Source organism: Antechinus flavipes, chromosome 3, assembly GCF_016432865.1.
Source record: "Antechinus flavipes isolate AdamAnt ecotype Samford, QLD, Australia chromosome 3, AdamAnt_v2, whole genome shotgun sequence".
Taxonomy (NCBI): Eukaryota; Metazoa; Chordata; class Mammalia; order Dasyuromorphia; family Dasyuridae; genus Antechinus; species Antechinus flavipes.
In genome coordinates, this window is record NC_067400.1 from 571,578,895 (window position 1) to 571,650,983 (window position 72,089).

The 72,089-nt window shown below is 37.1% G+C and overlaps 3 protein-coding genes across 3 annotated transcripts; all 3 read right to left on the reverse strand.

The window, feature by feature from the left end:
• Window positions 1-15,542: 15,542 nt before the first annotated feature.
• LOC127555566 (olfactory receptor 2D2-like) lies at window positions 15,543-16,481 on the reverse strand. The gene has a single exon (XM_051987957.1). The coding sequence runs from the start codon at window positions 16,479-16,481 to the stop codon at window positions 15,543-15,545; it is 939 nt and encodes a 312-aa protein (XP_051843917.1).
• A 13,772-nt stretch (window positions 16,482-30,253) lies between these two features.
• On the reverse strand, window positions 30,254-31,195 carry LOC127555563 (olfactory receptor 2D2-like). Its single transcript, XM_051987954.1, has one exon. The coding sequence runs from the start codon at window positions 31,193-31,195 to the stop codon at window positions 30,254-30,256; it is 942 nt and encodes a 313-aa protein (XP_051843914.1).
• Window positions 31,196-52,376: 21,181 nt separating this feature from the next.
• On the reverse strand, window positions 52,377-53,318 carry LOC127555564 (olfactory receptor 2A12-like). The gene has a single exon (XM_051987955.1). The coding sequence runs from the start codon at window positions 53,316-53,318 to the stop codon at window positions 52,377-52,379; it is 942 nt and encodes a 313-aa protein (XP_051843915.1).
• Window positions 53,319-72,089: the final 18,771 nt, after the last annotated feature.

Sequence of the window (72,089 nt, forward strand, 5' to 3'; positions counted from 1 at the left end):
TTTTGCAAAACTTTGTATTTCAAATATTTTCCCTCCCTTTAATCCTACATCCTCCCCTAGATGGCAAATAATCCAATATATGTTGAACATGTGTAATTCTATATATATATTTATACAATTATCTTGCTGCACAAGAAAAATCAGATCAAATCAGAAAAAAATGAAAAAGAAAACAAAATGCAAGCAAACAACAAGAAAGAGTGAAAATACTATGTTGTGATTCACACTTAATTCTCAATCCTTTCTCTGAATGCAGATGGCTCTCTTCATCACAAGACCATTGGAAGTGGCCTGAATCATTTCATTGTTGAAGAGAGCCACGTCCATCAGATTGATCGTCATCTAATCTTGTTGCCACGCATAATAATCTCCTGGCTCTGCTCATTTCAGTTAGCATCAGTTCATGTAAGTCTCTCCAGCCTCTCTGAAATCATCCTGCTGATTGTTTCTTACAGAACAATAATATTCCATAACATTCATATACTATAACTTATTCAGCCATTCTCCAATTGATGAGCATCCACTCAGTTTCTAGTTTCTTACCACTACAAGAAGGGCTGCCACAAACTTTTCTCTTTAAGATCTTTTTGGGATGTAGGCCCAATAGAAACACTCCTGGATCAAAGGGTAGGCATATTTTGATAGACCTTTGGGCATAGTTCCAAATTGCTCTCCAGAATGGTTGAATCAGTTCACAACTCCACCAACAACATATTAATGTCCTAGTTTTCTCACATCCCCTTCAACATTCGTCATTATCTTTTCCTGTCATCTTAGCCAATCTGAGGGGTATTTCATGGTATCTTAGAGTTGTCTTAATTTGAATTTCTCTACTCAATAGTGATTTAGCGAATTTTTCATATGGCTAGTAATGGTTTCAATTTCAACATCTGAAAATTGTTCATATCTTTTGACCATTTTGAATTCTTATAAATTTGAGTCAATTCGCTATATATTTTAAAAATGAGGCCTTTATCAGAACTCTTGAATGTAATTTTTTCCCAGTTTATTGCTTCCCTTCTAATCTTGTCTACATTGGTCTTATTTGTACAAAAACTTTTTAACATAATATAATCATTTTGAATTCATTAATGTACTCCAATTCTTCTTTGGCCACAATTTCTTCTGTCTTTACAATTCTGAGAGATAAACTGTCCTATTCTTCTAATTTGCTTATACTTTCACTCTTTATGTCTAAATCATGAACCCTTTTTGACCTTATTTTGGTATAGGGTATTAGGTGATAATCAATGCCTAACTTCTGCCAGTCTAATTTTTAATTTTCCCAGCAATTTTTATCAAATAGTGAGTTCTTGTCCCAAAAGCTGGGGTCTTAGGGTTTGTCAATAACTAGTTTACTATAGTCATTGTTTATTTGGTTTTGTGAATCTAACCTATTCCACTGATTAACTATTTTATTTCTTAGCCAGTATCAAATGGTTTTGATGACCACTGCTTTATAAGATAACTTTAGATCTGGTACAGCTAAGCCATCTTTATTTGCATTTTTAAAAATTAATTCCCTTGAAATATAACTTCTATTCTTAGATTTACTGACTACACAAATAAACTCCTATTGTAACAAAACTTAAGATGGAATGTGCACATATCCCATGTAATTAATTCTAAATTTTATATAGAGAACAGTGTATATCAGATGAGTTGTCTATGGAAAACATGCTCAGTAGTTAATCACGTTTAAATGGAATAGATATTACGCAGATATAGACCCTTATTTTTAAATATCTGCTAAACAATGGGGACACATTTAAAGTAACTCTTGAATAATTTGCTTGCATTTCAGAGCATTCTCAATATACAGAATGAATCTACAACATGAATATACAAATGAACATACAACCATTAGCAGGCAAAGATATACACAAGTATTCAATCTTATATACATCAGATTGAAAATAGCATGATCTCATATATTCACTTCCTATTACATAGAAGCTTCAGTATTAGTCTATTAAAATAATAAAGTAAATATTGTGTTCCTATTTTATATTGACCACCAGTCCTGACTATAAAAATTTTTTATACAAGGAAAATGAGGGACATAATTGTAACAGTCATCAAAAGTAGTCCTCCAGGCCACAGTCTAAAGGCACAGAATAACTCAGTATATGTATAATAAGATGAGGAATCCTTAATTCTGTTTGATTTCTGGTAAAAGTCATATTGGCAGTTAATTATAAAATAGAATATTACATCCAGGCTCAGAATTAACTAGATGAAAAAATTAATTGTATGAGAAACTGAATCAAGGGGGTCTTACTTTAGTCTTCCTAAGGTTCTTTTCTCTTTCTTCCCAGCTGTCTCCCAGGGACATATATCTACCAATTCACAGAACTCAGTCCCACTTAGTTGCTGGAATTAAAAAAAAAACCAAACCTGTTTTCCCAATTGCATGTTTTAAAAAATGATCACAAATACTTCCCTTATACATAAATCTGACAGGTAAACTATTCCATGTCCTCCATTTTTGTCCATGATATTACCTTTTATATCTAAATAGTATGTCCATTTTGACTTTATCTTGATTTATAGTGGAGATGATGATGGGCTATACCTAGATTCTACCATACTCTTTCCAGTTTTCCCAGCAGATTTTGTCAAAAAGCGAGTTCTTGCTCCAAAAGTTGGGATCTTTGCATTTATCAAACACTAATATGATCATTTTCTACTGTGCCCTGTGTGCCTAATTCACTCCACTGATCTATCACTTTATTTCTTAGCCAATACCAGATTATTTTTATGATTGTCACTTTATAATATAGTTTGAGATCTGGTATAGGTAGGCCACCTTTCTTCATTTTTCCCCCATTAATTCCCTTACTATCATTGACCTCCTTTTCTTCCAGATGATATTATTTTTCTAGTTTATAAAATAATTTTGGTAGGTTGATGATATGGTACTCAATGGACTTAGATAGAATTGTCATTTTTAAATTATACTGTCTCAGCTTACCCATGAGTAATTAATATTTCTTCACTTGTTTAGATTTGACTTTATTTGTGGAAAATTATATGCAGGGGTCCTCAAACTTTTTAAATAGGGGGCAGTTCACTGTCCCTCAGATTGTTGGAGAGCCGGACTATAGTAAAAACAAAAACTTTGTTTGGTGGGCCTTTAAATAAAGAAACTTCATAGTCCTGGGTGAGGGGGATAAATGTCCTCAGCTGCTGCATCTGGCCTGAGGGCCGTAGTTTGAGGACCCCTGTGTATAGTAATATTGTTTATAGAGTTCCTGGTTTTGTCTTGGTAGATAGATTTCCAAGCATTTTATATTCCTTTCTATTCCCAATTCAATTTTCTCCCGAGGCCTATCATAAGTAACTTTTCTAAAATTCTTTTTACCTCCTTAACTTCTTTTTTGTTATTTTTTGGTTAGACATATTTTAAAGGGAAAAGTTGATGTCCCCATTGTTTTAGTTTTTCTATTTCCTCTTTTAATTCATTTATTTTCTTCATTTAAAATTTGGATGTTATGGCAGTTGGTACATATATATGTAGTATTGGTACTACTTCTTTATTTATGGTACCTTTTAGGAAGATGTAGTTTCCTTCCTTATTCTTAATTAAATCTATTTTTGCTTTTTCTTTATCTGAGATCATGATTATTTCCCCTGCTATTTTTCAACTGAAGCATAATAAATTCTGCTCCAGCCCCTTACTTTTACTTTGCTTCTGTTTCTCTGTTTCTTATGTCTTTCTTGTTAACATACTGCAGGATTATTATTTTAAAATTCACTCTGATATTTTCTCCCAGTAATCTTCCTTTCCCTCTCCCCCTATTTTTCTCCCTCCCTCCCCCTCACTGTATTCCTCTCCCTCTTCATCAGTGTTATATTCGCTCGGCCTATCCAAGAGCACTTAATATTTTTCCAATTATTTAAGTCTGACTTTATTTGTGTGGAAAGTTTTTTTGTAATTTTGCTCATATAATTCCTGACTTTCCTTTGGTAGATAGATTCCCAAATATTTTATGCTGTCAACAGTTATTTTGAATGGAATTTCTCTATCTCTCTTGCTGTTGGATTTTGTTGGTGATGTATAAAAATGCTGAAGATTTATGAGGATTTATTTTGTATCCTGCAACTTTGCTAAAGTTATTAATTATTTCTAATAGCTTTTTAGTCGAATCTCTGGGGTTCTCTAAGTATACCATCATATTATCTGCAAAAAGTGATAGTTTGGTTTCCTCATTGCCTACTCTAATTCCTTTAATCTCTTTCTCTACTCTTATTGCCGAGGCTATTGTTTCTAATACAATATTGAATAATAATGGTGATAGTGAACAATCTTGCTTCACTCCAGATCTTACTGGAAAGGTTTGACCTGGACATCTTTGATGTCTAGTCAGTACCTACTTTCTCTGTCTTCATGGCTGTTACAACAAATTATTTTTATCTGCCCTTTTAAACAAGGGAAGTCTTTACTTGCCTTGGGTAGACATTCCCCTTACTCATTGACAGATTTGAGGCTCATAAGTTGCTATTAAGCTGGGATAACCCATAAACTAGGACAGTTTGCAAAAGTGTGGCCCCCTATGCATGACATAACTTCTTGGAGCCACAGATGAGAGTTGGGTGAGAGATGGACACCAAAGGGGAATGACTAGACCTAAAAAGAATTCCACAATCCTCACACATCTTTTTTATGGTGCATCTTTTTTTCATTCAATTCCCACTAGGTTGAATCAATATAACAAAAAATGACAATCTATGAAAATTAATTTATTTATTCAGTACTTTATCAATCAAATTAAAAAATACATATTTTAGACCTAGAAAAAAATAATTACAAAATTCATCTGGAAGAACAAAAGGCCAAAAATAGCAAGAGAATTACTGGGGGGAAATGTGAAGGAAGGTAGCTTAACCATACCAAATCTCAACTATATTATTATTTTTTAAGCTTTTTATTTTCAAAATATATGCACAGATAATTTTTCAGCATTTACCCTTGCAAAGCCTTGTGGGTCAGACTTTTCCCTTCTTCCCCTCACTCTTCCCCTAGATGGCAAGCAATCCAATATATGTCATACATGTTAAAATATATGTTAAATCCAATATGTGTAAGCATATTTATACAGTTCTCTTGCTGCACAAGAAAAATCAGATCAAAAAGGAAAGAAAGTGAATAAGAAAACAAAATGCAAGTGAACAACATCAAATAGAGTAAGAATATTATATTGTGTTCTACACATTCAGTTCCCAAAGTTTTCTCTCTGGGTGTAGATAGTCCTCTGCAGCACAAGATCTTTGGAGCTAGCATCAATCATCTCATTGTTGGAAAGAGTCACATTCATCAGATTGATCATCATATAGTAATGATGTTGTCATATAATGATCTTCTGGTTCTGCTCATTTCACTCAGCATCGGTTCATGTAAGTTTCTCCAAGCCTCTCTAAAATCATCCTGCTTGTCATCAAATTATGTTATTGAATGGTAATCATCAAAAGCAATCTGGTACTAGCTGAGAAACAGAGTGATAAAGTAGTAAAGTAAATTAGTTAGTTGTTGTCCTTCATTTTTGAAAAAGACCAAAGTAATATCACTATGTTCAAATCAATTTGCAATCTGGCTGCTCAGACTAATATGAACCCTAAATGCCCAAATAGTCCATGTGAACATTTATGGTTCTCTAATTTAAGGTCTCTCTAAATTTGCATATCTCATATTTCTTTTGAGCTACTTCAAATCTATTTTGTTAATACACCACAACACCTTCTTTAATGGCATTCCACATTAGACAGGCCTATGTCATTGTTTCTCATGTCACACAATCAATTCCAAAGTTTTTCAGAGAGACTTTGAGGGTGTTCTTGTATTGTTTCTTTTGACCACCATGTGAGGCTTGTCCTGTGTAAGTTCTGGATAAAGTAATTTTTTTAAACAAGCATACATTTGACATTCATACATCATGGCCAAATCATTAGGAGTCCAAACATTCCGTTTCCTTGCATACTGTTGGTGGAGCATTAAGGCCCTGAGAAACTGCATGAAACACAAACTTATAAGGCTGATGAATATATTGTTTGCTGTTCTTCCAGCAGCATCAGTATCAATTTTTCCACACCATCCTCTCCTCTTTCCTAACTGTCAAAAGGAATAGAGAAAACAGAACTATAAAGTTAAGTACCACAAAAAGAAATATTAGAACAATGTCAAAAGATAGTGCAAGAAGGTGTGAGCAAGCTACACTAAAAAATAACCAACCCAGAAATAGGGCACAGAGAAAGAAACTAAGAAACATCTGACTTATACAAATGCATGATGAAGCAAAAGACCAAAAAAAACAAAAACACAAACCTGATTATCATATTTTGAGAAATCATAAAAGAAAATTTCTCTGAATCATTGGAATTGTGAAACAGTACAACTCATTATAATTCATAGAAATTCAACAGAAATAACCCCATATTTACACACAGAAATAAGTTATTGCTAAGATGCAAAATCCTCAATCAGACAACTCGTGATTAACTGTGTTATCCCAATCCACTTGAGGAAATTACAGGATGTAAGGGATGTAATAGAGCCAAGTAGATATAAGAGTCCTACCCATTTAGACATTGAAACTGTCTAAGGTATACCCATTTCAGACACTAAATGATCTATTTGCATATGAAAAAAATCAAGAAACTCAGTTAAGGATTGAGAAAGATAAAAGATGACATTATAGTTTATAGAAGAGGAAAAACTGAACTTATTCCTCTATCATGTTTCTGTTATGCACCAGCCTTGTTTTTGTTTGTCCTTCATTCTTGAAGAGGACCTTGACTCCAGGGAGCTGATGCTATGACATGCAAATGAACTGGATTTAAGTAAGGGAGGGCTGTGAAAGGTCACCTGCCTCATTTTCCCTTCCAGAGCCATCTGTTGTCCAGTGGCCAGATATAGATCAGGATGATCAGGACGGAGACCTTGACCTTTTTAAGCTCAGATCTCCAATAGTTCTCAGTGTGACTGAAGCAGCACCCATTCAATGAGTAGGACTAGGTAGCAACTGAGGCAAAGAATCTCTTTTTTCACCTAATACAAAAGAAAAACAATCTAAATAAATAAATAAATATAGGAGAGAAAGATCCTCAGAGTTTCTAGTCAGAGCAGATATGATTGCTATTTATATTCAATTTGAGTGGATTAGGACCCTAAAAATGACCAAATGGGGCTGGCCTGGGACTTATTGCTGGACAATCAGTGGGTATTGTTGATGATGTCATGATATGCAAGTAAATTGGAATTAAGTGAGGATGAATTATGCAAGGTCACCTGCCTCACTTTTCCCTCCAGGGCCATTTGATTGTGCCTCTAGTGCGGTAATAATTAGTATAAATAATCTCAATTAGCTTGTTAAACAAAGGCAGCATGTGGAGATAATTATTCCATATGTATGCAATATCTGATTTTCCCAACAGGTGGCACTCACCACCAGCCCAGTAACCCATCAGTCTCCCCAAGTGGAATACAGCCTTCCTGAAACAATTGATCTCAACTTTGAACATCAGGACCTACAACTTAACATTCTTTAGAGATTGTAGTACACCAAAGCAGATTGCCCTACAGAGTCACCAGAAGAAGAAAAAATGTTTAAGTGTTTCTTAATTCTAGAAGAAACTTGTGATCATTAAAAAAGCATATTGTAATCTCACCTGCTCATTTCCTTTTCTGACAATCTGGGCCCAGTTCATATACACAAGATATGTATAGTTATGATTCAGCTGCATAACATGGTCTATAATAGACAAGTGACATCTAATTGTTTTTTTTTGTTTTTTGTCTTATGTGGATAGTTAAGTCAAATTCTTTTTTTTTTTAATTTTTTATTTAATAATTACATTATATTGACACTCGTTTCTGTTCCGATTTTTTTCCCCCTCTCTCCCTCCACCCCCTCCCCTAGATGGCAAGCAGTCTTTTATATGTTGGATATGTTGCAGTATATCCTAGATACAATATATGTTTGCAGAACCGAACAGTTCTCTTGTTGCGTAGGGAGAATTGGATTCAGAAGGTATAAATAATCCGGGAAGAAAAACAAAAATGCAGATAGTTTACATTCGTTTCCCAGTGTTCTTTCTTTGGTTGTAGCTGCTTTTGTCCGTCATTTATCAATTGAAACTCAGGTCTCTTTGTCAAAGAAATCCACTTCCATCAAAATATGTCCTCATACAATATCGTTGTCGAAGTGTATAATGATCTCCTGGTTCTGCTCATTTCACTTAGCATCAGTTCATGTAAGTCTCACCAGTCCTCTCTGTATTCATCCTGCTGGTCATTTCTTACAGAACAATAATATTCCATAACATTCATATACCACAATTTACCCAGCCATTCTCCAATTGATGGGCATCCATTCATTTTCCAGTTTCTAGCCACTACAAACAGGGCTGCTACAAACATTTTGGCACATACAGGTCCCTTTCCCTTCTTTAGTATTTCTTTGGAAGTCAAATTCTGTGAAATTAAAGATCTCATTTGACAATGCAATGTCTCAAGGCTGGCTATAGTTGATAAAATGTCACCCACCAACAAACAGAAGCATCTGGAGGACTTCACCATTTTGAGGTTCCATTTGTATCATGAGTACCACAAACTCTTCTCATTTTACTCATTCCGCTGTAGTGAGCAGGGCATCCATCTGAACAAGTTGTTGCTGTTATATAATTTTCAAAGAATCTTGTGTGATTTTGATATTTGTATGATAGATACCTTGTTCAAGGTGTTCTTTTATGTGTGTATTTTCTTCTTTTTTATTTTTAATTTGTGGAATAAAACAAGCATTTTCATAACAACTCGATTTTAAAAGATGGTTGTACATGAAATTGCAAATTTACTATTCACAAAATGCTATTCCTTTCAACTATATGAGAAAATATCATGTAAATTTCCTTTTTCCCCCTTTTTAAAATTTTTCCTCCCTTTCCTGCCCTAGGGATGGCTATCATTAGATATAAATATGTATGTACATATGGAGATTATATATGTATAAACATAATCCACACATATTCCTATTTTTCATTTCTTTCTCTGCATGCAGATAACATCTTACTTTATATGCCCTTTAAAGATAATTTGGGTATTTATAATAGCCAAAATAATTTATTTGCTGTCATCTTTAAAACAATATTTTTATTGTATGCAGTATTCTCTTGATTCTACTTATTTCACTTTTCTTTTTTTCATGCAAGTATATCCATGTTTTTCTAAAATTATTGAGCTCATCCTTTCTTAGTATTCCATCATAATCATATGCCACAATTCATTCAGTCATTCCCCAATGATGGGCATCCCTGAAATTTCCAGTTCTTTGCCACTATAAAATTGCTATAAATATTTTAGAACGTATAGGTTCTTTTCCTTTTGCTCTATTCCTCTTTTGAAATAGACCAAGGAGTGGTATTTCTGGGTCATAGAACATAAGTAGTTTAATAAGTTTTGGGACGTAATTTCAGATTGCTCTCCAAAATAGTTAGATCAGTTCACAATTCCTACGACAATGAATTAGTATCCCATTTTTCAACATTCCTTCCAATATTTGTCACTTTTCCTCTTCTGTCATTTTAGCCAATCTGGGAGGTTTAAATGATATCTCCAGGTTGCTTTAATTTGTATTTCTCTAATCAATGATGCAGGGCACTTTTATATGACCATAAATTGTTGGTTTCTTCATCAGAAAACTGCCTGTTTATATCCTTTGACCATTTATCAATTAGGAAATAACTTGTATTCTTATAGATGTGTCAAAGTTCTTTATATATTTAAGAAACTATATAAACCTACCCCTTCCCCCATTTTCTGCATTCCTGCTTATCTTGACTATATTTATTTTATTTGTATAAAAGCCTTTTAGTTTAATGTAATTAAAATTAATCTATTTTACACCTACCTTTCTTCTCTCTCATTTATTTCATTCCTTTCCACAAGTCTGAGAAGTAATGTTCCATATTCTTTTAATTTTTTTTTGGAAAATCTTTCTTTATATCTAGGTCATGTATTCATTTTGACTTTATCTTGATAAATGGCATAAAGTATTGGTCCATGTCCAATTTCTGCCATAATGCTTTCCCAGTTTTTCTTTCTTTCCAATTTTTTTTTTCAGGAGAACAATTAAGATCACATCTTGTTTTATTCCTAGAAGAATAGATTTAGGCAGTTAGGCAGGATAGCAAATAAAATGTTGGACATGAAGTCAAGAAGATCTGAGGTCAAATCTGGCCTTACTACATGGCCCTGGACAAGTTATTTAACTCACTTTCCTCACCTATAAAATAGGGATAATAAGAGAATTGTCATTTTATAGAACTTTGGAGAGTAATAAATGAGATATTTATAAAGCTCTTTGTAAATCTTAAAGTGCTATGTAAATTCTATTGTTAATAATACACATGTATATATAAAGTGTGTTTATTTTAGATATATATTTAGATTTTCTTATAAACAATTATCTTAGATGTTCATAATTTATATTATATATGTACATTATATGAATAATATATATACATATATTATCAACAAATTCTAAATACAGTAGGATCTGGCATTCTTTGTATGTTTCAGTCCATAATTTGCTATTCAACATAATTTTCAGAAGCCAATTCTCTTCTCAACCCTTTATCAAAGTTTGCCTTGATTTCTGCATGTAGATTATTCTTATGAAAATTTTGTATAGATAGGAAAATATATTTATAGTTCATATTTATTGACATTCTCATACTCATATTTTTAAATCGTAACAATGTCTAGGATTGTTTTGTTTTGTTTTGTTTTTTCAAGCATTCAGTGTTCTTTTGAGGACAGATGCTTTTGTATTCTCCATATTCCTGTTCATAACATGTCTTTTCTGTATTTATTTGCCTTACTTCAGTTGTACTACGCAGGCTCTGTTTTCTTACTATTTCTGCTTTCTTATGTAGCACACCCTGGATTGTAATATTAGAATTCAAATGTAGTTCATATGTCCTTTACAGTGAAAAGTGTTGCAATAAAAATTTTTACAAATCTTTTCCATTTTTCATATCTGTTATCCTACTTAAAACTTCATCCTTCAGCTCTCTCAAGATGTAGTTTGGACTTTCACCAAGTTTTCTGTAATTTTTTCCCTCTATATTGTTATTTCCTAATTTATGAGTTAATGTTCTTCACAATCTTTTATCATTATCCTCCATAAAATTTTACAAATGAATTTACAGGATAAATTAATGTTGCCTCATGATGCCTGATTGGTTATCAAATATTTATGAGCTGAGATGTCATCTAAGCTCTTTTTAAAAAAAAATTTTCTTATTATGTCCATCATTTATACCAGATAACATTCTTCAGGAAATGGTGGTGTTCTGTATTGTGCCTTTGTCATTGATATTGCTTCATATCAATTAAACTTCATAGGGAAGTGGAAGTATATTTACAATATACAGGCTATATCTATATTTTCTGGATAGTCTACAAGCTTTTTGCCTCTCTAGTTTATTGTTTCTTAATTTTACTTTTCAAAATATTTTTCATCATATTCTTATCTGCTTACCTTTGCATTCAAGTCAGTTCAAGTCCAATTTAAGTGGCTTCAATTTATAAAGTCTTGTTTTATATATATTGTTTCTCATTTTTTTGTGTCCCTTCTAATCTTGGCTACATAAGTTTTGTTTGTGTAATTTTTTTTTAATTTAATGTAATCAGAATGATCCATTTTGCATTTCATAATGTTCTCTAGTTCTTCTTTGGCAATAAATTCCTTTTTTCTCCATTAATCTGAACAATTAGACTATCCCTTGCTTTACTAATTTGTTTATAATATCACCCTTTATGAACCCATTTCAATCTTATCTTGGTAAAAGGTGTGAGATGTTGGTCAATGCCTAGTTTCTGCCATACTATTTTCCAGTTTCCCCAGCAATTTTTGCCAAACAATGAGTTCTTATTCTAGAAGTCATGTCTTTGAGTTTATCAAACATTAGATTACCATAGTCATTGATTATAGTTGTACATCCACTGATTTGACACACTATTTCTTTTTTTGTTAGTAAAGCTTTTTATTTTTCAAAACATAAGAAAGGATAATTCTTTGATATTAACCCTTGCATAACCTTGTGTTACAATTTCCTCCCTTTCCCCCAACCCCTCTCCTAAATGGCAAGTAGTCCAATATATGGTAAACATGGTAGAAATACATGTAAAATCTAATATATACATACATATTTATAAAACTATCTTGTTGCACAAGAAAAATCAAATCAAACTAGAAAAAATGAGGAAGAATAGCAAAAAAATGAAAATGTTATGTTCTACAATTCCCACAGTCTTATCTCTGGATATAGATGGTTCTCTTCATCACAAGATCACTGGAATTGGTCTGAATCATCTTATTGTTGAAAAGAGCCACATTCATCAGAATTACTCATCATATAATCTTGCTGTTGCTGTATACAATAATTTCCTGGTTCTGTTCATTTCACTCAGCCTCTGCGAAATCATCTTGCTAGTCATTTCTTATAGAACAATAATATTCCATAGCATTCATATACCATAACATATTCAACCATCGTCCAACTAATGGGCATCCTCTCAGTTCCCAGTTTCGTGCCACCACAAAAAGGGCTGCCACAAATATTTTTGCACATGTGGGCCCCTTTCCCTCCTTTAAGATTTCTTTAGAATATAAACCCATTAGAAACACTGCTGAAAAATAAATAAATAAATACAATAATTTTTTTAAAAATTTAAAAATTTAAAAAAGAAAGGATCAAAGGGTATACACAGTTTGGTAAATATTTGGGCATAGTTCCAAATTGCTCTGCAGAATGATAGGATCCATTCACAATTCCACCAACAATATACTAGACATACTATTTCTTAACCAGGACCAGATGGTTTTGATGACTGTTTCTTTATAATATAGTTTTAGTTCTGGTACAGCTAGACCACATTTTGTGTTTGTGTGGATTTGTTTAATATCCTCCAACTTTGTTAATGTCATTGATTGTTTTTAGTAGTTTTTAGTTGTTCTCTATGATTTTCTTAATATTCCATCATTTCATCTTGCAAAGAGCAATAATTTTTCTCTTCATTGTACATTCTAATTCTTTCAATATCTTTTTCTTCACTTATTGCTAAAGCTAACATTTCCCCACAATATCGAATAATAGCAATGATAATGGTTTCACCCCTGATCTTATTGGGAATATTTCTAGCTTATCCCCTTTAGATATAATGCTGGCTGGTGCTTTTAGATAGATGCTACTTACCATTTTAAGAAAAATTCCATTTTTCCCTACTCTAAGTTTTTTTTTAATTATGAATGGGTGTTGTGTTTTTTCAAATGCTTTTTTCTGTATCTATTGAGATAATCATATTATTTCTGTTAGTTTTACTATTGACATGGACAATTCTGCTGACAGTTTTCTTGATATTGAACCAGCCCTGCATTCCTAATATAAATCCTATTTGGTTATAGTGTATTATGCTGGTATTAAGTTGCTGCAGCTAATATTTTATTTAATGCTTATATTTTTCTTCATCCTCTTTCTACCTCCAGAATTCCCTCCCTTTTTCATTCACTAATACAGACACATTCAAAGGTCTACTACAAATCCCACTCCATTCATGAAACTATCCACAGCTTTTCTAGGCCCTCTTCATCTTCTACAATGGTCATGAGTTATGAGTACTAGAAAAAGCACCGGGTTCTTTTTTTATTTTGCACTAGTACACTCTGTGTGTGTGTGTGTGTGTGTGAGAGAGAGAGAGAGAGAGAGAGAGAGAGAGAGAGAGAGAGAGAGAGAGAGAGAGAGAGAGAGAGAAACAGAGACAGAGACAGACAGACAGAGAGATGGAGAGAGAAAGAGAATCATACAGAGAAAGAGACACACACACACACAGAGAAAGACAGAGAGAAAGAGAGAAAGAGAGAGAGAGAGAGAGAATGAGAGAGAGAGAGAATGAGAGAGAAAGGAGAAAGAAAGAAAAAGGGGAAAAAGGGAGAAAAAAGAGAGAGAGATTTTCAGAGATAGACAAAGATAGGCAAGAACTGGACAAAAGAGAAAGAGATAGATGGGTGGAGGACTAATGGAAAGTGAAAGAGAAAAAGATAGAAATGGGAGAAAAAAAATTGAAAAGGTATCAAAAGAGATAAATTGAGAAGCAGACAGAAAGACAGAGAGAAACAGCAATGCATAGAGAAACACACACACACAGAGGGAAAGAGGGAGAAAGAACTTCAATATTAGGTCATAGTTAAAATTGGGACTATTTGTTCGGAGATTTGTTTTTTTCCTCCCTCATTCTGCCTCCCCTGTAGTATACTTATTTAGAACACAACCAAAAGGCAATGAAAATTAGCTTATTTTTATGTAGAGATGGAACCCATTAAAAAATACATACATCAAATAAACATGAGTACCAGAACCAATTTTTCTAGGGTGCTATGAAGCAGTAAAGTAAGAAGTGTAAAGTGGATAAATTAAGTCAGTTCTCTCCAAGCAGGTCAGTCCATAGGTGTATCTGTGAGCCTGATAAAGATCTGATTACTTATAACTATATTCAGTTCAAGGAAGCACCATCCTTCCCTTGCCTTTTTGTCAGCATCTTGTCCTGAGATTCCAATGTTCCAGGATTCTATTTGTTGTGCTCTTCTAGTCCCTGCTTCCAGGTGGGAAAATTGCATTTCCCCTTAGCCCTTTAGTAATAAGGGGGTACACTTATAAGTTTCTAGTTGTTTCCTTCAAGTAAGTTTTCTTTCCCCTTCTGTTGTAGACAATGATTACTTCATGACCTTCACTAGTTAGTTTCTTCCACAAGCTTGGCACAGGGAGAGGAATGCAATAAGGACTCCATAAATGAGTGACTCTTTCCATGTAACTGTGTGCTATCAGTACTAGGTAATTATAATAAGTCAGATGTATATGGCACATTAAGGATTGAAAAGTACTTTCCTTACAATAACTCTGTGAAAGAGACATGGATAAATATCCCCCTGCCCAATTTATAGATGAGGAAGAGCTCTGTGAGTTTAAGCTATGAGCCTTGATAAGAATCTAAGATTAAAACTTCTCCATCCATGCTGCTCCTGGTAATGAGGATGATGAGGATTATGATAAAGTTAGGTTTGTTCAATTAATTCTTGAAAGTAGATGATATTATAACCCTGTTGAAAATTACAGGTCAAGGTCCCAAGCCCAGTAGGAATAGATAGCTCTTGCCTACAATCTTCTCTATTAGGAAAGGTTAAGGCTGGTAGATCAAATTAGTTCAAGAGTTGTAAGGTATGATAGGGCTAAAGTCAATTGGGTGGATATAATAGGAGCAGCAACAATAGGGTGAGCCCCTGAGGAACAGGGGAAGAGTGGGAAAAGATGGGGAAATCAGGCTGCCTATATGTGGGCAAAATGGAATTGATCAAAAGGAACTGATTAGTAGTGGGATTGGGACTACAGGTGGTGACTATACCTCCAAGCTGGGTGAGATTTAAAAAATCACTCACAAAAAGAAAGAAAAAAAGAAGGAAAGAATAGTCCATTCCAAGACTCTCTACTCATCAGCTTACTCTGTTTTGCATAATTACTTTGATGAATGCTGCCTTTATGTCCTTATTCCTAAGGCTGTAGACCACAGGATTGAGCAGAGCAGTGAACACGTTATAGAAAAGTGAGATCTGTTTGTCTCTTTCTGGGGAGTAGCTGGAATTGGGCCTCATATATATGTATATGCCAGGTGCATAGAACAGAATGACCACGATTAGATGTGAAGCACAAGTGGAGAAAGCCTTATACCTTCCTTGGGTGGATTTGATCTTAAGGATGGCCATAGTGATGCGAACATAGGAGGCCAGGATGAGTGTCACGGGACCTAACACCATAAAGATGCTCATGACAAAGTCTACCATCTCAATAAGGTGTGTGTCCATGCAGGCCAGGCTCCGGACAGAGGGACCCTCACAAAGGTAGTGATTCACAATATTAGGACCACAGAAGGGAAGCCTCATAGTAAAAAAAGTATGAACTAGGGAGAAGAAGAAACCAGAAGCCCAGGTGCCTGCCAACAACCGCACGCACAGGTTCCAGTTGAGAATGAGCATATAGCGCAGTGGGAAGCAGATGGCTACATAACGGTCATAGGCCATGACCACAAATAAGATGGCCTCAGTGAGACCAAGAGCCCCAAATACATACATCTGCAGCCAGCAACCTGCAAAGGAGATGAGCTTAGATCTGGAAAGCAGGTGTACCAACATCTGAGGCACTGTAGTAGTGATATAGCCCATGTCCAGTAAGGAGAGCATGCTGAGGAAAAAGTACATAGGGGTGTGGAGATGAGAATCCAGGCAGATCAGAATGATGATGAGTCCATTGCCAAGGACTGAGCAGAGGTAGAGAAGGAGGAAGATGATGAAAAGGATCCTATTTGAGGTAGGGTCACTAGAGAAGCCAACCAGGATAAATTCAGTAACAGAACTGTGGTTTGAAGTTGGGAACATTGAGACAATAGGACCCTGGGAAAAGGAGAAAGAGAAAATAGTCTAGAGAGCTCAGTTTTGGACAAGGACAGAGAAACCCAGGGCTCTCTGAATTACTCAGTTGAAGGCCTCATGTTTAAAAATTCTTCCCTAAGAATTTTGGTACCACCCTAGCATCATTGAATTTTAGAGCTTCAGGGAACTTTAAAGATGATCTGACCCAAACCCTCCTTTTACAAATGAGGCCATCAAGGACCAAAAAAGGAAGATGACTTGTTCAAGATTACTCATCTATTCAGGAGAAGAGAAGGTTGAGGTCTCTTGTTCACTTCTTCCATGCGCCACCTTGCTTCCACTTTGGACATTCCTGTATTACTACAAGCACTCAAAGGAAAAAATCTCAGAAAACATTTTCTACAGCTACCACCTGAATAAGGGTTTCTTTCAGAGTATCCCCAACATGAAAAATCTAGCCTTTACTCAAAGATTACTACTTGTAGCCCTTTCCTTTTCTAATTAGCTCTCATAGAAAGTTTTTGTATATACTAAACTGAACTCTATTCTATAACTTCCACCCACTACCTTTATTTCCTCTTTCTTAGGACAGACAAAATAAGCATTTCCTCATCCTGGATTATTCCCATCTTAATGTAGACTATGATGACATTATCATTTTGTCTTTCAAATCCCATTTTTGATTCATAATGACTCTTTAAATTCACTAAGACATCTAGATTTTTTCCACATAAATTCTTACTTGCCATAATTTCTTTATCCCATACAAACTTAGTTTCACATAAAAATAGCATTGCTATGATGCTCAGGGGTATTATTTGTTTCCCTGAATACCACACATCCTAAAATTTTATGAACAAAGAAAATTTTCAGGAACGTCAATTTTTTTTAGGAGGTGGGGACTCCATTTTTCTCTTGAAGGATTCCAGGAAATTCCTGCCAAATCTGGAAAAACGTTAATATGGTCAATTTCAGAGTTGGAAGAGATTATCTAATCCACACTTCAGCGCTACTTAAAAAATTGAGGTAAGGGAAGCTAAGTAATTGCTGAAAATCACATAGGATGTAAGTATTCTAAGATTTAAATGCACTTTTATTTCTATTTCATAGGACTCTTGAAATCAAAGGCAGCCCCTTTAAGATAGATTAAAATGGAGAATAGGAGGACCATAGTTATTCAGGGAACAGCTCATTAAAGAATTGCAGGGTTTCATTCTGCATAGGTAGAGAGAGAAATACCATGGATGAAATCATGCAGCTCCTTCCTGAAACAATGATAAAGAAGTATTTCCCAATAAAATGATACCTAAGAAATATGAACATCAGTTGAATATTAAAAATATGAAATATATGAAAAATAAGTTGAGGGAACTAGGAATGTTCAGCCTGCAAAGGATAAGATTCAGAAGGCACAGGAGAGTGTCTGAGCACTATTAGAAGGATTGTCACCTGGAAGAACAATTAGACTTGGTCCTTTTGGCCCCAGAGTTGAGTAATGGGTGAAAGATGGAAAGAAGCACATTTAAGCCTACATTCAGGAAAAGGACTCCCTATATGAAAGAGAAATGGTCCATCTCTGGAGTAGTGGGATCCATATTGCTGGAGGTCTTCATACTGAGACTACATGACTATTTCTCATGGATAAAATAATAAGAATTCCTTCTCAAGTGTGCTTTGGATCAAATGGTTGCTGAGATATTTTCCAGCCCTAATATGCTATGATTCTTGGTGAATAGAATTTGGATAGTAAGGGAGGAGGGAAGGAGGAGAGTCTAGGCAATAGAAAGAGTATAAGCAAAAGATCAGAGCTTGTCAATGAATATGATTTTATCAAGGATATTACACCTTTATTTGGACTTTCAATTGATTGGACTGAATCCGACTGGGAGGGACTTGAATGCCTGGGTGAAAAGTTTAGGCTTTTTTCTTAATCCTAGAAGGTTTCTGAATAGATAAGTGATATGCATAGAATTGGATCTTTGTTGAACATTTTAGTCAGCATTTGTAGGGCAAATTGTACATGGGAGTGTTTCAAGGCATGGAGAAAAGTGAGGAAGTTACTAGTGACCTCAGGCTGCATTAGACCTGTATCTGTGTGTAAAAGGGATGTGATAGACCCTAGAGGTAATTTAAGACTAAAATCAGCAAGACTTAGCAATTGATTAGTTGGATAAAGCAGAAAAAGAAAATTCAACAACAAAAAAAGTTGACATTTGTGTAGTGGCTCAAGTTTTGAAGCGTGTTTTGGGAACAATACCCAGCTCCTCATATTTACTGTTGAACTTCTTCAAATTGCACTTCCTCTGATTTTTTAGTCTCTGACTTTTCTTTTTTTCATTTCTTTCCCCTTGCTACTTTTCCATTGCCCAGATCAGCCCTCCCAGACAGAACCATTGCCTCACCTTTCAGGAAAATGAAACACAAAGATCTCCAGTGGATAGGTCAATTGTTTCTTTGGGAAGAGGTTTGAGTGGAGACCAAACTGAGGATCTAGGTCACCAGCAAGACCAGGGGATTCCAGGCCACTCCAAAAGGGTACCAGGCAAGCTCTGGACACCACAGTATTCATGGGTCTATTTTCTCACTTTTTCTTCTTCTAAAGTCCTACTTAGTGTCCGCTGCCCTGGCCTCAAGCCAGTTGCTTCTTTAAAAGAGAGGAATCCTTTCTGCCAGAGTAGAGAATATGTACAACTTCTGGCAAAGAGTGAAGCTGTGTCTAAGGAGAGGATCCTCTATCGCTGCTAATGACAGGAGAAACTATATTCCCATTGCCCAATCAACTAGGGTTTTTATGATACATAATTTGTAATTCATAATAACTTGTTACATGATAGAAAATACTCCCAGGGGAAGCCAGAGAAAGAAGCACCTGGTTCCTCCAGCTGCTTCAAGGAGGATCTGCCTCCTCCTGTTCTATCCAACCTCCTCCCCAAGAGATTATCCAGGAATAGGTTCCCTGGAAATTCCTATTCTCAGAAATCTATAGAAATTGATAACATAGAAGGAGGAAAGACAAAGGGGAAGAGCTTTCTGATTATCCCATACTTGTTTGGGATATGAGCTGAGAGGAAGAGAAAAAAAGATAAAAAATATAACATATAAATGTGAATTATGGGAATCTTTATTCAAATTCTCTCAGCTTCTTCCCTTCATCCCCTTTTTCTTCCCCAGGAAGGGAAGGGAAAGAGAAGAAATGAAAAGGGTGATGGACAGGAAGATGGTAGAACAAATGATCAGGAGGAATAGTCCAAGGAGCAGGCAGAGAAGGTAGGCAGGCTCTAAGGACAGAGGAATTAGGAATGGGAAACAAGAAGGAGAGATGGGCCGAAACATCAGAGGAAGTTCTGGACTCTAGGACCAGGATGTTTCAGGCTCAGTCTTTGCCAGAGGTGTCCCTATGAATAACCCAAGTCGGGAGCCATCTATGGTTTGACCTGAAAGAGGTCAACTAGGCCTACTTGGAAAAATCAGTTGGCCTATAGGCCACAATTGCTCTTCTCCTGCTTCTGCAATCTCTACCATCAGGGTCACTGGTGGATTAGCTAATTCAGACTGCATAGAGCAGGTGTCCTAATTGGTCCTTTTATAAGCATTTGTATTTTTTTGTCTTTCTTTGATAGGATTTTGAGAAAGTATTCACAGAGTGCCTGGTGCTAAAGAATTGTTTATTGAATTAATCACCCATCCCTCACTGATCTAGAAGTATCTTTTGGTCATTGCTTATTATTCATAAACACTAGCCCTTAAACAAAAGCTATTTCTAAAGCAAGGATATTATTACATTTAATTAAATCTTAAGTTCATATTCAAGTAAGAAATTTAATTAAATTAGGGAAAAGATAGTGATATGAAGGAAAGCTATCTGGAACAAGTAATCCCACCAGTTGTGGTATAAAGAAACCCTTTATTGCTCTGCCTTGTCAGGGAAGGAATGTTGGGAAGCTATTTCTTTCTACCCATATGTCCTAATCCTGGCCTTGGAATTAATCTACAAGATGAAACAATAATTTGCTCCTCACCATAAAGAACAAGATAAAGGAAATGCCAAGAACTTGGATGAACTGAGGAACTATTTTGATGTGTAAACATGGTCTGCCCATGATGTGAACAGCAAAGCCTATTGGAATCTATGAGCCAGGCATTGGCAGTCCACACACCCCTCCACACGTCCACCCCATAGTACAGGCATTACTACTAAATCTGTGTCTGATGTCCAATTCCAAGAGGTAGAGAGTAGACAACTCCAAATCTCCTTCTCTCAAAATCTCCTCTAAGACTAGTCTTTTTATATGAATTTGTGTTTTTTTCCTTTCCATATTAGTACTAGAAAAGGTAATCACGTAGTTCCTAGTGCTTAATAAATGTTTATTCATTATCTGATTGATGATCAGACATCCTTCTCTGATACAAGGCTTTTTATCTAGAAGTATCTGTTGCTTATCATTCATAAACTTGAGTCCTTACACAAAGACTATTATTTCTTTGCCTTCAAAAGCAAGTTCAAAAGCAGAACATTTATAGATTTCTTCAAAAGAAAAGCTTCAAAAGCATTATTTCATTTAATTTACTCTTAAGGTTATATTCAAGCAAGCAATTTCACTAAATTAGGGAAAATATAGTGATGTGAAGGAAATGCATCTGGAACAAACAATCCCAGCAACTGTGACCTGAGCAAGCCCTTATTCTCCTTCAGTCTTGCCATGGAAGAGATGTTGTGAACCTAATCTCTTCTCTCTCTCTTCCCCCTCTCCCCATAGCCTATTCCATGCCTTGAGATTAATCCACAGTATGGGACAGTAATTTACTCCTCACTACACAAAATGTTTAGGTGGAGGCCAAAAAGTAGGTTGTGAATGCACTGTCTGTCCACAATCTGGCAAAGCAAGGGCAGCTGCAATCTGTGAGCCAGGCACTGATGAGAGCAATGGGGCCTCCAATGTTGCAGGCATTATTGCTAAATCTGTGCTTACTTTCCAGTCTCAGTAGGAGAAGAGGAGATAACTCAGAGTCTTCAAAACCCTTGGAAGGATGTTTTACATGTGGTCATAGAGATCTGATAAGCCCTTCTTTTCCTTTCCAGCTCTATACTTAGGTACTCATACTTTTCATATTCATTCCTTCTGGGAAAGTCACATTCTGCACATTGTTACAGTGATCATACTCTTTAGCCTAAAGTCTTTTGAAAGATAATCCAGCTAAGTGTCTCCAGGAGTAGAGAGCTGATTAAGTCTGGAAGACTTGAATTCAAATCCTGATTCCAACATTTATTAGCTGTGGGATCCTGGGCAAGTCATATTGCCTCTGTCTGCCTCAATTTCTTCATCTGGCAAATGAGAATAACAATTGCTACTACCTCCCAGGGTTGTTATGAGAAGAAAAGGAAATCATATTTTTAAAATGTTAAAGTTCTATGTAAATAATAAGTCACTTAATCTGTTTGCCTTAATCCACTACAGAAGGAAATGCAAAAGTGCTCCAATATCTTTGCCAAGAAAACCCCATTAGACTACATTGTGTGCTATGGTAAATAAATCTTCTGAGTATCATATAAATTAAATGAGACCAATCCCTATTCTCTCCTCTCCTTAAGCTACAAGATAAAGCTGGGATTCTCCTCTTTTAATCGGTAGTTAATAAACATTTATAGGTATAATGGTACATAATGAGGATACAAAGAAGAAAAAAAAAGTTAGCCTTTATCCTCAAGGAACTTACAATCTATTGGAAGAAGACAGCACCAAAAAAGGGAAATTGGAAATGGAAATGGAAACAAATAAAGTCCTGTGGGGACCCAATGACATCAAGTATATAAAGTTTTTGTATAGTTATTCATTAATTGCAATTGTTAGCCTAAGAGCAATTTGACTTATGATGCCCATGTAGTAATAGGAGAGGTGGTTACATGTGTAGCATATGGTACCAAATGGTTCAGAACATGTCATATTTATTTGATAAGTAGTTTCAAATCTAACATGCAATGTGTTACTTATAACTTCTGTATATGGTTTATAATAATCTACTTTGTTTAGTGTATGCTATATTGTTTGTGACATATATTTAGTCTACAGCAATCCACTTTCCTATATATCATTGATGAATTGCATATTGCAGGTGAGTTTTGTACTTTGCCTATGATACCCACTTCCTATGTGTATTATATTCCCCTGTGACTAATGAGATGGGTGTATTGCATGCAGCTCTACTTTAGATGTGATATGTTATGCACTTACCCAATTATTACTTATTTTGGATAATTACTTGTGACTGTTATGTGTCCATCAATGAATACTTATGATATACACCTACAAAGGAAAAATAAGCATAGAGTGTGCTTTGTAGAATAAAGGGTTTTGTTTATTTGCTAGAGGAGAACATAAAATAGGGAGAGAAGTAATTCAGTTATAGTTATAGAAATGAATAGCAAAGGTTATCACCTCCACCCAAATCAACAAGGTAGCCAGTGTAATCTACATGTTACAAAGCATCTATGGAAATAGTAGGAACTGAAAAAAATTCATAAACCCAACCAAACAGGCCTGGGGGAGTTTCTGTTAAAAGGAAAGCAAAATAGTAGCAGATAGATTTGAACTGAGCAACTTTTTATGCTGGTTGAATCCAGTTATGTATCTGGTTCACAAAAAAAGCTACCTTGTTCTGCCTGAATTGGCTCACAATAGCTATAATCTTTTCCCTGTATGGAAGAGACCAAAGAATTGGGACAATGTGGCAAAGAACTGACATATAGAAAAAACATGGATATGGCACTGCAATAAAGTAATCCAGCAGATAAAATTGGTAGTTCACATCATATTGGATAAAGTAGCCCAGAAGTTTATATTGGTAGTTTGCAGCACAAAATCAAAAAAAGTCCAGTGGTTCAACAGACCAGCAGATGAAATCAAAAACTCTTTAGAAAGCAACAAGTGGCATGTGGGAATCAATGCTGAATCATGATTTAACCAAACAATGTGCATTCCCTTGTCATATTCCCCTAGCAAACAATCTGCAAAGCACACCTTATGTATTCCCTTTGTAGGTATACATCATCAATATTCATGAATTGACACATAACAGTTTTAAATAATTATCCAAAATAAATATCCAAAATGGGTAAGTGTATAACATATTGCACCTAAAGTAGGGTTGCATGCAACACACCCAACCCATTAGTCACTATAATATAGTGCACATACAAAGTTTATATCATAAACAAAATACAAAAGTCATGTGTAATATGCAACTCAGAGCATAGCAATCTATAGAAAAGTATCCTCTTTTGTGTATGTGGTGTTTCTCTTTCTAGCTCATTATGCTTTTTCATCAAGTGACTTTGCTTTGAGTTGCTGTGTCCTTGTGTTTAGTTTAATAATTAAAAAAAAGTGCCATAGATGGCCCACAAATAAAGATTTTGGATAGGTACCATTTCAAAATATCCCTTCAAGCCTCAGGCAGGTTTCAGAAGCCTTGGGTCAGGAGAACCAGGTAAGATGTATTTTGGAGAACTGAGAGACTGGAAGTAAGGATGCTCATTAGAAAGCTATTCTCATAGTTTTAGTAAGAGATAATAAGGGCCTGCACTAGAGTAACATGAGCAGAGAGAAAGGAAGATGTAGATCATACATTGGTAGGCCAGAGTTGTCAAGATCTGGAAATTAGTTGGATATAGAGGAAGGATAAATCTCTCACAGGTTGCAAAGGTGGAAGACTGAAAGATTGGAGATCTTCTGAAAAGAATTGAGGAAATTTGAAGGAAGAGTGGGGTTTAGTGAGAAGGTAATGAAAGAAAAATGGAATTTGTATTCCCACTAGAAAATGAAAAATATTTGTATTGCTCTTTATAGACATTATCTTAAGTAGAAATCATGCCTTTCAGCTCGGTAACTTCTGCCCTAATGTTCCATTATCTCCAGGAGCTCTGTCATCAGAAGTATCATCTTCCAGTCTTTCAGTTCTGGAACTTTAATCAAATTAATAATGTTTTTGTTACTGGAAAGTGTATCTCAATATTTGTAAAGGGCAGAAACTCTGAGTAGGTGCACTTGGACAGCCAAGCACTTAAGGCTAATTACTTATTAGACAACACTCTATTAGAATATGCTTGGAAAATGGCCCTTCCCATATTCTGTGCTGGCTCAATCGTTTGGTGCAAACAGAGAATTGTAGGAGGGACTAGGGAGTGGAGTAAGACAAGCCAGACAGATTTTGGCGGTGGAGAAAGAGAGGAGAGGTGGTGGAGATCCTGCATCCATCCCCTTCACTTCTACCCCTAAAAACCAAGAATAAAGACCAAGAACTTTTGCTTATCCTGACTCCAGCTGATTCTAAGGTATCCAGGGTGCTAACTTGGTCCTCACAAATATTCTCTCCTGTAGCTTCAGGAGAAGAATAAACTGTCACCAATCTACCATATTTGTTATTTCTCTCAATTAGAATATAACCACCTCAGAGACTTTCTATGTCTATTGCCTAGTACACTGATAGGCATATACTAAGAAGTTAATACCTACTGAAATCATGCTGAATTTGTGTCTCACCAAAGACTCTAATCATCTTCTTTCTTAGATCATTTGTGTGCCTAGTTTTTGCTCCTTCTTTGACAATAATATTCATGAAAGTAAAGGCAGTTATCTTTGTACCGTTCCCAGTTCACAATTAGTAAAAGAAGGGGCAGGGGTGGAGAAGGGAAAAAGGAATACGCATTTATATAACACTACTAGGTACCAGGTACTGTGCTAAGTATTTTACAAATAATAAAAGTTTGATGAATTGCAAGCAAAGATCTCTAGTTCTTCCATTCTAGGACTTACCTGGTGTAACTTTTGTCTCATTGCCTATGGATCAGAAAACTTTTGGCTTTAGAGCTAGAAAAGATTTTTGAAATAATCTCATTCAGCCTCCTTAATTTAGGGAAGAAGAAAATAAATCTCAGAAATGAGCAAATGGTTACACAAAGTCCCATGAGTAGCAAGAAGCAGAAATTTGCTTGTTTCTTTACTTTCTCCTTTTACTTCCAGAATTCCTTCTCTTTTTCATCCATTGCTACAAATACATTCAAAGATTAGCTACAACCCAATTCCCATCATGAAGCAATCCCTGTGTGTTCTAGGTCATTGGAATTTGGGTCTTTTCTCACCTTCCATAATGGTCACAGGCTATGAGTTGAAAAGGGAAATAAATGCACCTGGTTCTCTTTTGGGGAGTGTGGGTGTAATGTGTGTGTGTGTGTGTGTGTGTGTGTGTGTGTGTGTGTATGTACCTGTGTGGGGTTGTCTGACAGACAGAAACAGAGAGAGAAAAAGAGAGAAACAGAGATCAACAGAAAGAAAAGAGACAAAGAAATAGAGAATGAGACAGAGAAAGCAAGATGGAGAGAGACAGAAAGGAATAGAGTGACAGAAACTGAGGAAAAAGAGAAAGAGAGAAAAGGGAGAAAGAGAGATTGAGAGAGTCTGAGAAGGAAAGAAAAAAAGGTTAGAGAGAGATGTTCAGAGACAGAGACAGACATACCATACTTGGTTTGAAGAGAGAACAGGAGAAAAAGAGAAAGGGGGAGAGAGAAGTTAAAAGAGTTATTGAAAGGAAGAAATTGATAGCCCTAGTGATATATAGACTATTTGAAATAGGGAATGAAGGAGTCCTATGAAATTCCTTTTATGACACAGACATGATACTAATACCTAAACCAGGTAAGTTGAAAACAGAGAAAGAAAATTATAGACCAATCTCCCTAAGGAATATTGATGCTAAAATCTTAAATAAGATATTAGCAAAAAGACTACAGAAAATCATCCCCAGGATAATACATCAAGATCAAGTAGGATTTATACCAGGAATGCAGCGCTGGTTCAATATTAGGAAAACTATCAGTATAATTGGCCATATTAATAACCAAATTAACAAAAGCCATATATGATCATCTCAATAGATGCAGAAAAAGCATCCAACATCCATTCCTAATAAAAACACTTAAGAGTATAGGAATAAATGGACTTTTCCTTAAAATAGTCAGGAGCATATATTTAAAACCATCAGTAAGGATAATATGTAATGGGGATAAACTGGAACCATTCCCAATAAGATCAGGAGTAAAACAAGGTTGCCCACTATTACCATTACTACTCAACGTTGCATTAGAAATGCTAGCTTTGGCAATAAGAGTTGAGAAAGAGATTGAAGGAATTAGAGTAGGCAATGAAGAAACCAAATTATCACTCTTTGCTGATGATATGATGGTATACTTAGAGAACCCCAGAGACTCTACTAAAAAGTTATTAAAAATAATCCACATCTTTAGCAAAGTTGTAGGATACAAAATAAACCCACATAAATGATCAGCATTCTTATATATCACTAACAAAATCCAATAGTTAGAGTTACAAAGAGAAATTCCATTTAAAGTAACTACTGATAGTATAAAATATTTAGGAATCTATCTGCCAAAGGAAAAATCAGAAACTTTATGAGCAAAACTACAAAACACTTTCCACACAAATTAAGTCTGATCTATTAAATGTTCTTGGATAGAGCGAGCAAATATAATAAAGATGAAAATACTACCAAAACTAATCTATTTATTTAGTGCTGTACCAATCAGACTCCCCAAAAAACTTTTTTAATGATCTAGAAAAAATAACAACAAAGTTCATATGGAAAAACAAAAGGTCAAGAATTTCAAGGCAATTAATGAAAAAAAAAAATCAAATGACGATGGCCTAGCTATACCAGATCTAAAATTATATTATAAAGCAGTGGTTACCAAAATCATTTGGTATTGGCTAAGAAATACACTAGTTGATCAGTGGAGTAGGTTAGGTTCAAAGGATAAAACAGCCAATAACTTTAATAATCTAGTGTTTGACAAACCCAGAGACCCCCCTTTTTTGGGATAAGAACTCACTATTTGACAAAAATGGCTGGGAAAATTGGAAATTAGTATGGCAGAAACTAGGCATTGACCCACACTTAACACCATACACCAAGATAAGGTCAAAATGGGTTCATGACCTAGGCATAAAGAAGGAGATTATAAATAAATTGGAAGAGCATAGGATAATTTACCTCTCAGACCTGTGGAAGAGGAAGGAATTTATGACCAAAGAAGAACTAGAGATCATTACTGATCACAAAATAGAAAAATTTGATTATATCAAATTGAAAAGTTTTTGTACAAACAAAACTAATGCAGACAAGATTAGAAGGGAAACAATAAACTGGGAAAACATTTTTACAGTCAAAGGTTCTGATAAAGGTCTCATCTCCAAAATATATAGAGAATTGACTCTAATTTATAAGAAATCAAGCCATTCTCCAATTGATAAATGGTCAAAGGATATGAACAGACAATTCTCAGATGAAGAAATTGAAACTATTTCTAGCTATATGAAAAGATGCTCCAAGTCATTATTAATCAGAGAAATGCCACATTAAGACAATTCTGAGATACCACTACACACCTATCAAATTGGCTAGAACGACAGGGAAAGATAATGCAAAATATTGGAGGGGATGTGGGAAAACAGGGAAACTGATACATTGTTGGTGGAATTTTGAATACATCCAGCCATTCTGGAGAGCAATTTGGAACTATGCTCAAAAAATTATCAAACTGTGCATACCCTTTGATCCAGCAGTGTTTCTACTGGGCTTATATCTCAAAGAAATCTTAAAGAAGGGAAAGGATCTGTATTTGCAAGAATTTTTGTGGCAAGTCTCTTTGTAGTGGCCAGAAACTGGAAACTGTGTGGATGCCCATCAATTGGAGAAGGGCTGAATAAATTGTGGTATATGAATATTATGGAATATTATTGTTCTGTAAGAAATGACCAGCAGGACGATTTCAGAAAGGCCTGGAGAGACTTATGTGAACTGATGCTGAGTGAAATGAGCAGGACCAGGAGATCATTATATACTTCAACAGCAATATTATATGATGATCAATTCTGAAGAATGTGGCCATCTCCCGCAATGAGACGAACCAAATCAGTTCCAATAGGATAGTAATGAATTGAACCAGCTATACCCAGTCATATTCTGGGAGATGACTATGAATCATTACATAGAATTCCCAATCCCTATATTTTTGTCTGCCTGCATTTTTTATTTCCTTCACAGGCTAATAGTACACTATTACAAAAAGTCTGACTCTTTTTGTACAGCAAAATAACTGTTAGGACATGTATACTTATATTGATTTAATTTATACTTTAACATATTTAACATGTATTGGTCAACCTGCCATTGGGGGAAGGGCATGGGGGGAAGAAGGGGAAAAATTGGAACAAAAGGTTTGGCAATTGTCAATGCTGTAAAATTATCCATGCATATAACTTATAAATAAAAAGCTATAATAAAAAAAAAGGGGGGGGGGGAGAAATTGAGAGAGAGAGAAAGATAGAGACAGGCAGAAAGAACTTCAATATTAGGTCATGATTAAAGTTAAGGCCATTGTCCAAAGGTTTGCTTTCTTTTTCCCCACCTTAAACCCCAGACTCCCATACTCATTTACAGCAAAACTACACAAAGTGAAATGAAAATTAGCTTGTTTTTATGTAGAGGTGGAACACATTATAAAAGTACATAGATCAAGTAACTAAATATAAGGGTGCTATTTTTCCCACTTTTCCATAATGTCATAAGTAGTGAAGGAGGAAGTATAGAGGGGTTATATTCATTCCCTATAAGGCTGATGCCAATTCTCTTCAGGAAGGTAAATCCTTAGGTGCTCTGTGAGGCAGGCAAGGATCTAATTGTTCATGATTATATTCAGTTGAAGGCAACACCATCCTTCCCTTGTCTTCCTGGGTGCATCCTGCCATGAGGTTCCAATGTTCCCAGGTTTCTATGTGTTCTCCTATTCCAGTCCCTCCTTCCACGTGAGAAAGACTGAATTGCCCATCAGTCCCTGATAAGGGGCTACATTTGTAAGGTTTTTAATTGTTTCCCCAAGTACATTTTCTTTCTCCTTCTGCTGTGGGCAAGAATTACTTCCTGGCCTACATTAGTTTGTGTCTCCAATAAGTTCCAATATGGGGAAGGTATGTACTAAGGAGGCCAGATACTTTATGAGTTACTCTTTCCATTTTACTGTGTACTATCACTACTGGGTGGTTATCCTAACTCCAATGTGGCACTTTAAGGAATGAAAGAACTTTCCCTACAATAACCCTGTGAGGGAGATATTGGCAAATGTTATCCTCCCCAATAGATAGATGAGGGGGACTTCTGTGAGTTTAAGCTATGGGTGTGAGAAGAAATTCAGAATCTAGAATTAGATCAACACCATCAATGTAAAAAGGATGATGAGGATTAAGCTGAAGTCAGATTTGTTCTACTTAACTCTTGAAAGTAGGTGATAATACAGGTCTATTGCAGGTCACAAGCCAAGGTTCCAAGTCTAATAGAAATAGATCGATCCAGCTTGTCCAGTATAAAGGCACATATTTAAATTTTGCTATGAAGACAGGCTAAGGCTGGTGGATCAAATAAGTTCAGGAACCCTAAAGTATGAAAGGACTGAAGCCAATTGGATGGATACATTAGGTGTAGCAACAATAGAGTGAGCCTCTCAGGAATAGGGGCTGAGAGGGCAAATGGATGGGGAAACCAGACTGCCTAAGAATGGGCAAATTGGCCCAGATAAAAAAAGAATGGGTTACTGATTAGCAATAGGGTTGGTACCATAAGTGGTGGTTGTACTTCTAGCCTGGATGAGATAAGGAAACTCATTCTCAAAAAATAAATTTAAAAAAAGGAAACAATACTCTATTCCAAGACTCTACTCACCAGATTACTCTGTTCCTCATTACTACTTTTATGAATGCTGCCTTTATATCCTTATTCCTAAGGCTGTAGACCACAGGATTGAGCAGGGCAGTAAACATATTGTAGAAAAGTGAGATCTGTTTGTCTCTCTCTGGGGAGTAGCTGGAGTTGGGCCTCATATAGATATAAATGGCAGGTGCATAGAACAGAGTGACCACAATTAGATGTGAAGCGCAAGTGGAAAAAGCCTTATACCTTCCTTGGGTGGATTTGATTTTTAGGATGGCCATAGTGATGCGGACATAGGAGGCCAGGATGAGGGACAAAGGGACTAACACCATGAAGATGCTCATGACAAAATCTACCATCTCAATAAGATGTGTGTCCATGCAGGACAGGCTCCGAACTGAGGGACCCTCACAGAAGTAGTGGTTGACCATATTAGGACCACAGAAGGGAAGGTTCATGGTAAAAATAGTGTGAACTAGGGAAAAGAAAAAGCCAGAAGCCCAGGTCCCTACCACCAAGCGCACACACAGGTCCCAGTTGAGAATGAGCATGTAACGCAGTGGAAAGCAGATGGCAACATAACGGTCATAGGCCATAACTACAAAGAAGATGCACTCAGTGAGACCAAGAGCACCAAATACATACATTTGCACCCAGCAACCTGCAAAGGAAATGAGCTTAGAACTGGAAAGTAGGTGTACCAACATCTGAGGCATTGTGGTAGTGACATAGCCCATGTCTAGGAGGGACAGGATGCTGAGGAAAAAGTACATAGGTGTGTGGAGACGAGAATCCAGGTAGATCAAAATGATGATGAGTCCATTGCCAAGGACTGAGCATAAGTAGAGAAGGAGGAAGATGATGAAAAGGATCCTATTTGTGGTAGGGTCACTGGAGAAGCCAAGTAGGACAAATTCAGTAACAGAACTATGGTTTGAAGCGGGAAACATTGAGACAGTAGGATCCTGGGAAAAAGAAAAAGAGAAGGTGATGGAGGCTAGGGACCTTAGGATTGGATAAGGACAGAGAAACCCAGGGCCCTCTGAGTTTCTCAGTTTAAGAACCCATGTTAAAAAGTCCTTCACTGTGAGGTTTGGTGGCATCCTAGCATCATGGAATTTTAGAGCTTTGGGAATCTTTAAAGATGATCTTACCCAAATGATCCTTTTACATATGAGGCCATCAAGGGCCAAATAAGAAAGATGACTTGCTCAAGATTACAAACCTGTTCAGTAGAAGACACAGGACAAGAGTTGAGGTTGCTTGTTTATTCTCTCCCTGTGTTCCACAACTTCCACTAAGCATAACTCTTGATTCCTACAGGATCTTAGAAGAAAATGCAGCTCTCATTCTTCCTCTAGAATATCCCCAACAAGAAAAATCTAGCTATTGCTGAAAGATCACTAGTAGTAGTCATTTCCCTTTTGAGTTAGCTTTAAATAAGAGCAAGATATTTCATATACCAAACTAAAATATATTCTGTAACTCCTACATATTCTCTTGAGTTCCACCCTTAGAGGACAAATAAAATAATCATTTTCTTATCCTGGAAATTATTTCTATCTTAATGTAGTCTAAGACCTTATGGTTTTTTTGTCTACTATATCATTTATTATTAATATTGATTCTGCAACCAGTAAGACCTCTAGAACTTTTCCCACGTAAATTCTTGCTTACTATATTTTCTCTGTCCTATACAAAATCTTAGTATCACATGGGAAGAGGGTTATTATGCTCTTCAGGAAGGGGGATGTTGTAGTATTTGTTTCTCTGAACATCATAAACCATAAAATTTCAAGAAGAAACAAAATTACCAAGCACACCACTTATTTTTATGCGAGGGAGGTTTCCGTTTCTCTCTTGAAGGATTCTATGAAATTCCTGCCAAGTCTGGGAGAATCTTAGGATTATAAATTTCAGAATTGAGAGAGATTATCTAATCCACTATTCAGTATTCATTATGCCACTTAAGAAACCAAGGCACAGAGAATTTTAGTAATTTGCTGAACTGTTCTAAGATTTAAGCCCACTTCTATTTCAATCTCAGAAGACTCTTGAAATCAAAGCCAGCCCCTTTGTGATAAATCAAAATGGAGAATAGAAAGACCACATTGATTCAGGAAAAAGCTCATTAGAGCATTGCAGGGTTTCATTCTGCCTAGGCAGAAAGAGACATTCTATGGAAGAAATCATGCATCTCCTTCCTGAAATTTTAATCAATGATAAAGAAGTATTTCCTAATAAAATTATATCTAAGAAATATGAAGATCAGCTAAAATATATGTTGATAAATTGAGGGAATTGGAAATATTCAGCCTTCAAAGGTTAAGATTCAGAAGGTACAGGAGAGCAATTTGACTATTATTAGAAGGGTTGAACCACTATATTTGGTCATTTTGGCTCTATAGTTTATTAATAGGTAGAAGATGGAAAGAGGCGAATTTAAGCATATATTTAGAAAAAGGATTCTCTATCTAAAAGGGAAATGGTCTATTTCTGGAGTTAGCTGATTCCCATACTCCTCAGTATGGAGGTCTTCATACTGACACTTCATGACTACTTATCATGTATAGAATAATAAGGATTCCTTCTCAAGTATGGTTTGGATCAGATGGTTGCTGAGATCTTTTCCAGCCCTAATATGCCATGATTCTTGGGCAAATAGAATTTGGACAGTTGAGGAGGTATGAAGGAGGGAAGACTAGGCAATGGAAGGAGAATAAGCAAAAGACCAGAGGTTGTCAATGCACTTAACTTTATCAAGGATGATATATCTCCAGTTTGTCTTCAGGGATAATTCTTGTAGTAGAAGTTATCTGCTCAGTTAAACACACACACACACACACACACACACACACACACACACATACACACATATATATGCACATACATATTTATATAAATACATATGCACACACATGCATATATATACATATATTTATGTATATGTATATATATGCATGTGTATATATACACACATATATATGTTATATGCTCAGACCTTTCTCAGTTGAACTTTTTAGTCAGTATTTCTAGGGCAAATTTCACATGAGAGAGGTTGGAGGCAGGGAAAAGAATGAGGGAATTGTTAATGAGTCCAGGTGAGAAGTAATGAAAGTTTGCAATTGACTACTTTTCTATATGGGTAAAGGGGAAAGGATGGACCCTAGAGTTATTTTAAAAGTAAAATCAGCAGAACTTATCTACTGACTAGGTTGGTAGGGCAAAAAAGAATATGCAATAGCAGCAACTGACTTTTGATTTGTGTGATACTACAAGTTTTGGAGAGTACATTGCATACGTTACCCAGTTGGAGTTAATGTGTAATCTTGAACCTTGTTGGCTGGGAAGAACATAGTAGTGTCAACCATAGAAATGGGGAAGTCCAAAAGAGAAGTTCATTGATGGATTGCAGAAGGAGGGGTGTTCTGTTTTGGACATACTGACCTAAGTTATTGTCAGGATATCCCTCTAAGTGGAGAAGTATGAGAGAAATCTATATAAACTGAGAAAGTACAATCAGAGCTCTAGATAAAAATTTGAGTCATAGTCTTAATTATATTTGTAGATGAGGTCAATGAAGGCAGACAGTGAGAGAATACCTGGAGAGAAAAGAGTAGAAACTATGGCCTTAGAGGATTAGCATATTAAGTGAAGGTTAAAGAAAGCATGGTCTGAAAGACAGGAGAAAAGCTAGAAAATAAAGAGAAGAAATGATGATGAAGTATATGAGATCTTATCTTAAATTTTCTCTATAGTACAATCATGAGTACCTTATTTAAAATTTTGGTTCAGCTATTTGCTACTAGGGTAACCTCAAGCCTTCCAAGTAAGCTTTCTGGAGCTCAGTTTCCCTGTCTGAAAAGGAGGTAATAATCTTTGAATATTTAAATATCTGATTTTCCAACACGAGGGCATAGAAATAAAGAAAATATGAGGATGAAGGGGATTAAAGGTTTTCCTCTCTGCCTTCACATTTCCTCCATCATCATGATTAAGTTTTTGTTAGCCTCTTGATCAGTTCTGCAGCTTGACCCCTGATGCTCTCCAAATCCTCTTTCCTATGGTTCTTTAGCCTCCGCATTTTCTTTTTTCTCTTCTCCTTTCTCCTTGCTTCTTTTCCCCTAATCAAACCATCCCTCTCAGACAGAACCATTTCCTCACCCTTCTGGAAGGTGAAACACGAAGACCTTTAGTGGACAGGTTACTAGTTTCTTTAAGAAGACTGAATGGGGACCAGACAAAGGATCTTTGTCATCAGCAAGGCCAGGGGATTCCAGGCCACTCCAACAGACCACCAGGCAATATCTGGACACCAGGGTATTCATGGACTTATTTTCCCAACTTTTCTTCCTCTAGAATTTCACTCAGTGTCCCTGACCCTGGTCTTGTTACTGCTGCTTTTTTCAGAGAGAGGAACACTTTCTGCCAGGGTAGAGATGATGGGCAACTTCTGGCAAAGAGTAAAACAGTGTCTAAGGAGAGGGCCCCCTTGTTCACTGGTGACAGGAGAAACTATATCCCCATTGCCCAATCAACTAAGGTTTTTAATGATACAAAATTTGTGATTTATAATAACTTGCTACATGATAGCAAGTTCTCCCAGGAGAAAGCAGAGAGAGAAACACCTGGCTCCTCCAGCTCCTCCAAGGAGGCGCTGCCTCCTCTTGCCTTACTTAACTTCATCCCCAGACAATATACCAAGAATAAGTTTCCTGGGAATTCTTATTATCAGAAGTTTGTAGAAATAAATAATATACATGGAAGAAAGAGAAAGGGAAAGAGCTTTCTTATTATCCCATATTCATTATGAATATAATATGAACAGGGAAATTATGGGCCAGAACTCTGAACTTGAAACAAGGATTCTTACAAGGTGCTAAATCAGTGGAATTGAAAATGCAACAGTTATCTAGTTTAGCATGGTGCTTCATAGTTCTCTAAGTTCAGTATGATTGATTTAATCTTACAACAAATAATGGTTTCTTAGTGATATAATGATTGATTTATACTCATTGTAGCGCATATAAACTAGAAGCCTCCCCTAGGTTCATACAGATGGAGAGCTAGAGAAGACAAGCGGACTAGAGGCTGAAGCAGAAATCCTTGGACTCAAATTCATTCATCCCATCTCACACCACCTTGGTGACAGGATCTCCTCCTTAGTTTCTCCACTGAAATCAAGACTCTGGAAGGCCTCTAAGAAAGCTTCCCAGCCTCAGGAAGGAGATAATAAAGAATTTGGGACTTAACCACTGGCTAGTCTTGTGGTCATTACTGAATTGAAAAGAAGGCTGCCCCAGAGACCCCAAGATAACCAAACTCGAAAATACTACACAGGGAGGAAGAGAAAGAAAGGGGACCTGTGTGTAAAATTTGGAGCCATGGCTAATAAAATTTGCCACTCTGGGATGGTTTCACAGCACACATTAATTTGTGCATTAGTATTAAAAATGTATATCTTGTCAGATCTTATCTCAGATAATAGTACTGCTCGCTTAATGGCCTTTAATAAAATTCTATAATTAAATAAAATTTAATGAAATAAAATTAAAAAAATAAAAAAGCACTGGGTAAGGAGTAAGGCTTTGTTCTGGTTGTGCCAGGAGGTTCACCCTCTCTATCACACTGTCTCCTTGATGAAGGATCACTGTGGGTGCCTCTTTTGTAGCAAAAACTGATATTTCCAAGGGTTTTTGAGTAACTCTTTCAACCATGTTGAATAAAGCCAGTTCAACTTCTCTCAAAGCCTCTTGAGCTTCTTTTTGGTAAGTTTAAAGCAGTGTCTCCCCTTAAAATGTCATATAATGGTTGTAATTGATAGGTAGTCAAGCCTAACACTGGACACATCCATTGGATATCTCCTATCAATTTTTGAAATCATTTAAGGTGTTCAGCTTCTCTGTTCTTAAAGAAAACTTTTTTACTCTAAGTCCTTAGGGTATACTTCATATCCTAAATATTGAAAAGGAGCATGTCTTTGAATTTTTTCTGGAGTCATATGCAATTTGTAGTTCCTTAGTGTTTCTATGATCTTTTGTAAACATGCTTCTAACATTTACTCCTGAGGCACACATTGCAATATATCATCCATGTAATATAATAACATAACTTTTGAAAATGCTTTTCTTACTGGAGTAAGAGCAGCAGCCACATACATTTGACACATAGTAGGGCTAGTTTTCATTCCCTGTGGCAAAACTGTCCATTCATATCTTTTATAAGGCTCAGCAAAATTAACGCTGGGCACTGAAAAGGCAAATCTTTTCATATCCTCTTTATCTAGAGGGATAGAATAGAAACAGTCCTTAATGTCTATAACCCAGAGAGGCCATTCTCTAGGCAACTGAGTAGGAGATGGAAGCCAGGCTGAAGAGTTCCCATAGTTTCCATCTGTTCATTTACCTTTCTTAAATCAGTGAGCATCCTCCATTTTCCAAATTTCTTTTTTACAACAAATACAGGGGAATTCTAATGACTTAGAGAAGGTTGCAAGTGTCCTTCTCTTGCACTATATCTTCTACTAAGGCCTGAATTTTGTTGCTACCTAAAGGCCACTATTCTATCCACACTGGTGTATCAGTTTTCCATTGAATAGGAACCAGGGAGAGTGCAAGCAGGCCTTCAACAGCAGCCCTGCCTTAAAAAGTGGAAGTATTCAATTGTAATCCTAACTGCTGTAAAATGTCTCTTCCCCACAGATTGATGGGGATTTTTTCAACTACAAAAGGAGTAAAAACTCCTATTTCACTTTCAATTGTCCATCTCATAGGGGCTGCACTAACTTCTGCTGCTATTGATCCTCCTACGCCAGATATATAGGTGTCTGTCTTAATCTTTGGCTGGTGATTGGGCCAGCTGGCACCTCTAATGATTGTACAATCTGCTCCCACGTCAACTAACCCTTCCAATGGTATGCCATTTACATAAATAGTGAGTATAGGTCGGTCAGATGTAACTGCTACAGTTCGGAATATTCCTGGATTCTGCTGCTTGGAATCAGAATTTGGGCAACTATCATCAGATTGCCAATTAGAGGCCATGTATCAGTAAACCTAATGCTACTACTTCTCCTGGCGAATAAGTCACATATTGTCTACCTGTATTAGTGACTGGGATATTAGCTATACATTCTCCAGTTTCCCACATCAGTGTATGGATGAACATTGTTTTGTAAGCACTCTCAGGAGGTGAAATGGTCAAGCCTACTGTGCCTGCAGGCAAAGGATCCATAGGCCGGACAGGAACAGATTTTACCACTCCAGGGAATATCTCAGTAGTCCCTGCTGCATACAACTTTATTTTCCCTAATTGCAATCCCTTTTTCCCATTTGATTGCTTCTTGGCCAATAGATCATGTAATCCCTTTCTTCCATCAGATTGCTTTTTGGCTGATTGATATGTCTTAATATTGAATTTCTAAAGACTCTCTGGGTGTAACTTCAGCTGCCATCATGCCCCTCCTGGGGCCCTGAAGCTGGGCCCCACCTCTCATTTCCCTGGGTCAATCCACATTCTGAGGCCCAGTAGAAGCCCTTGTTGCATTTTGGACATGGGATTTTGGGTCTTGTTCTCTCACCCTGTCTTCTCACTCTATCTCTATGCCCACATTGAGCTTTCAGATGATGTATTTTACCACATTGAAAGCACTGTCTCTGGAAGTCCCTTGCTAAGAGGGACCCTGTCTTCCCATGTTCTGCATCATAATCTGAGTATAAAAGGCATTTGTGGCCACTGTGGCACAGCGTCTTATGATTTCCTCTAAAGGAACATCTTTGTGTAGTCCCTATATAATTCTTCCACAAACCTCATTAACATTTTCTTTAGCCAGTTGTCTTATCATAATTCCTGTAGCTGCATTTTCTCCAATCATTCTTGTGATAGCTGTCTGCAGACATCCCACAAAATCAGCAAAGAGTTCATTTGGACCTTGCTCTATTTTCGTGAAGACTTCCCTTCTATTTTGTTTTCCTGGGAGGGAACCCCATGCTTTGATAGCAGCATCAGCAATTTGCTCATATGCTATCAAAGAGTAATTAATCTGTGCTAAAGCATCTGCATACTTACCTTTACCTGATAGTTGGTCAAAGGTTATTTGTATATTAACTTCAGTTTGCCTATTTTGTTGGGCTTGTTATTCTACATAGTTCACTATACTCTGAAAGCCACAACAAGTTTTGTCCAGGTTCTAAACATGTCCTTGCTATAGATTTCCAATGACTAGGGGTAAAAATTTCATAAGCCGAATTCTCTAATACCATTTAACATAAGACAATGTAGCTCCATAAAGAGTGCAACCCTTTTTCAGATCTTTAATTTTTTCCAGATCAAAAGGAGTGTATCTTCTCCTTTGTTGATCTGAAGAGTCAAGCACTTCAATCACAGGGTATGCTTTTATATTTAAATCAGAAATATCCTGTCCTTCTTTTTTTTTTGCTTTAACTAGTAACTTATGTAATCTTGCCATAGGCTGCTTCATAGGTGATGATTGTATCACTGCCCCTCTCCTTCCTCTTTCTCCCTCCATCCATGAAGGGTTAATTGAGGGGGGTAGGTCAGGGGATGGGGAATCCCTAATGGCTCCTGCTGTGAAGCACCACAGTCCTTAATTTCATCAGAATTGTACTTAACTCCTTTCTTGTCTAATTCTTCATTCAGCCAGTTTGTCAGTATCTTCCCCCTCCTGACCTTTGTTCTTTTTCCTTATTCTATAACTTATGTAATTTCCTAAAGCCAATTGAATTAAGTTATATGTATAGAATGTTTCTTTAGGAATTGAATTAGGACCATTATCATTGTAATATTCTATTAGTTGCTCTCCTATTAATTTCCACTCATCTGGATCTAATTCTTTTTCCTTAGAGAACCAAGGAAATGTGTATTTTAATATTTGAAGAGTTCAATGATCTGCTTCCAAGTTACAATCAAACTTTGGTTATTAAATTATGATATAACCATGCTTTCTACACATTCTCCTTGAGGTAGAGAGGGCTCCTTTCTAAACATTTGTCCCATTTCAGCTGAAATACTAGTTTAGCCTTTAACAAAGTTTCCTTTTTGTCTATTTTTGTACTTATTCTAATTTCTGGGTCATGGAGACTTTTCCACTGAACTCAAGATCTTGTCAGTCTCGATTTAAATCCTTAGTCCCACATTTAGATACCAATATGTAAGGTTCTGGTTGGTTTTCTGGAGGTTTCTGGACCAGCCTTCCTTTCAGCAGATTAATCACCACGAGAATAGCCAGGGAATAAAGTCCAAATTCTTTATTCTCTCCTTGCTGGGGACCAGGCTAGCTTGGTCTCAGTGGAGGAAATGTAGGAGGACAGGCTAGCCACCACGGTGGTATAAGATGGAGTGAATTTCTGAGTCTGAGGGCTGTGCTCCAGCCTCCAGCCACCACAAAGGTGGGAAATGGAATGAATCTGTCTCTGAGTTCAAGTCTGGCTGAGTTTGCCCCAGTTTATATGCTCTATTATAATTAGATCATTTCCAGTATACTGAGTATAAGGCAATCATTATATCACAAGGGAACGATTATTTGTTGTAAGATTAAATCAATCAGACTGAACTAGAGAACTATTAATCACTAGGCTAAACTAGATAACCATTGTATTATCAATTCTACTGACTTAACACCTTGTAAGAATCTTTGTTTCAAGTACAGAGTTCTGGCCCATAACAATAAAAAAGGTGATTGTGCACGAATCTGCAAATGTAGTGTTTTCAACTTATAATTTCTTTCAAATGTAAAACAAAATTATCATGTAAATTTCTTTTTCTTTTCCTTCCCCTTGCCCTCTGCCCTAGGTATATCTAAATTAGGGGTTGTTAACCATATTTACATTAGAAAACTCTTTTGGTAGTCTGGTAATGCCTATGAAACCCTTCTCAGAATGACGCTTTTAAATATATAAAATAGAACACATAACTTTACAAAGGAAGTCTGTTATATTGAAATGTAAATATATTTTTTCCTCTAAATTGGCAGACATCCCTGAAGTTTATGAGTTGATTGCCATCCAAGAAACCTAGGTTAAGAAGCCCTATTATAGAGAGAGAACTGAATGTCAAGTCTCTCAGCCTCCTCCCACATTGAATAATTCACTATTCACTAATCTGTACATATCTTTTGACAATTTATCAACTGGGGATTGATTTCCATTCTTAAAATTTTAACTGAGTTTTCTTTATATGTGAAAAATGAAGCCTTTATCAAAAGTATTTGCTGTAAATATTGTTCCCCAGTTTTCTTCTTTCCTTCTAATCTTGGTTGCTTTGCTTTGATTTGTGAAAACCTTTTTTAATTTACTAAAATAAAAATTATCTACTTTGCATTTCATAAAACTCTCTATATCTTCTATCTCTTGTTTGGCCATGAATTTTTCTCTTCTTTAGAGATCTGACAGGTAAACAATTCTTTGGTTTCCTAATTGATTTAAGGTATAACCTTTATAACTAATTGATTTAAGGTATAACCTTTATAACTAAATCGTGTACCTGTTTTGACTTTATATTGGGATGCGGTGCTAGATGTTGATCTGTACCTAGTTTTGCCAAATTGTGTCCCACTTTTCCCAGCAGTTTTTGTCAAATAGTAAGTTCTTATCCCAGAAGCTAAGATCCTTAGGATTTATCAAGTACTAGGTTACAATGGTCATTTACAACTATACCTTGCAAACTTAATTTATTCTATTGAAATACTACTCTACTTTTTAGCCAGTACCAGATAGCTTTGATGGTTGCTATTTTATAATACAGTATAATATCTGGTACTACTAGGCCCCCTTCTTTGCATTTTTTCCCTTATTACTTCTGTTGATATTCTTGGCCTTCTGTTCTTTCAGATGATTATATCTATTCCACCTTGTAATTATGTGCAATTCTAAAAAATATTGCTTTAATTATCTTGCGTGTATTTTGGTCAAATTTTTGAATCAATATTCAATAGGAAAATTGGTCTGTAGTTTTTTTTCCTGTTTCCTTTTTCTGTTTTTGATTTGCTGATTTAAGTATGAATACCATACTTGTGTCATAAAAGGAATTTGGTAGAACTTCTTCACCTATTTCCCCTAAATAGCTTATATAAGTAATAGAATTAGTTATTCTTTAAATGTTTGGAAAAATTCCCTTATGAGCACTTATGTTCCTGGGAATTTTTTGATTTATTTTGCTTTTTGCTGAGAAAATTGGGGTTAAGTGACTTGCCTGTGTCACACAGCTAGGAAGTCTTAAGTGTCTGAGGTTAAATTTGAACTCAGGTCCTCCTGATTTCAGGGCCAGTGCACTATCCATTGTGCCACCTAGCTGCCCCAGGATTTTGTTTCTTTAAGAATTCTTTGATTATGGGTTCAATTTTTCTCCTAAGTGTGAGGGCCAGGGTGCTATACCCCCTTACCCAAATTTACCCAATGTTTCTATTCAGAAGCATTTTCAGATACAAACAGAAAGCATTTATTCAGTCCTTGCAAGAAGTCCAAGCATACCAACTGAGCAACCCAGCATGGTGTGTGTGGCCTTGGACCAGAAACAGGGAGTGAATTATTAGCAAAAGACTTGGGTTCATTGAATGAACTGAAAAGGAAATAACCAATGACCAAGGGTCAGCAATGCTGTCTACTTCTTGTGGGACATGTAGCTTCCTGAAGCTTAGACCTAGGATCTAACCTTTTCTGCCCTGTAGAGACGTAAGGTCTCATAGATTTTTTGAGAAATCTTCACCTGGTCTGATTCATAAGATAGCATTTTTAAGTATTCTATTTCTTTTTCTGCTAATCTGAGCAATTTATGCTTTCATGAATATTTATTGTTTCACTCAGATTTTCAGCTTTATTGGCACATAATTGGACAAAATGTTCCTAACTACTTTAATTTCATCTTCATTAGTGGTGAATTTAATCTTTTCATTTGATACTGGACATTGGGTTTTCTCCTTCTTTTTTATATCATATGAACCAAGGATTTATCCATCTTTTTTTCCCAATAAAACCAGCTCCTAGGGTTTCTTTTTTTTAAGCTCATATTTTTCTTACTTTCACTTTTATTACTCTCACCTTTGGTTTTTAGGATTTCCAATTTGCTTTTTAATCGGGGCTATTCAATTTGTTCGTTTTTTAGTTGTAGACCCAATTAATTGATCTGTTCTTCTTTTTATTGATATGATAATTTAGAAAATACATTTTTTCTAAATACAGTTTTGACTGCATCCCATAAATTTTGGTATACGGTCTTCTTATTCTTATTCTTATTTTTCTTATAAATGATGACTCATTTATTTTTAGAATTAAATTATTTCGTCTCCAATTAATTTTAATCCATTTTCTACTTCCTTTCATTGAATAGAATTTTGGTGAATTATGGTCTGAAAAGGGTATGTTGAGAATGAGACAATTTTGGGGGTCAGAGACTGCTGTCAAGAGATATCTCAAAAGAATTTGCAGGCTTGAACCTATATCCAAGTCAAAGGGAAAAATTTATTGTAATTGTAACACCAATTGAAACTGTCTAAATTCCAACAGAATTTAGCAAAGACAAAGAAGCAAAGAGACACATTTATCTAGTTCTTCATTTTATAGATAGGCTAATATTATGGCCCAGAGATAGAAGCAATGAGTGGTCTCTGGAATTTGGTTATCACTGACCAACAGACAATAATGTTTGTTGACAGATTGTTAGAACAATAGTATTCTTAGGTTGGAGGTGGAGGACCTCAGGGTCATAGATTCCATAGCCAGAAGACATTAGAACCACTAGTGATAGATTGTTAGAATAGAAGCCCCCTGAAGTCAGGAGACTTTAAAATTATTGCTGTCTTCCCTAGAAGCTATATTACATCATTTCCCTCTTAAGAAGTCTGCATCCCTAATTCATTTGGGACAAAGAGATGGAGATCTCATCTTCTGAAGCTGTGTAGCATTGTCCCTGACTATTGAGGTCCAGACTGAGGAGGGGCAAGCACACAACTTGAAGATAGTGGCAGAAGCATTCGCAGGGGTGCCACGTGTCTAAATTAGTTAGCCGATGGTATTCAGGCTAAGCAAATGGTTGGAAGTTCATAGGTTGGAGTCTGGGGGAAATAAATCTACCAATAGGAATGTTAATTCTCAGGAGGTTGTAAAGAAGCTTCAAGGAAGGTGGTGTAGAAGCATTATAAGTGAGTTTGCCAGAATAATTTTGGAATGGATATCCTATAATTAGTATATGGTTAAGAGCTCCTTTCCAGCAAGAAAACACAGGGGAGAGTCAGATTAAAGTTATTCTGGTAGGTGTGATAGCTAGTACAAATGGGGTGGCATCCAGTGTGAAGATGGTGACATTTGGGGATGGAGCCTTTGTAAATAATGCAGCAGGTCTTATATGTGGGCTGTCTTGAGGATGCTGAGGGCACACCTAACAATTCTGAATGCCCTACTGCCCAGGGAATTCCCTAGCCTGACTAAAGACTAACAAGTTATCTCCCAACTGGCAGGGAAACACAGAGTGACAGCAAGCTAGCTGGAGAGAAAATACTAGGAGCAAAGCTCTCATTCTTGGAGTACTGTTTAGGGTACACCTGGAAAAAATAGAAAATAACAAGAAAGAAAGCTAGAGTGAGGGAGAGAAGGACATGGGCAATTTCACCCTTCTCTCTCCAGTGTGTTTCCAGTGTGCCCAGGAGTGCTGTGGAAGAGTAGTTTCAGGTCTTCTATAGGTTCACAGAAATATTCAGGAATATCTGAGAGAGAACAAGTAACAGCTAGGGATGGAGGGGGAACCTTTCAGTTTGCGCCCAATTCTCTGGTGTCTACAAGCATAGTTTAGTAACGACTTGCTTAAGGATGTTCCACCTTCCCAGCAGACTGAGACTGAGGAGATGAGAAGTAATCTTTTTTTTTTTTTGCAAACAAGATTTTTTTTATTTAATAATAACTTTATATTGACAGAATCCATGCCAGGGTAATTTTTTTTTTACAACATTATCCCTCACACACACTTCTGTTCCGATTTTTCCCCTCTCTCCCTCCACCCCTTCCCCTAGATGGCAAGCAGTCCTATATATGTTAGATATGTTGCAGTATATCCTAGATACAATATATGTTTGCAGAACCAAACAGTTCTCTTGTTGCACAGGGAGAATTGGATTCAGAAGGTAAAAATAATCCGGGAAGAAAAACAAAAATGCAAATAGTTCACATTCGTTTCCCAGTGTTCTTTCTTTGGGTGTAGCTGCTTCTGTCCATCATTTATCAATTGAAACTCAGGTCTCTTTGTCAAAGAAATCCACTTCCATCAGAATACATCCTCATACAATATCTTTGTCGAAGTGTATAATGATCTCCCGGTTCTGCTCACTTCACCCAGCATCAGGTCATGCAAGTCTCAATGAGAAGTAATCTTAAGTGCCTCAGCCACCTTTTGAGTTATTTGAAAAGTGAAGGTTGGGCCATTGTCCTGAGGGTGTGCCCAGAGAGGAAAAGGGTGTGCCCCTTCCTGAGCTACATTAAGGGGTGTAACAGTCAGGGAGCTAGGGAATTAAAGATGCCATGGTTAGGGGCAAGTGGGCAGCAGCATGGGCATCTGAATCTGTAAGCCTTTTCCCCTTGGCCTGAACTGAATCTCCCTTCTGGTATCCTTTACAAACATAAGAGAAATCTTTCCAGGTTCATGGAAAGCTTGCAATAGTTGTAGAATTTCCCCTGCATATTTAACAGGAGATTTTTTTGCTGTCAAAAGTTCCCTTTATTTCCATATAGCTCCATGAGCATGTAAAATATGAAAAACATATTTGGAGAGATGTTCACTCTCATTCCTCTCCCCAATTCCAAAGCCCTAGTAAGGGTAATGGGCTCAGTCTTCTGGACAGAAGTCCCAGAATAGTGGTTTATCCCCTAAGGGGCTGTTGAGCATCACCACAGAATAACTGCCCTTCCTTCCCCCATTTTCAAGAAAACTGAACCCATCTGTAAACTATTCATCATGTGAATTGTCAAGAAGAATGTCCCTCAAGTCAGATCAACTGGAGTAGACAGAATCTAAAGGTTCTTCATAATTATGAATGTCCCCCCCGATTGAATGTTATCAGGGAGCAGGGTGGCAGGGTGAAGAGTGTGGTAAACCCAGAGAGTCAAGTCGGGGATGTCTAACAGGAGAGCCTGATATCTGGTAAGCCTCCCACTAGTGAGCCACTGGTGCTCTTTAGCTTCCAAAATGTTCTGACTCTAGTGGGGGAGGGGGATTAAAACTTCCAATGGTTTTCCTACGATGAGCTTGGGGGCTTCCTCAATTAGAAGGATTGTGGCAGCCAACTCTAAGGCAGGAGGGAAATGTTAAGGAAAAGTTGTTATTTATCTTGTTTTTCTTTTCTTTAGGAATGACACAAGTTTCTGGAATGATCCCCAATGTTTCAGGAATTTTTCCTGCCATTTTAAAATGACTAGTTGCCAAACATCCTAATCATTGCTTTCAAAATTTTGAGAATCTGCTAAGATGTCATTTTAATTTTAATTAGCTAACTTTTTTGTGTAGCCCCCAGCTTGACCAGAGCTGAAGCTCACAGAAGAAGATGAGGCTTTTTATGAAATCCTCCCTGCATTCTAAGTATAGCATAGTGGTTTTTTCTTGCTGGTTGCATTTTAAATCTTTCCAGATAGCAACATGTAGCTCATAGAACAAACATAAAACAGACATTCTGCGCAAAGACACAGACACAAAATTGCATGAAAGAGGATTGCCCCATCTTTGTCAAAAGCCATAAAATTTTACCAAAAATTATATTATAGTATTGTATCCTCTGATATCCCAGAGAAAGTGAAAAGGTGGCAAAGGTTCCCTAGGAATTGTGCCTAAAATTGCAAGAATTTCCAAGTCTGGGCATCCCCTATCAAGGAAAACATGCTGAACATGGAACTCACAAAGACCCAGACAAGCCTTCTCTCATTAGCTTGGGGTGTCCCAGCTACAGGATTGAGGGAGAAAAAATGGGGTTTCTTACCTTGACAAGGAGGGAATCAAGCCAGGAGAGGCCAGACTCTCCCCATATCATGTCCCCAAATGTAAAGGTTGGTAAAGGACTCCAAAAGTTTGGGGTCAGATACTAGTATCACAAGGTGTCTCAAAAGATTTTGCAGGCTTGAATCCATCTCCCAAGTCAAGAAGCAAAGTTTATTCTAATTGTAAGGCCAATTGAAGCTGTCTAAATTCCTAGAGATTATAGCAAAGAAAGAGAAACAAAGAGACACATTTATCTAGTTCTTCATATTATAGATAGGCTAATTTTACATCCCAGAGATAGAAGCAAGGTGTAGTCTCCAGAATTTGATAATCACTGACCAGCAAGCAGTGATGTTTCTTAACAGATTGTTAGAACAATAGTATTCTTGGTTGTAGGTGGGAAACCACAGAGTTACAGATTCCAAAGCCAGACAACTTTAGAACTACTGACAGACTGACAGAATAGAATCCCACTAAGGTAAGAGTATCCTAAAATTATTGTAGTCTCCCCTAGAAGTTATATCAGGATACATTTAATATTTCTTCCTTTCTATTTTGTTTTGAGTGTTTTGTGCTTTGATATATAGTGAATTTTTGTATAGGTGCTATCTACTGTTTAGTAAAAAATATATTCTTTTCTATCCCCATTTGTCACCAAAGATCTATCATTTCTAACTTTTCTAAAATTATTTTCACCTCCTTATTTTTCCCTATTTATTTTGTGATTTTATTTATCTGTTTCTGAAAGAGAATAGTTGAAGTATCCCAATAGTATAGTTTTGCTATTTTCTCCTATTTCCTCAACTTCTTTAAGTTGGTGCTATACCACTTGGTACATATACATTTATGTAGAAGGTCACAGATAGCGGGAGAATTCTGAGCGAGGTGTAAGAACCTCCAGCCCAGAGAGGGAACCTGCTGATGTGCCTGATTTGGCAATCAATCCCCACTGGGAGCATTCTCAGCCTTTCTGAAAAGTCAGGGGGCATCACACCCTGTGTTGCAATTAAATGCAAAATTCACATGTCATATGCAATTCAGAGCATAGCAATCTATAGAAAAGTATCCTCTTGTGTTTATGTGGTGTTTCTTTTTCTACCTCATTATGCTATTGAATCCAAATGATTTAGCCTTGAGTTAATGTGTCCTTGTGTTTAGTTTGATAATTTTAAAAAATGCCTTATATAGCCCAAAAGCAATGATTCTGGATAGGTACTATTCCAAAGTAGCCCTTCATGCCTCATGCAGCTTCAGAGTCCTTTGGTCAAGAGAACCAGGTAAAATGTAGAGAACTGAGAGACTGGAAGTAAGGATGCTAATTAGAAAGCACACTTTCTTTCATACACCTGGTAAGAAATGATAAGGGTCTGCCCTACAGTAACCATGAGCAGAGAGAAAGGAATATGTGGGTCATACATTGGGAGGCCAGAATTGTCAAGACTTGGAAACTAATTGTATATGGGGGAAGGAAAGGGGAGAGTCCAGGATAAATGTCTAACAGTTTACACAGTTGGATAACTGGAAGATTGGAGATGCTCTGAACAGAATTCAGGAAATTTGGAGTAGGAGTGGGGTTTAGTTAGAAAGTAATAAATAGAAAATGGAATTTGGACCCCACTGGAAAATGAAAAATAATATTTGCATTGCACTTTATAAACATTAAGTTTTCTAGAAATCATGCCTTTCAGCTCAGTAACTTCTGCCCTAATGCTGTATTATCTCCAGGAACTCTGTCATCACAGTCTTTCAGTTCTGGACTTTAATCAAATTAGTGTTGCTTTTGCTACTGGAAAATGCATTTCAACATTCTCTCCTATAGCTTCACTCATAAATCCTAAAAGTTTAAAAAACAAAATACCTTCATTGGCCACCAATCTCCCATATTTGTTATTTTCCTCAACTAGAATATAACCACCTTAAAGCCAGGCATTTTCTCTGCTTTTTGGATGTGTATCCCCAAGATTTAACACAATGTTTGGCAAATAATAAATGATTAACAAATGCTTTTTCATTCATTTATTTTTACCTCAGAGCATCTCTATGAGGTAGGTACTACTGGGATTTTTATCTCCAAATAACAGATAAAGAAATGGAGGCGCAGGGAGGTAAAGTATCTTGCTTACAGGTTCATGTAGTTTAGACAAGGCAATTCAACAAACATTTATTAAACACTTACTATGTGCTAGTCCCAGTGCTAAGAACTGGGAGGAGAGAAGGTAGAGAGAGAGACAAGGAGTGACTGAAAGACAGACAGATAGAAACAGAAAGACAGAGAGAGAATAGAAGGAGGGAGGAAAAGAAGATGGTAGGGAGAGATAAGGAAGGGAGGAGAAAGAAAGGAAGGAAAGATGGAAGGAAGGAAAGAAAGAAGAGAAGGAAGGAAAGAAAGAAAGAAGGAGGGAAGGAAGGAAGTTTCTGTTTTCAATAAGCTTACATTCTAATGGGGGAAGAATACATCTTTTAAAAAAGCTGAAAAAAGAGAAAAGGAAGATAACCAGAAGAAATATAGTGGAGAAAGTCCAGAGACAAAACTGGAGCCGAGGGCAGAAATGAAGACATGGCTAGTCTAGGAGCTTTCCTTAGAATATATGTTGCAAGTAATCAAAGGAAAGGGCTGCAGGGGCAGCAAGTATTTCCAAGGCAAAATATCTAGGTGAAGAGGTTTCTGTGACTTGGCAGGGAAATATGAGAGAGTCAAGAATTGAGGTTGGAGAAGGATGACTGTGGTTGGTAAGTCCCAGATGTGAGATTCAAACCCTGGTCTCTCCTAACTTCAAATCCAGCTAACATCACTACAACATGTTATTAACTTAGCAGGTCCTCTTCTTCCTTCTTATTTTAATAGCTTTCAAAATTTTATTTAATTCTGAACTTAAGAAACAAAGCAATCATTTCCATAACATAGCAGAACAGAAAGGAAAAAAAAGTTGTGAAGAAGGGACAGTGTCAAGCTGTAGTCCCCCACCCAGTCACCTGGTGTCTATAATTTCCTAGGATAATACTAATTTTGGTGGGCATTTTTTTCTTTTGTCTTTGTGCTGATTCTTTCCTGATCTTCACTGAATAGATATTCAAGGACAGAACAGACCAGGTTAGCACCTTGTGAGGTCAGGAAAACCATCAGAGATACTTCAGTAACTAAAGTTGGTGGCAGAGACCAGCAAAATTGGCAACAGACAAGTCTGGTGGAGTAGGGGGGATCAGTACAGCCTCTGAGTGAACTGCTTGACTGGCTTCATAGAAGATCTTCCCATAAGCAGATACATTCAACCAGCAAGGAGCCAGCCCAACTGAGCAAGTGAATGATTCATCCATCTTTGCAGATACCCAATGTGAATTTGTTGGGGATTCTGCAGAAACGGGGCCAATAGCCCACAAAAAAACCTCAGCCCTCTGTCTTCTCTATATATGTGCTTAACTATCTTTGAATTTTAAGCCTGTGCTCACACTCTTCAAAGAAAGAATATGTTCTATCCATGCTCTAATGTTTCTGTTAACATCATAGCAAAGCTCGTTGAGGTCAAATGATTGGTTGAACTCTGAATGGAGGCTCCTGAGTGATAGTATTAGAAGCTACCATTCCTCCAACTTACCTTTAAAAACCTGGGAGACAGAGGGGTTAATAGCCCTCTTCAGACCTAAACTGTTTGTGCAAAGGCAGTTGGGAGAATAATCCTACAGTATGTACCTCAAAATCTTTCTATATCTCTTACCTACTTACTGACAGGCACACACTAAGAAGTGAATGCCTACTGAAACCAAGCTAAATTTGTGTCTCACCAAAGACTCTAATCACCTTCTCTCTTGGATCATTTGTGTGACTAGTTTTTGCCCCCTCTGACAATAAGATCCATGAAAGCAAGGGCAGTATTTCAGTCATCTTTGTATCTTTCCCAGTTCACAGTTAGTAGAAGAAGGAACAGAGATGGAGAAGGGAAAAGAGAATAAGTATTTATAGAACACTATTAGATACCAGGCACAGTGCTAAGTGTTTTACAAATTATAAACACTCTCTAGCTCTTCCCTTCTAGCATTTACCTAGTGTAACTTTTGCCTCATTGCCTTTGGATCAGAGAACTTTTGGCTTTAGAGCTAGAAAACATTTTTGAAATAATCTCATCCAGCCTCCTTAATTTAGAGAAGAAAATAAATCCCAGAGTGGAGCAAGTAGTGACCCAAAATCACATGAGTAGCAAGAGGCAGAAATATGCTTATTTCTTTACTTTCCCCTGTTACTTTCAGAATTCTCTCCATTTTTTCATGCACTACTACCAGCCCATTCAAAGATTAGCTTAAATTCCAGTCCCATTATGAAGAAACCTGTAAGTGTTCTTGGCATTGGAATTTGGATCTTTTCTTACCTGCTACAGTAGTTATAGGCTATGAGTGGGAAAGGAAAAAAAAGTACTTGGTTCTCTTTTGGTGTGTGTGTGGGGTGTTGTATATGTGTGATTAAGTGTGTGTCTGGGGATTGTAGGGGGTGTCTGAAAGAGAAACAGAGAAACAAAAACAGGGACACCAAGAGAGACAGAGCTACACACACATAGAGAGAGAGAAATGAGAAAGCAGGAAGGAGAGAGACAGAAAGCAAAAGAGAGACAGTCTGAGAGAAAAAGAAAGAGAAAACAAGGGGAAAGAAAGATTGAAAGAGACTGAGAAAGAAAGCGAAAAGGGGGAGAGGGATTTTTCAGAGATAGATATGAGACAGAGGCAAGATGTTTGGGGTGAGGAGCAAGAAAGAAAAAAAGAGAAGGGAAAGAAAGAGAACTCAGTAGAGGTATTGAAAGAGAGAAAATGAGAGAAAGAGAGAGAAAGACAGAGAGAGACATATAACTTTGATAAGGTCATAGTTAAGGTTAAGGCCATTGTCCAAAGGTTTCTTTTCTTCCTCCCCACCTCAAATCCCAAACCCATATACTCATTGAGAGTAAACATTCACCCAAAGTAAAATGAAAATTACTTTGTTTTTATAGAGAAATGGAACACATTATAAAATTACATAGATCAAATAATTAACTGTAAGGGTACCAGATCCCATTTTTTCATAATGCAATAAAGCATCAAAAGAAGAAGTATAGAGGGATTAACTAAAGTATAGAGAGAGGCAATTCTCTCCAGACAGTTAAGTCCTGAGGTGCATCTGTGAGGCAGGAAAGGGTCTAATTATTCATGATTATATTAAGTTCAAGGCAGCACCATCCTTCCCTTGCCTTCCTATGTGCATCTTGCCATGATGTTCCAATGTTCCCAGGTTTCTATGTGTTTTCCTATTGCAGTCTCTCCCTCCAGGTAGGAAAAACTGAATTTCCCATCAGCCCCTGATAAGGGGCAACACTTGTAAGGTTTCTAGTTGATTCCCCAGGTACATTATCTTTCTTCTTCTGCTGTGAGCAAGAATTATTTCATGGTCCCCACTAGTTTATGTCTCCAATAAGCTCCAATAAGAGGAAGGCATATGGTAAGGACCCCAGATACTTCCATGTTACTGTGTGCTATCACTACTGGGTAATTATACTAACTCCACTGTGGAATTATAAGAAAAGAAAAGTACTTTCCTTACAATAACCCTGTGAGGGAACTATTGGCAAATGTTATTCTCCCCAATCTATAGATGAGGAGGACTTCTGTGAGATTAAGTTATGGGTGTGAGAAGAGAGTCAGAATCCAGCCTAGACCTGTACCATTGATATAAGGAGGATGATGAGGATTAACTGAAGTCAGATTTGTGCAACTTAACTTTTGAAGGTAATACAGTTCTATTGTAGGTCACAGGCAAGGATCCCAAGCCTACCAGAAATGTATTGATCTGGCTTGCTCAGTGTAGAGGCACATACTTGTAGTTATTGCTATGAGGGGAGGCTAAGGGGGGAAATCTAAGGTATAAAAGGGTTAAAGCCAATTGGGTGACTATATAAGGTGTAGCAACAATAGAGTGAAGCCCTCAGGAACAGGGGCTTGGAGGGTAAATAGATGGGGGAAACCAGACATCCTAAGGATGTGCAAACTGGCCCAGATTAAAAAAGAGAGTGAATAAAGAGTCTTGATTAGTGGTAGGGTTGGTACCAAAAGTGGTGGCTATACTTCTAGCCTGGGTGAGATAAGGAAATTCAGTTTCAAAAAGAAAATGGAAAGGAAAGAATACTCTAGTCCAAGACTTTCTCCTCACCAGACTACTCTGTTCTGCATTACTACCTTTATGAATGCTGCCTTTATGTCCTTGTTCCTAAGGCTGTAGACCACAGGATTGAACAGGGCAGTGAACACATTATAGAAAAGTGAGATCTGTTTGTCTCTCTCTGGGGAGTAGTTGGAGTTGGGCCTCATATAAATGTATATGGCAGGTGCATAGAACAGAGTGACCACAATTAGATGTGAAGCACAAGTGGAGAAAGCTTTATACCTTCCTTGGGTAGATTTGATCTTGAGGATGGCCATAGTGATGCGGACATAGGAGGCCAGAATAAGGGACAGAGGGCCTAATGCCATGAAGATGCTCAGGACAAAGTCTACCATCTCAATAAGATGTGTGTCCATGCAGGATAGGCTCCGAACTGAGGGACCCTCACAGAAGTAGTGATTGACCATATTAGGACCACAGAAGGGAAGTTTCATGGTAAAAATGGTATGAACTAGGGAAAAGAAAAAGCCAGAAATCCAGGTCCCTACCACCAACCATACACATAGGTCCCAGTTGAGAATGAGCATGTAACGCAGTGGGAAACAGATGGCTACATAACGGTCATAGGCCATGACCACAAAGAACATGGCCTCGGTGAGACTAAAAGCACTAAATGTGTACATCTGTAGCCAGCAACCTGCAAAGGAGATGAGCTTAGAACTGGAAAGCAGATGTACCAACATCTGAGGCACTGTAGTACTAACATAGCCCATGTCTAGTACAGAGAGGATGCTGAGGAAAAAGTACATAGGGGTGTGGAGATGAGAATCCAGGCAGATCAGAATGGTGATGAGTCCATTGCCAAGGACTGAGCAGAGGTAGAGAAGGAGGAAGATGATGAAAAGGATCCTATTTGAGGAAGGGTCACTGGAGAAACCAAGCAGGATAAATTCAGTAACAGAACTGTGGTTTGAAGTTGGGAACATTGAGACAGTAGGACCCTGGGAAAAGGAAAAAGAAATAATGGAGTCTAGGGATCTCAGCATTGCATAAGGACAGAGTAACCCAAGGCCTCTAAATTTCTCAACTGGAAAACCCATATGAAAATGCCCTTTATTAAGAGCTGTGGTATCACCTAACATTATGGAATTTTAGAGCTTTGAAGATCTTTAAAGATGATCTGACCCAAACTCTCCTTTTACACAAGGGAAAAATAAGAAAGATCACTTTCTCAAGATTACACATCTGTTCAGGAGAAGAGGCAGAACAAGAATTGAGGTTGCTTGTTTATTCACTGCATGAGTCCCACTACTTCTACTTTGGGCATCCCTTAATTCTTACATCTCAGTAGAAAATATCTCATAAAGATTTCTCACTCTTCCTCTAGACATCCCCATGAAAAAGAATCTAGCCTTTGCTGAACGATCACTAGTAGTAGTCATTTCCCTTTTTAGTTAGCTTTAAATAAGAGCAAGATATTTCATATACCAAACTAAAATATACTCTGTATCTCCTACATATTGCCTTGAGTTCCTCCATTAAAGGACAAATAAAATAGCCATTTTCTTATCCTGGAAATTATTTCCATCTTAATGCAGCCTAAGATTTTATGGTTTTTTCTCTGCTGTACCTCATTTGTTACTTATATTGACTCTTCAACCAGTAAGATCTCTAGATCTTTTCCCACATTTGTTCTTGTTTGCTATATTTTCTCTTTCCCATAAAAAGTCTCAGTATCATATCTAAGAGGGATATTATGCTCTTCAGGAACTGGAAAGCTGTGCTATTTGTTTCTCTAAACATCATAAACCATAAAATTCTAGGAAGAAACAAAATTACCAAGCACACCACTTATTTTTATGGGAAGGGGGAGGTTTCCATTTCTCTCTTGAGATTCTGCCAAGTCTGAGAGAATTTTAGACTCTTTAGAGAGAATTGAGAGAGATTATCTAATCCACTATTCAGTATTCACTATACCACTTAAGAAACCAAGGCACAAGGAACTACAGTAATTTGTTGATTTTCTAAGATTTAAGATCACTTCTATTTCAATCTCAGAAGATTCTTGAAATCAAAGCCAGCCCCTTTGTGATAAATTAAAATGGAGAATAGAAAGACCACAGTGATTCAGGAAAAAGCTCATTAGAGCATTGCATGGTTTCATTCTGCCTAGGTAGAAAGAAACACTCCATGGATGAAATCATGTATCTACTTTCTGAAATTTTAAACAGTGATAAAGAAGTATTTCCTGATAAAATGATATCTAAGAAATATGAAGATCAGCTGAAAGGTATGTGGATAAATTGAGGGAATTGGGAATATTCAGCCTGCAAAGGGAAAGATTCAGAGGGTACAAGACAGCTCTTTGACTATTATTAGAAGGGTTGTTACCTTGGTAGATCCATTAGACTTGGTCCTTTTGGTCTCATACTTTAGCAATCGGTGGAAGATGGAAAGAGGCAAATTTAAGCCCATTTAGGAAAAGTATTCCCTATCTAAAAGGGAAATGGTATCTCTGGAGGTACCCAGTTCCCTATCACTGGACATCTTCATGCTGAGACTACATAACTACTTATCATGTATAGAATAATAACGATTCCTTGTCAAGTCTGGTTTGGATCAGATAGTTGCTGAGATCTTTTCCACTCCTATTATGCCATGATTTTTGGTAAATAGAATTTGGATAGTTGGGGAGGCATGAAAGAGGGCATACCAGTCAATGGAAAGAGGATAGGCAAAAGACCAGAGGTTGCCAATGTACCTGACTTTATCAAGGATGATACATCTCCAGTTTGACTTCAGTAAATAATTTCTGTAGTAGAATCATCAAAAACTGGATTGGACTTGACTGGGAAGGACTTGAGTGCCAGGATGAGTTTAGGCTTTTTTCTTTACCCCTGTAGATTTCTGAATAGATAAGTTATATGCTCAGACCTTTCTCTGTTGAACGTTTTAGTCAGCATTTTTAGGGCAAATTTCACATGAGAGAGGTTGGAGGCAGAGAGAAGAATGAGGGAACTTCTCACTCCAGGTGAAAAGTGATGAGAGCTTGCAGTTGACTATTTATCTATGTGGGTAAAGGGAAAAGGATGGACCCTAGAGTTCTTTTTAAAAGTAAAATCAGCAGAACTTATCTATTGACTAAGTGAACAAGGCAGGAAAAGAATATGCAACAGCAGCAACTGACTTTTGATTTATGTGGTGCCATAAGTTTTGGAGAGTGCATTGCATACATTACCCAATTGCAGATAAGATGGAATCTTGAGCCTTGTTGGCTGGGAAGAACATAGTCGTGTCAACCATACAAATGGGGAAGTCCAAAAGAGAAGCTCATTGATGGATTGCAGAGGGAGGAAGAGGAGGTGTTCTGTTTTGGACATACTGAGCCTAAGTTATTATCAGGACATCTTTCTAAGTGGAGAAGTGTGACAGAAATCTGCAGAAAGTGAGAAAGTACAATCAGAACTCTAGATAAAAATTTGAGAGTCAAAGTCTTAGTTATATTTGTAGATGAAGTCCATGAAGGCCGAGAGCCAAAGAGTACCTGGAGAGAAAAAGTAGAAACTATGGCCTTAGAGGATTAGCATATTAAATGTAGGTTAAAGAAAGCATGTTCAGAAAGGTAGGGGAAAATTTAGAAAACAAAGAAAATATGTAAAGATGAAGTACATGAGATCTTATCTTAAATTCTCTCTATGATACAATCATAATGAATACCTTATTTAAAATCTTCCTTCAGCTACTTGTTACTATAGTGATCTCAGGCTTCATGAGAGTGATCTCAATTAAGTTTTCTGGAGCTCACTTTCCCTGTCTGAAAAGGAGGTAATAACCTCGGAATATTTAAATATCTGATTTTTCAACATAAGGATATAGAAATAAAGAAAATATTAGGATGAAGGGGATTAGAGGTTGGAGATTTAAAGCAAAGGTTTAGGCCAAGGTTCTTAATTTTTTGTGTCTACTATGGCAGTCTGGTGAAATTTACTGAAATTTACAGAATCTTCTCAAAATCATGTTTTCAAGACATAAACTAAAATATACAGCCTTACAAAGGAAAGCGAAAGATTAATAATAACAATGATAGACTTTTCCCTCATCCAACTTCACAGCTTCCCTAAATCTGACTATGGACTTGATGACCCCAAGAATAAAATCTTTTGGCTGGGAGTTTGTGAGCATAAGGCTAACCATAGAAGGAATGATTGGGAAGAACTGTTGAAGAGAAGGAATATGTATGCATAGGGATGAAAATAAAAAAGGGTGAGGAGAGAGAAGTGAGATAGATGGGGGGGTGGGGAGAATGGGGGAGATCAGTGATAGTTTTCCTCTCTGCCTTAACATTTCCTCCATCATCATGACCAAGCTTTTGTTAGCCTCTCAATCACTTCTGCATCTTGACCCCTGATGCTCTCCAAATCCTCTTTTCAATGGTGCTTTAGCCTCTGCATTTTCTTCTTTCTCTTCTCCTTTTTCCTTGTTCCTTTTCCCCAATCAAACCATCCCTCCCAGACAGAACCATTTCCTCACCTTTCTGGAAGATGAAACACAAAGACCTTTAGTGGGCAGGTCACTTGTTTCTTTAAGAAGAAGACTGAGTGGGGACCAGACAAAGGATCTTTGTCATCAGCAAGGCCAGGGGATTCCAGGCCACTCCAACAGACCACCAGGCAGTATCTGGACACAAGGGTATTCATGGGTTTATTTTCTCAACTTTTCTTCCTCTACAATCTCACTCAGTGTCGCTGGCCCCTGATGCTTCTTTCAGAGAGAGGAACACTTTCTGCCAGGGTAGAGATGATAGGCAACTTCTAGCAAAGAGTGAAACAGTGTCTTAGGAGAGAGTCCCTAGTTCACTGGTGACAGGAGAAACTATATCCCCATTGCCCAATCAACTAGTCTTTTTATGATACATAATTTGTGATTTATAAGAACTTGCTATATGATAGCAAGTTCTCCCAGGAGAAACCAGAGAGAGAAGCACCTGGCTCCTCCAGCTCCTCCAAGGAGTAGCTGCCTCCTCCTGTCCTATTCAACTCCATCCCCAGACAATACACCAAGAATAAGTTTCCTGGGAATTCTTATTATCAGATGTTTGTAGAAATAAATAATATACATGGAGGAAAGAGAAAAGGAAAGAGCTTTCTTATTATCCCATCCTCATTTGGGATATGAGCAGGCAGGAAGAGAAAGAAAGGGAAAAATATATAAATGTAAATTATTGAAATCTTTATTCAAATTCTTTCAGATCTGATGCCTTCTTCTATCCTCACCTCCTTTTGTCCATGAAAGGAAGGAAAATGGACTGAAAGATGGCAAAAGAAAAGATCAGGTGTGTTGGTCAGAGAGTAGGCAGAGAAGGCAGGCAGGAAGATTATAGGCAGAGGAATTAGAAAGGGGAGACCAGTAGGAGAGATGGACAGAAATATCAAAGGAAGTGCTGATCCATAGGAACATGAATGTTTCAGGTTCAGACATCCTAAGAGCTGTCCCTATGTGTAGCCCAAGTAGGGGGCGATCTGTGGTTTGATTTGAGAGATATTGAACAGCCCCAGGCAGAGAAATCTGTTGGTCTATCAGGCCACTATTGCTCTTTTTCTGCTTCTGAAATATCTACCAGCAGATTCAATAAGGACCGGCTAAATCAGACTCTATGTCCTGAATGGCCCTTTTATATGCACTTGTGTTTTTTTATTCCTTTCCATATGAAAACATTAAAAAGATAATTATAGAGTACCCAGAATACTGTTGGTACTTAATAAATCTTTATTGACTACCTATCAATCACTTATCACTTAAGTGTCTTGCTTACAGGGTCATATAGCTTAGATAGGTCAAATCAACAAACTTTTATTAAGCACTTACTATGTGCTAAGCATTGCAAAGAGAGTGTAAAGAGAGAGGGAGATGAAATGACGGACAGACAGACAGAGACAGAGAGAGAAGAGAGGAAAAGAGGAAGAGAAGATGAAAGGGAGAGATAATGAAGGGAGGACAAAGAAGGAGGAGAAAAGAAGAATGGAAAGAAGGAAGGAAGGAAGGAAGGAAGGAGAGAAAGAAGGAAAGAAGGAAGGAAGGAGAGAAGGTGTTGGGATCTTTACAAACTGCTAACTCATTAGAATTGATAGAGACAATAATTATCTAATTTAGCATGGTTCAGTATCACTGATCCGATCTTACAAGGAGATGTTTTGGGTCAGAACCTGAAACAAGGTACTAAGTAGAACTAATTGATACAATGTTTGTGTTCACACCAGTACTCTTTGGAATCCACAAGTATGGGAGATTCACAAAGCAAACTTTGTAACTTTGTGAATTCACACCTCCCTTAGGTGTGCCCCCAGAAGGAGGAGTCAACCTTTGGGAGATGATATATAAGAAGCGGACTCAATCGAGAGTTCAGCTGAATCAGATTGGAGAGGAGCATTCTGGTGCAGTCACAGAACACTTTGGGAGATTGAGAGCCAGAAGCCCTCTCTCGGAAGCAAGACAGATTCAACTTGGAGCTGAATTGGAGGCTGAAGAAAGCAGAGGCAGAAGCAAAGGACAAAGCTGCAAGAGCTCTTAGAACCAAGCAGAGAGATAGGCCTCAACTAACCAGGCTGTTTTGGAAGGAGAAAATAAATGTTTGCATTTTTACCAGCTGGCTGCATTTTGGGTGATTATTACTCTTAACAGAAACTAAGGCTACCTCCAGAAAACCTCCCCAAGAACTCCCAGAGAAAACCATCATTTATATTATTTTAAAGAAGAACAAGAACTCCAACAAGAAAGAAGGAAAGAAGTAAGGAAGGAGGGAAAGAAAGGAATGAAAGAAAAAAAGAAGGATGGGAGGGAGGAAGAAAGGAAGGAAGGAAGGAAGGAAGGAAGAAGGAAGGAAGAAGGAAGGAAGGAAGGAAGGAAGGAAGGAAGGAAGGAAGGAAGGAAGGAAGGAAGGAAGGAAGGAAGGAAGGAAGAAGGAAGGAACAAGGATAAGAAGAAAGGAAAGAACAAGGGAAGGAAGGAAGGAAGAAAAGAAAGAAGAAAGGAGGGAAAGAAGGAAAGAAAAAAGGAAGGAAGGAAGGAAGGAAGAAAGGAAGGAAGGAAGGAAGGAAGGAAGGAAGAAAGAAGCCTAGGCAGAAATGAAGACATGGCTAGCCTGGGAGCTTTCTTTAAAATGTATGTTGCAACTAATCAAAGGAAAGGGCTACAGGGGAAGAAAGTATTTCCAAGGCAAAATATCTAGGTGAAGAGTTTTCTGTGACATGGCAGGGAAAGATGAAACAGTCAAGAATTGAAGCTGGAGAAGGATAATAGTCGTTGGTAAGTCCCAAATGTGGGCTTCAAACCCAGGTCTCTCCTAACTACAAATCCAGCTAACATTACTACAACATGTTGTTAAATTGGCAGGTCCTCTTCTTCCTTCTTATTTTAGTAGCTTTCAAAAATTGATTTAATTCTGAACTTAAGAAGTAAAACAATCCTTTCCATTACATAGCAGCAAAGAAGAGGGAAAAAAGTTGTGAAGGAGGGACACTGTGAAGCTATTGTCTGCCACCCAATCGCTCGGTGTCCATAATCTCTTGGGATAATTCTGAGTTTGTTGGGGTTCTTTTTTTTTTCTTTTGCCTCTTTGTGCTAATTCTTTCCTGATCTTCAGTTAATAGATATTCAAGGGCAGAACAGACCAAGTTAGCATCTTGTGAGGTCAGAAAAACAATCAGACATCCTTCAGTAAGTAGAGTTGGTGACAGAGGCCAGTAAAATTGGCAGCAGACAAGTGTGGTGGAGGGGGGGAAATCAATATAGCAGTGGAGTGACCTGCTTGACTGGCTTCGTAGGGGATCTTCCCATTGGCAAACACATTCAACAGCAAGGAGCCAGCCCAACTGAGCAAGTGATTCATCCATCTTTGCAGATACCATACCCCAAGATGAACTTAGTGGGGATTCTACAAAAACAGAAAAGGATTCTCAGGGCCAAGAGCCCACAAAGAAACCTCAGCCTTCTGTCTATATGTGTTTGACTACCTTTGAATTTTAAGCCTGTGCTCACTCTTCTCAAAGAAAAAATATGTTCTGTCCATGCTCTAATGTTTCTGTTAACATCATAGAGAAGCTTGTAGATATCAAATGGTTGACTGAACTCTGAATGGAAGTTCCTGTGTGAAATATTAGAAACTACCATTTCTCCAAGTTACCTCTAAAAAACTGAGAGAGAGAGGTGTTAATTGTCCTTTTGGGACCTAAACTGTGCAAAGGCAGTTGGAAGAATAATCCTACAGTATGTACCTCAAAGTCTTTGGATGTCTCTTACCTAGCACACTGACAGGCACATACTAAGAAGTGAATGCCTACTGAAACCAAACTAAATTTGTGTCTCACCAAAGACTCTAATTACCTTCTCTCATGGATTATTTATGTGCCTGGTTTTTGTCCCCTTTGACAATAAGCTCCGTGAAAGCAAGGGCAGTATTTCAGTCATCAATTACACTTAGTAGAACAAAGACCCGAAAGGAAAAGGGAATAAGGATTTACATAACACTGTGCTAAGTATTTTACAAATTATAAAATTTGTTAAATCGAAAGCAAGCACTCCAGCTCTTCCCTTCTAGCACTTATCTAGTCTTACTTTTGCCTCATTGCCTAGGAATCATAGAACTTTTGGCTTTAGAGCTAGAAAAGATTTTTGAAATAATCTCATCCAGCCTCTTAATTTGGAGAAGAAGAAAATAAATCTCAGAATAGAGGAAGTAGTTACCCAAATTCACATGAGTAGCCAGAAGCAGAAATTTGCTTGTTTCTTTACTCTCCCCTTCTACTTCCAGAATTCTCTCCCTTTTTCATGCAGTACTACAAACCCATTCAAAGATGAGCTAAAATCCCAGGCCCATCTTGAAGAAATCCTAAGTGTTCTAGGTCATTGGAATTTGGATCTTTTTTCACCTTCTAAAAGGGTCACAGGTCATGAATGGGAAAGAAAAAAAGCTCTTGGTTCTTTTTGTGTGTGTGTGTGTGTGTGTGTGTGTGTGTGTTGTTTTGTGGTTGTGTGTGTGTGTCTGGGGAGTGTGTGGAGTGTCTGAAATAGAGAGATAGAGAGAAAAAGCAGTAGACAGAGAGATTGAGACAGAGACACAGAGAGAGAGACAAAGAGTGTTATGGGCCAGAACTTTGAACTTGAAACAAAAGCTTACAAGGTACTAAGTCAGTGGAATTGATAGAGACAATAGTTATCTAATTTAGTATGGTTCAGTATGATTGATTTAATCCTACAAGGAGATGTTATGGGCCAGAACTTGAAACAAAGTACTAGGTGGAATTGAGGAGACAGTGATTAAATCTAGTTTAGCATTGATTTAATCCTACAACAAATAATGGTTTCCTAGAGATATAATGATTGATGAATACTCAGTGCAGAGCATATAAACTAGGAGCTTTAGCCAGGATTGACATTCGGAGAGACCTAGAGGCAGAAGTTGGCAGAGGCAAAGGACAAGCATGTTAGAAGCTCTCAAAGGCTGAGACAGATTCATTCCATCGTGGTGGCTGGAGGCTGAAGCACAAACCTTTGTAGATTTGGAGATATTCAGAGGGCAGAGAAGGAGGTGGAGCTCAAGCTCTCAGAACTAAGGAGAGAGATAGGCTTCTTAAAAAAACTAGCTGGGCCCCAGGAAAGGAGACAAGACTTTAAAAGAGACAATAAAGGATTTGGACAAGCTGCACTTGTGGTGATTCCTGAACTGAAAGGAAGGCTGCTCTCAGAGACCCCAGGAAAACCAAAAAAGAGAACATTACAAAAGAGAAAGCAGGATGGAGACAGAAAGCAAAAGAAGACAGTCTGAGAGAAAAAGAAAGAGATAGAGAAAACAAGGGCAAAGAAATATTGAAAGAGATTGAGAACAAAAGAGAAAAGGGAAAGAGATTTTCATAGAGATGAGAAAGAGATAAACTGTTTGGGGTGAAAAGCGAGACAGAAAAAGAAAGGAGAAGGGGGAGAAAAAGAAGTCAAAAGTATTATTGAAAAAGAGAAATTGAGAGAGACAGACAAACAGAAAGAGACATAGACAGAACTTTGATAAGGTCATGGTTAAGGTTAAGACCATTGTCCAAAGGTTTGTTTTCTTCCTTCCCACCTCAAATCCCAAACCTATATACTCATTGAGAGTAAACATTCACCCAAAGCGAAATGAAAATTAGCTTGTTTTAATGTAGAGATGGAAGACATTATAAAATTACATAGATCAAATCACTAAATATAAGGGTACCAGATCCCATTTTTTCATGATACCATAAAGCACTGAAAGAAGAAATGATAGAGGGATTAACTAAAGTATAGAGACAGTCAATTCTCTCCAGGCAGGGAAGTCCTTAGGTGTATCTGTGAGGCAGGCAAGAGTCTAACTGTGCATGTTTATATTCACTTCAAGGCAACACCATCCTTCCCTTGCTTTCCTGTATGCATTCTGCCATGAGGTTTCAATGTTCCAGGCTTCTATGTATTTTCCCTCCAGGGAGAAAAAATTGAATTTCCTATCAGCCCCTTATAAGGGGTTACACTTCTACATTTTCTAGGTATTTCCTCAGGTACATTTTCTTTCCCCTTCTGCTATGAGCAAGGATTATTTCATGGTCCCCACTAGTTAGTGTCCAACAAGGGAAAGGCATGTAGAAAGAATATCAGATACCTCCATGTTACTGTGTGCTATCACTACTGGATACTTGTACTAACTCCAGTGTAGCACTATGAGAAAAGAAAAGTATTTTCCTCATAATAACCCTGTGAGGGAGCTATTGGCAAATGTCATTCTCCCCAATTTATAGATGAGGAGGACTTCTATGAGTTTAAGATATGGGTGTGAGAAGAGATTCAGAATCTAATCTAGACCTATACCACTGATATAAGGAGTGTGATGAGGATTAAGCTGAAGTCAGATTTGTTCTGCTTAATCCTCAAAGATAAGTGATACAGGTTTATTCTAGGTCACAGGCTAGCATACAAATTATTAAAGAAGTTGAGGAGGAAATAGACACAAAACTACACTATTGGAGTATCTCAAGTATTCCCTTTCAGAACTAGATAAATAAAATCACAAAATATGGAAAAAATAAGGAAGTGAAAAGAATTTTAGAAAAGTAGAAGTGACAGATGTTTGGTAACAATTGAATGGGGATAGAAAAGAATATGCCTTTTACTAAACAGTATATAGCACCTATATAAAAATTTGCCATATATTAAAGCATAAAACATTCAAAATGAAGTAGAAAGGAAGAAATATTAAATGTATCCTGGTGTAATATAGCTTCTAGGGGAGATTACAATAATTTTAAAGTACCTGACCTTAGGGGGCTCCTATTCTAACAATCTGTCAATGGTACTAAAGTCATCTCTCTTTGGAATCTTCCATCACCGAACTTTCCAAAGGGCAGAGTGAAATGTGTAGGCAGCTCTAGAATGGGACATTAGGGGAGTTGGATTGCCTTAGATTAGAATAAAGGAGCAGACAGAAAGAGTAATGGAAAAATATTTGTTTTTCAATTATTCAAGATTTAGCACCTCTGAGATGGGTAAAGTCTGAGGTAGGAGTCTGAGAGTTGGGAGTCTGCTAACCATTGAATAATGAGTCCAGACCATGCATTGATGGGTGGTTGGGGAGATGTCTGTTGAAGAAGATAGGTAATTGGTTCAGGATTATCACTTAAGATGACCCCATGGAAGGTGGTATTGTGCTGAGGAAGAAATATGAAAATTTGGCAGCCTTGTCATAAGGTAGGAGATTGTGGTGGGGAGCAGGAGTTGGGCTTAAGGACCCACTAGAAATATTTCTATTATCAACAGTAGTCATTATGTATGTTTATTAATTTTTTATTGTAATTACTTTTTATTTTCTTTGAACTTTCTTCTTCTCTGTATTGTTCTCCTGTCCCTCCCTCCTCACCCTATTTTCTTTTCCTACCTTTCCCTCTTCCTCCCTTTCTTTCTTTCTTTCTTTTTTTTAGATAACTTTTTTTGACAGTACATATGCATGGGTAATTTTTTTATAACATTATCCCTTGCACTCACTTTTGTTCCAACTTTTCCATTCCCTCTCTCCACCCCCTCCCCTAGATGGCAGGCAGTCTTATACATCTTAAATATGTTATAGTATATCCTAGATACAATATATGTGTGAAAAACCAAACAGTTCTCTTGTTGCATAGATAGAATTGGATTCAGAAAGTAAAAATAATCTGTGAAGAAAAACAAAAATGCAAACAGTTCACACTCATTTCCCAGTGTTCCTTTTCTGGGTGTAGCTTATTCTGTCCATCATTGATCAATTGGAACTGAATTAGATCTTCTCTTTGTTGAAGATATCCCCTTCCATCAGAATACATCCTCATACAGTATTATTGTTGAAGTGTATAATGATCTCCTGGTTCTGCTCATTTCACTCATCAGTTCATGTAAGTCTTTCCAATCCTCTCTATATTCATCCTGCTGGTCATTTCTTACAGAACAATAACATTCCATAATATTCATATATCACAATTTACCCAACCATTCTCCAATTGATGGGCATCCATTCATTTTCCAGTTTCTAACCACCACAAACAGGGTTGCCACAAACATTTTGGCACATATAGGTCCCTTTCCCTTCTTTAGTATCTCTTTGGGATATAAGCCCGGTAGTAGCACTGATGGATCAAAGGGTATGCACAGTTTGACAACTTTTTGAGCATAATTTCAGATTGCTCTTCAGAATGGTTGGACATCCTCTCTTTCTTTCATGCCTTCCATTTCCCTCTCTCCAACCCTGTCTTTCTCCCAGTTCCCTCTACCCCTCTCTCTCCATTTCAGTCCTCCCTTCTCCCCCCTCCTCCTTCATATCTTAAATCATTCTTATTTGTCTTCCATTTATTGAATCTTTTGTGTTTTCTATTTCTTTTTTATCTTTTTGTGCTCTTTTTCTGTTTTGCTAACAGAAATCATGCATGTAACACAGTGGGTAGCAGATGGCTACATAATGGTCATAAAACATGACCACAAAGAACATGGCCTCAGTGAGACTGAGAACCCCAAATACATACATTTGCAGCCAGGAACCTGAAAAGACATGAGCTTTGAACTAGAAAGTAGGTTGTGTATCAACATCCGAGGCATTGTAATAGTGATATAGCCCATGTCCAAAAGGGAGAGATGCTGAGGGAAAAGTACATAGATGATTAGAAGCAGGAATCTACGCAGATCAAAATGATGATGAGTCCATTGCCAAGGACAGAGCAGAGGTAGAGAAGGAGGAAGATGATGAAAAGGATCTTGTTTGTGGTAGAGTCATTGGAGAAGCCAAGCAGAATAAATTCAATAATGGAATTGTGGTTTAATGCTGGGAACATAGAGACAATATGACTCTGGAAAAAGAAGAAGGAGAAAATAGAGTTTAGAAAACACAGTACTGGACAAAATCAGAGAAACCCAGGGCTCTTTGGGTTCCTCAGTTGAATACCTCATGTTGAAAACTTTTTCCATAAGAGTTTTGATACCACCCTAGCATCATGGAATTTTAGAGCTTTGGGGAACTTTAAAGATGATCAATCCCAAACCCTGTTTTTACATAAGAAGCCATCAAGGACCAAAAAAGGAAGATGACTTGTTCAAGATAACACATCTATTCAGGAGAAGAAGCAGAACAAGGATTGAGGTCTCTTGTTCACTTGTTCCATGTGCCCCATTACTTCCACTTTGAGCATTCCTGTATTGCAACAGGGAAAAAAACTCAGAAAACATTTTTATAGCTCCCATCTGAATAAAGGTCTCTTTCAGAGTATTCCCAACAAGAAGAACCCAACCATTACTCAAAGATTGCTACTTGTAGCCCTTTTCTTTTTTAATTATCTCTCACAGCAAAGTTTTCTATATATTAAACTGAACTCTATTCTGTAATTTCCACCTATTACCTTTATTTCCTCTTTTTAGGAGAGACAAAATAAGCATTTCCTCATCCTGGGTTATTCCCATCTTAACATAGACTATGATGATGTTATCATTTTGTCTGTCAAATCTCATTTTTACATCATAATGATTCTTTAAACCTACTAAGACATCTAGATCTTTTTCCACATAAATTCTTGCTTGCCATAATTTCTTTATCCCATACAAACTTTTAATTTCACATAGAAATAGCATTGCTAAAATGCTCAGGGGATGCAGAGTTTGTATTATTTGTTTCCCTGAATACCACACATCCTAAAATTTTATGAACAAAGAAAATTTTCAGGAGCATCAATTTTTTAAGAGGTAGGGATTCCATTTCTCTCTTGAAGGATTCCAGGAAATTCCTGCTAAATCTGAAGAACCTTACTATGGTAAATTTCAGAGTTGGAAGAGATTATCTAATCTATACTTCAGTGCTACTTTAAAAATTGAGGTAAGGGATGCTAAGTAATTTCTGAAAATCACATAGGACGTAAGTATTCTAATGTGTAAATGCACTTCTATTTCTATTTCATAGGACTCTTGAAATCAAAGGCAGCCCCTTAAAGACAGATTAAAATGGAGACTAGGAGGACCATAGTGATTTAGGAAACAGCTCAGTTGAGTATTGCAGGGTTTCGTTTTGCATAGGTAGAGAGAGAAATACCATGGATGAAATCATGCATCTCCTTCCTGAAATTTTAAACAATGATAAGGAAGTATTTCCCAATAAAATGATACCTAAGAAATATGAATATCATTTGAAATATGAAAAATATGAGATACATAAGAAATAAGTTGAGGGAACTGAGAATGCTCAGGCAGCAAAGGATAAGATTCAGAAGGCATAGTAGAGCTGTCTGAGGGTTGTTACCTGAAAGAACAGTTAGACTTGTCCTTTTGGCCCCAGAGTTGAGTAATCAATAGAAAATGGAAAAAGGCACATTTAAACCTACATTCAGGAAAAGGATTCCCTACATGAAAGAGAAATGATCCATCTCTGGAATAGTGGGTTCCATATTGCTGGAGGTCTTCATACTGAGACTACATAACTATCTCTCATGAATAGAATAATAAGTATTCCTTCTCAGCTATGGTTTGGATCAGATGGTTTGTGAGATCTTTTTCCAGCCCGAATATGCTATGATTTTGGATAGTAAGGGAGGAGTAAAGGGAAGGAGGGTCTAGGCAATAGAAAGAGTGTAAACAAAAGACCAGAAGTTGTCAATGCATCTGACTTTATTAAGGATGGTGCACCTACATTTTGACTTTCAGTTGACCAAATTAGACTGGACTAGGAGGGACTTGAATGCCAGGATGAGGAGTTTAGGCTCTTTTCTTAACCCTTGAAGGTTTCTGAATAGATAAGTGATATGCTTAGAACTGAGTCTTTGTTGAACATTTTGGTCAGCATTTGTAGGGCAAATTGCAAATGCTAGAGTTTCAAGGCATGGAGAAGAGTGAGGAAACTATTGGTGAGTCTAGGTGAGAGGTGATGACAACCTGCAATAGACAATGTGTCTGTATGTGAAAAGAATGTGATAGACTCTAGAGATATTTTAGGAATAATATCAGCAAGGCTTAGCAATTGAATAATTGGATAAGGCAGAAAAAGAAAATTCAACAGCAAAAGCAACTGACATTTGCACAGTGCCTCCAGTTTTGGAGAGCATTTGGAAACAATATCCAGTTTAACATATCTACCCTTTGATCTCTTCAAATCACCATTCCTTTGATTCTTCAGTTTCTGACTTTTTCTTTTCTCTTCTCTTTCCCCTTACTTCTTTTCCCCTATCCAGACCAGCACTCCCAGACAGAAGCAATGTCTCACTTTTCAGGAAAACGAAACACAAAGATCTCCAGTGGATAGTTCAATTGCTTTTTTGGAAAGGGGTTTGAGTAGAGACCAAACCAAAGATCTAGATCACTAGCAAGGCCAGGGGATTCCAGGTCACCCCAAAAGGCTACCAGGCAAGCTCTGGAGATGAGGATATTCATGGGTTTATTTTCTCACCCTTTATTCTTCTAAAAGCTTACTCAGTGTTCCCTGCCCTGGCTTCCAGGCACTGTTGCTCCTTTCAGAGAGAGGAATCCTTTCTGCCAGGGTAGAGAATGTGTGCAACTTTTGGCAAAGAATGGAGCTGTGTCTAAGAAGAGGATCCCCTAGCTCTGCTGATGATAGAAGAAACTATATCTCCATTGCCCAATCAATTAGAGTTTTTAATAATACATAATTTGTGATTCATGATAATTTGTTACATCATAGCAAATTCTCATAGGAGAAACCAGAGAAAGAAGCACCTGGTTCCTCCAGCTTCTCCTCCTGCCTTCAGGAGGCAGGTATAGATTAGGGACAGAGGAATTAGGAATGGGTGACAAGTAGGAGAGATAGACAAAACTATCAGAGGAAGTTCTGGACATTAGGAACCAGATGTTTCAGGCTCAGTCTTTGCCAGAGTTGTCCCTATGAATAGCCCAAGTAGGGAACCATATAACATTTGACTTGAAAGAAGTCAATTAAACCCACTTGGAAACATCTGTTGGCCTATCAGGCCATCACTGCTCTTTTGCTTCTTTGGAAAAGTAATCACAGAGTTCTTGATGCTAAATAAATGTTAATTAACTTAGTTGAATTTATCACCCATCCCTCACTGACCTAGAAGCATCTGTTGGTCATTGCTTATCATTCATAAACACTAGCCCTTAAACAAAGGCTATTTCTGTGAATTCCAAAGCAAATTTATTATTACATTTAATCATGTCTTAAATTCATTTTCAAGTAAGCAGTTTAATCAAATTAGAAAAAAGCTAGTGATGTGAAGGAAAGATATCTAGAACAAGTAATCCCAGCAATTGTGGTATGAGGAAATCCTTTATCCTTGTTCTGTCTTGCCAGAGATGGAATATTGGGAACCCTTGTCTCCTAATCCTGGCTTTGATATTAATCTACTGGATGATACTTAGTCCATCAACATAAGAACAAGCAAAAAAAAGAGTAATCCTATAATTATTGTATGTCTTAATTCTAAATGATCTGCTACTGATGATGAAGTCTTAATCTATTCACTAACTCCATAGGTAGCTTAGACTTAGGAAACTTTCTATGTTAGTATGGTTTAGCTAACGAAAGTAGTTTAATCTTCTAAATGAAATTAAAATAAATCAAAGTAATCAACACAGCTGATTTCCTTTTGGATAACTTAGGTGTCAAAATGGACAGGCCAGGAACTTGGAAGAATTCAGGAACTACTTTTATGTGAAAATATGGTCTACCCATGATGTGGCAAAAGAGCTCGCTCAAGTCAGTGGGCCAGGAATTGGCAAAGCTACATACCGCCACATTTTTTCCATGGTATAGACATTAATGTGTCTGACATCCAATCCCAGGAGGTAGAGAGTTGAGAACTCAAAATCTTCTTCTCTGAATAATTTCTCTGAGGTTAGTCCTTTTATATGAATTTGTATTTTTTTCCTTTCCATATAAGAAATGGAAAATGTAATTCCATAATACCTAGTAGCTTAATAAATGTTTACTGACAGGCTGATTGATCATGACACATTTTTCACAGATATAAGGCTTTTTATCTAAAAGTATCTGTTGGTCCTTTTTCATCATTCATAAACTTTGTTCCTTATAAAAAGTCTATTTCTTTGCCTTCAAAAATAAGTACATTATTTCTTTTAATTATTTCTTAAGATCATATATAAGCAACAATTTCAATAAATTAGGGAAAATATAGTGATGTAAAGGAAACACATCTGGACAAGCAATCTGAGCAACTACGGCCTGAGCAAACCCCTTATCTTTCTTCAGTCTTGCCAAGGATGACACATTATGCACCTAATTTCTTCTCTCTCTCTTGCCCCTCCTCCCCATGTCCTATTCCTTGCCTTGATATTAATCTACAGGATGGGACAGGAACTTACCCCTCCTCACAGAAACAAGAGTTGGTGGAGACTCAAAAGTGGAATTTGAATGCACTGTTTGCCCACAATCTAGCAAAGCAAAGACAGCTGCTATCTGTGAGCCAGGCATTGGCAAGAGTAATGGGCACTCCAGTGTTGCAGGCATTATTGTTAAGTCTGTGCCCAATTTCCAGTCTAAAAAGGAGAAGAGGAGACAACTCAAAGTCTTCAAAACTCCTGGAAGAATGTTGCACATGTGGTCATAGAGATTTGAAGAGCCCTTCTTTTCCTTTCCAATTCTTTTTATTATTAAAACTTTTTATTTACAAAATATATGTATGAGTAGTTTTTCCAACATTGACCCTTGCAAAACTTTTTGTTCCAGATTTTCCCCTCCTTCCCCCACCGCTTGCCCTAGCTGATAGGAAGTCCAATACATGTTAAATATGTTGAAATACATGTTAAATCTAATATATATATATATATATATATATATATATATATATACATACACACATATTTATAGTTATCTTGCTGCACAAGAAAAATCAGCTCAAGAAGGAAGAAAAAGAAAAACTGAGAAAGAAAAAAAATGTAAGCAAATAAGAGAGAGTAAGAATGCTATGCTGTGTTCCACACTCTGTGCTATGGTCCACAGGGTCATGAAAAGTCAGACATGACTGGATGACTGAACAATTCTTTTGAGAGCAATTCCCAACCTCCCCTCCCCTCACAGAATCTACAAGATAAACCTGGGACTCTCCTCTTTTAATCAGAAGTCAATTATGGGCTGGGCACAGTGCTACATAAAGAAAATACAAAGGAGAAAAAGAAAGTTAGCTTCTGCCCTCAAGGAGCTTACAGTCTATTGGGAGAAGACAGCAGCAAAAAAAAGGGAGCTGGAAATGGAAACAATGTGGGGACCTAATGAAAGCAGGAAAATAAAGTTTCTATATAGTTATTCACTAATTGCTATTATTAGATTAAAGAGCAATTTGACTTAGATGCCCATGTTGGAATAAGAAAGGTGGATACACATGTAGCCATATGGTACCAATTGGTATAGAACATGACATTTATTTGGTAGATAGTTTCAATATCTAACATATAATTTGTTACTTATAACCTCAGCATATGGTCTATATGGATCTACTTTGTTCAGTGTGTGTATGCTACAATGGGTATGACTTGTATTTAGTCTACAGCAATCCATTTTCCTATGTATTATGCAGTATGTTGCATATTGTGCATAGGACTTTTGTAATTTGTCTGATACTTTCTAGGTGTATTATATTCCCTTGTGACTAAGAAGATGAGTGTATTGCTTGCAACTCTGTTTTAGATATGATAGATTATGCACTTACCCATTTATTAGTTATTTTGCATAATTACTTGTGACTTTTATATGTCAATCAATAAATATTCGTGACATACACCTACAAACGAAAAATGTGCATAAGGTATGCTTTGTAGAATAAAGGGTTTTGTTTGTTTGCTAGGTGAGAACAAAAAAAGAGGGAGAAAGATAATTCAATTATAACTGCAGAAATGAATGGGAAAAAAAAGAAATGAATGACAAAGGTTATCACCTCCACCCAAATGTACAAGGTAGCCAGTATAATCTGCATGTTACAAAGCATCTATGCAAATAGTGGGGATTAAAAAAATTCATTAATCCCAATCAAGCAGGCCTGGGAGCTTTTCTTTAAAGGAAAGCAAAATAGAAGATAAATTTGAACTGAGCAACTTTTTTGGATCTGGTTAAATATCTGGTTCACAAAAAAACTACCACAATACTGCCTGAGTTGGCTCACAACAGCTGGATTCATTTCCCCATAAGAAAGAGACTAAATAATTGGGACAATATGGCAAAGAATTGACATGTAGAAAAAACAGCAAATGGCACTGCAATAAAGTAGATC

Bases quoted from the DNA above. Each gene is read 5' to 3' on its own strand.
- LOC127555566 (XM_051987957.1), bottom strand. From the start codon at position 16,481: ATGTTCCCAACTTCAAACCACAGTTCTGTTACTGAATTTATCCTGGTT.
- LOC127555563 (XM_051987954.1), bottom strand. From the start codon at position 31,195: ATGTTTCCCGCTTCAAACCATAGTTCTGTTACTGAATTTGTCCTACTT.
- LOC127555564 (XM_051987955.1), bottom strand. From the start codon at position 53,318: ATGTTCCCAACTTCAAACCACAGTTCTGTTACTGAATTTATCCTGCTT.